General features: G+C 40.7%; 1 protein-coding gene across 1 annotated transcript; it reads left to right on the top strand.

Annotated features, from left to right (window-relative positions):
- Positions 1 to 15105: 15105 nt before the first annotated feature.
- CDA (cytidine deaminase) lies at positions 15106 to 41137 on the top strand. Its single transcript, XM_007491246.3, has 4 exons — positions 15106 to 15414; positions 29172 to 29283; positions 34388 to 34445; positions 40585 to 41137. Exons 1-4 carry the CDS (start codon positions 15237 to 15239, stop codon positions 40699 to 40701), a joined length of 465 nt encoding a protein of 154 aa, XP_007491308.1. The 5' UTR covers positions 15106 to 15236; the 3' UTR covers positions 40702 to 41137.
- The last annotated feature ends 30952 nt before the right edge of the window (positions 41138 to 72089 follow it).

Here is a 72089-nt window from a genome sequence, read left to right as displayed (position 1 = left end):
TTGATTGAACATTTATTTGTATGTATACTTTCATGCCAAAGGGGACTGCCCCCTAACTGGCTTTTTGTCAATGTGTTCAGCAATTATTGGTTTTATTCTTTTTTTTTCTTTCTCTTATCCTCAAATTATTGTAATGTTTAAGTTGATTATGTTCTCATGATCCTTTTTGGGGAAACTTTGCTCCCCAACAACGATCAAACGAAGGAATGTAAAAAATAGACTCGAATACAGGATTACAATCCCCACAATTCCTTGCTCCACTTCCCCAGAATGCTTTGTAATCTCACCTGGGCTGAGATCGAGAAGGTATTTAACCTGGTGGCAAAGGTTTTTCACTCTCTTTTTGGACTTCCGTTTTGGAGCAGACGTGGCTCTTTCCATAATGTAGGTGAGGTCTTGTCTAGGCCTCTGGCCTAGGCATGTTTTCCTTATCCTGTATTTTCTTTAATCCTTAATCCTTAATAAACCTCCAAAAAATATAATACTCCTTGCAGAGAAAAACTAATTTCTACCTGCCTCGGTCTCCCCTAAATTTTAACTGTTACACTAGGATCACACAGCTAGGAAGTGTTTGAGGTCACATTTGAACCTATGACGTCCCATCTCTAGGCCTGGCTCTCAATCCATTGAGCCACCCTGCTGGCCCCTAAAAAGTATGATTCTTGAGGCAACTAAGTAGCACAGTGGATGAAGCTCCAGGCCAAAAGTTGGGAGGACCTAGGTTCAATTCTGGCTAGGTTCAATGTATTGGAAGAGATTGCAATGTTATTTATGACTTGCCCAGGGTCACACAGCTATTAAGTGACTGAGGTCATATTTGAACTCGGGTCTTCCTGATTTCAGTCCAGGATCTCTGACTCCTCCACCACCTATCTGCCCTTGAAAGTGCTATATTGAAGTCAATCCACAGATCTTGGGTGGGCATGGCAAAGATTTGTGAGCTCCTCAAGTATAGGTCCTCCTGGTCAGTCCTAAAGAAATGCCTGGGGCCCAAGGAGGGGTGATATGTACAGGATTGCCCTGCTAAAAGGGTAAGAGGCAGGATTGGAACCCAGGTCTTCCTGGCTCCAAGTCCAACACTCTTTCCACTAAGTAACCTTTTGTACATGTTTACAATCACTTGCCAGTGACCCTGGGCAAGTCACTTAACCCTGATTGCCTAGCCCTTGCCACTCTTCTGTCTTAAAATTAATACTAAGACAGAAAAAAAGATTTTGTTTTGTTTTTATTTTTGTTTTACAGAATAAAAAAATTTGGGATTTTTTATCCTCCCCAACAGGGTGAACATATACTTTAAATAGTAAAATGTAATTATACCAATAACACAAGTTACTATTTGAATTTTGCCAAGCTTCAGATAGCTGTATTTATGACTTGTTGCTTTTACCAAAATATTTTAGTCTCTTGTTTTCAAAAATAATCTCCAGACTTTTATAGCTTATATAAATTGTCATTGAGTTTCGGGTTCACTGCAGGTGAAAATTTCAACAAAACCATTTATTTCTTTAACACAAAAACAAGAAACAGGAAGTAATTTTTTACCCTGGAGGCAACATTGAAAAGAATTATGCTTTGATAATACATGTATGACCTAGACTGAATTGCTCACCATCTGTGAGGGTGGAGAGAGGGCAGAGTGGGAAGGAGACAGTTTGGATCTTAGAATTCTGGAAAACATATGTTGAAAATTAGTATTAGATTTAATTGGGAAAATAAGTATAATGTTTATGCTGATAACTCTAAAAAAAGAAAAGTTTTATGCTTGATATACTTTCAGGTGCTTTATTTTATTTTATTTTTTAAAAGCCTTTACCTTCCATCTTAGAGCCAATACTATGTACTAGTTCCAAGACAGAAGAGAGGTAAGGGCTAGGCAATTGGCATGAAGTGACTTACCCAGGGTCACATAGCTGGGAAGTATCTGAGGCTAGATTTGAACCCAGGAACTCCTGTCTCTGGATCTGACTCTCAATCCACTGAACCACTCAGTTGCCCCCAGGTGCCTTTTTTTTTTATCTCATGAGAGATCATTAGGTTTTTTTTCCCCATTTCCATATCAGAGTCTACATCCTCAATCATATCTCCATCAAACCATGTGATCAAGCAGTTGTTTTTCTTCTGTGTTTCTACTCCCACAGTTCTTTCTCTGGATGTGGATAGCATTCTTTCTCCCAAGTTTGAGGTGCCTTATTTTAAAAAAGAACCCGAAAGGGGGAAGCTAGATTGCTCAGTGCATTGAGAACCAGACCTACCAATGGGAAGTCCTCGGTTCAAATCTGACCTCAGATTCTTCCTGCCTGGGATTCCCTGGACAAGTCACTTAGCCTAATTTGCCTCAGCTTCTTCCACTATAAAATGTGCTGGAGAAGGAAATGGCAAACCACTCTTTGCCAAAAAAAACCTAAATGGGGTCACAAAGAGTCAGACACAACTGAATAATAACAAAGGCAAGATTAGAAGGAAATTGAAGGAAAGTTTTGTAGCCAAATTTGCAGATATAGATCTGAGATCTCAAATACACAGAGAACTGAGTAAAAGGGAGATTTGGCTGAAATGATAAACAACAAAAAGTGCAAATAAGATTTGTATTAAAAAGAGAGAGAGCAGGGGGGGCTGTGAGGGGACTCCTTCCCCCACAAATGACTCTTTGGGCAATAGTTATTAAGGAGATGAAGTATTTCTTCTTCCTTGCTGGGCCCTCCCATGCCTAATGCTCTCTCTTAGGTCTTGATCACGTAAAACCCAGTGGGATTGTGGTTGGCTACAGGAGGGAGTGGGAGGAAGGGAGGGAAAGAACATGAATTATGGAACCATGGACAAATATTCTAAATTAATTTATTTAATAAAATTTTCCAAATGCTCTCTCTCTAGGTGACTCAGAGGGAAATCAGACTGGGTTATTCAAATGGGTTAGCCCAGGGGATTAGACATAGCACTGACTCACAAACAAGAACTGAATCCTAGTCCAGATGGGTGTGTGATCTTTGGTAAGTCACTTCCTCCCTCCTGGAGTAAGTGTCCTTTTCTATAAAATAAAGCAGTTGGACTATAATAGCTAGCATTTGAATAGCACTTTAAGATTTATGAAGCACTTTGTAAATAATTTTCTATTTAATCCTCACTATAACCCTAGGACATATATGTTATTATTATCTTCATATTATATATTTATACATAATATATATTTATTATATAATTATATGTTATATTTATTTTCATTATTTTATTTATTATAATAATATAGTATATATTGTATATAATAATATTTAGTATATAATAAATATATGTTATATATTATCTTCAGCACCATTTTTCAGATGAGAAACTGAAGCTGAGAGCGATCAAGTGACTTTCCCAAAGTCATACAGCTAGTTAATGTGAGGCTGGATTTGAACTGAGATCTTCCTGACTCCAGGACTAGTGCTCTACCCATGACACCACCTAACATGGACCATCCCTTATCCTTTCGAGCTTAAATAAAGTATTGGTTCATTTTGCTGACCTGTTTCTTCCTGCGGGAAGGATATATTTGGAAATGAAAGCAATGTAAAAATAAAAGAGCAATAAAATTTTAAAAAAGAAAATAAGTCAGCAGAATTTTCCAGGTGGGAGTGAGGACAGCATTGAAAGAGTGGAAGAGGAGGAAAGATGAAGAAGAGCTATGTCAATGATTAGCTTAGCCCAGCCTCACTTTATCCGTCTCTAAAATGGGAAGTACTGTCACAGAGTAATGGTCACCTGCTTATATAATCGTCATGGTTATAGGCATACCCATTTGTTAGTACCTGGGGTTGAAGGGCTTTGAAGAGACCAAAGGTGATAATTAGCCTGGCTCAGCCAGAGGGTTCAAAGGCTAGTCAACTGGCCTCAGAAGACTGCCAATGACTGACTGACTCATGGGAGAGGCTGTTCCATCTCCATCTCTGAGGGACAAACAACACTAGACAGTAGCTGTTACGGGGCAGTAAGTCACTTACAGAGAAGGTGTCTTGGTGACATTTTCTACCTTTCTGAGTTCTGGCTTCCTCCTTGTAAAATGGCAATGTCAGGCTAGAACAAAGGTTCTTAGCCTTTTTTACATCACAGACTGCTTGGACAGCTTAATGAAGCCTATGAACATCTTCTTGGAATAATGTTTTTAAATGAATCCAATTAAATACATAGAATTGCAAAGGAAAGCAATTATATTGAAATACAGTTATAAAAATATTTTTTTAAAACAGGGTCACGAGCCTTAGGTTAAGAGATCTTGGAACAGACAGTCTCCAAAGTACCTGCCAGCTTCTTGACATCTTATGTTCTAAAGCCCCTTCCAGTTGGGTCATTCCAAGATCCTCTGGCCCTTTTGGCTCGAATATTCTTGGTTCCAAGTTCATATAACCTATGGTTCTCAGTTTATAGGGATCAGATTCATTCGAGGTTGGATTGCGATGTATCACTCTAAAATTTCTCTTATTGGGTTGTACTTTGTCCCCAGGTCTCCTGGGAAGAGCTAATTCTTCACAGAAAAGGGGAAAAGGTCTTCTGTTATCATGCAAGCATTCAGGCCAGTCAAAGATAAGACAGGTTTTATTTAACCCAAGAAAAGTCACAAAACAGAAAAGACTCCTACCAAGCCCCTGAGAAGGAGCCAAAGGGGTAATCAGAGAGTTGAGTCCTCTCTCTTTCTGGAATGCACGTCCTGCACAATTCACAGAACTAATGAGATCAAGGCTTGGGTTCCTTTCTCCTTATGATGATTCTATACGTTGGTACTAGTCAGTTGGTATTAGTCATTTCCTGCTTAGTTTGTGAACTTCCTTTGCTTGGTCCTTCAACCTGACATTGCTGGAAATTCTTCCTCATCTCTACATTTGCTGGGAATTCTTCCTCATCTCTTCAGGAGACTTGGACTGGAATTTCAGTATGGTTCAGGAAGTCTTCCTCTTCTCTCCAGGTATCTTGGCTCCGGGCTCATTCCAGGTGGTTCTCCTTGGAGTTTGGAGACCTGGGCTTGAAATTTCCCCATTTGTCCATAAGCTAACTAAGGCACCTTCAGGTTTGCCCTTTCTTCGTAGCAACCCTTTCAAATAGGAGATGAGAGTTCAAGTGATTTGCCCACATTCCCACAGCTACTAGGCATCTTCTGCATTTGAATCTTTTCTAAAAACCATTTTATGGATACCATTAATGCAATTCTGGGCCATTGGTCTTCCCTCCTTCCCTCTTTCTACATGAAGGGCCCATATCATTTCATGATCTAGAAACACCTAGAACCTCCTGAGGTGGAAGGGCCCTCTCAACATCATGGAGATCATCAGTTTAAAGCAGGAAGATGCCTTAGGGATCATTTAAACCAAATCTTGCACTTTACAAAAGATGATCCTGAGACCCAGAATTGGGTGACTTGACCCAAGTGACAGGGTGGGAGTGAAAGAGTCAGCATTCAAGCTCAGATCTTCCAATTGCAAATTTAGCACTGGGAAGAGCCTGGAGTTAAGGAGAGGGGTTAGAATTGAATATGTAGATTGGAGTGGGGCAGTTGGATGGTACAGTAGATAGAGCACTGACTCTAGAGTCAGAATATCTGAGTTCAAATGTGGTTTCAAATATTTACTAGTGGGGTGACCATAGGCAAGCCACTTAACCCCTATTTGCCTCAGTTCCTTATATGTAAAATGGGGACACAATGGAGAAGAAAATGGCAAACCAATCCAGCATCTTTGCCAAGAAAACCCCATGGACAGTCCATGAAGCCCTGTAGATTCAGATGCAATTGAATAGCAACAATATAAATTTCCAAAAGAGCTAGTAAGTCAGCCACGGGAGAGAGTGTGGAGAGAAAGAGAAGAGGGCCTGGACAGAATGAGAAGTAGGCTTTCAGACTTTCCATGAGGTCCTCTAGTCATGGGGAACCCAGTGCCTTCAGAGGCAGCCCTCATTTCACTTTTAAATAATTCAAATGCTAGGAAGTCTCTCCTGACATCAAGCCTAGGTTAGCCTCTTGGCTGCTTCTACCCATTGCTTCTACTTCTAATCTCAGGGGTTAGCTAGCACAAGTCTTACTTTTTTACCACATGGCAATATTTGAAGAAAGCTGTCAAGAAGGCATCATGGTATAGATGATGAATGAAGAATGAGCACTGGCTCTAAAGTTCAAGGGCCTGGGTTCTAATCTTGCCATCATCACAGCACAGATAGAAAATAGAGCAATTTGCCAGCATTTCTATGATCCATCATCATCAACTATGCTCAGCTCTGTTTTGCAACTCCCTATTCCCCCAGTATAAAACAAAAACTCTCTAGCTTAGCGTTCCTTTATTCAGAGCTTACCTACCTTTCTAGATATAGAATAATTTCACATCACTCCTCTTCATGCACTTGTCCTTCACTCTCTCTTCCAGAGTCATTGAAGTCCAGTGGCAAGACAAGAGTCTGGACAAACTATCCTTCTAGATGAATTTAATGTGCCTTTCCCATCTTTGTGCCTCTGCATAGTCTATCCCACAGGCCTGCAATGCCTTTCATATCTCTGCCTCTTAGAACACTTCCTTTCTTCAAGGCAATTCAAAATCCACTTCCCATGGGGAGCCTTTCTTGATACTCTCATCTGTTAGTGTACTCCTCTCTTCCCTAGTTATGCCCATTAGAATGTAAGCTCCCTGAAGGAAGGAACCATGTTTCTTTTTGCTTGTATTTATATCTCTAGTGCTTAGCACAGTGCTCTGTCTATCCATCTGTCTCCATCCATCCTCTCATCTGTCTATCTACTCATCCATCATCTATATTTATCCATCTCTCCACATATATATATATATATATCCATCTATCTATCCATCTACCATTTATTTATCCATCTAGCTCTCCTTCTCTCTCTCCCTCTTCCTTTTCCTCTCTCTCTCCCTCCAATCTTTCTCTCTCTTCTCTCCTCTTTCTCTCTCTCTCTCTCTCTCTCTCTCTCTGTCTCTGTCTCTGTCTCTCTCTCTCTCTCTCTCTCTCTCTCTCTCTCTCTCTCTCTCTCTCTCTCTCTCTCTCTGTCTCTCTCTCTCTCCTTAGTCCTGGAGGACTAGCACTTCTGGTGTGAGGACTTGCCCAGCCTATTCCCTATTCAGGACTCCTTATCCACTTTTCATGTCCATCTTTTGTCCAGCTCTCACCTGTGGCTCCAGTGGCCACACCCCAGTAAAACAATCTTAGCAGACAGGCTAAACCAGGTTGATGATATAAAACAGGCCTTAGATCCATCAGTGAAGAAAAGGATGTCTATCCCCAAGCATGCTCAAGTTAAAACATCACAACTCTGATGTCATTGGTCCTCTTTGAAAACAAAGGACAAACAACAATAACAACACTCTATCCATCCATCCATCTCTCTCTGAATGTACAAATATATCTATTTACATGCAGACATATGTCCATCTATCTCTCTATCATCCATCTTTCATTTATCTATCTATCCGTCTAGGGTTCCCTCTCTCTCTATTTTTCTATCATCTATTTCTATCCATCCATCTAGTTCTCCATATATATGTATATATCCATCTCTCACTTATCTATCTAGTTATCATCCATCTCTCCTTATCTTTATATGTCTATCAGTCTATCTATTTATCTTCATAGTCCCTTCACAATCAGCTTAGAGCTTTAAAGAATACATGAGAAGAGGGCAGCTGACTCAGTGGATCTAGAGCCAGGCCCAGAGATGGGAAGTCCTGGGTTCAAATCCAACCTCAGACACTTGTAAGAATTGGAATAATATTTCTACTCAGATATATATATATATATTTTTTTTTTTATAAAGTTTATTGGAAAGGGTAGACAATTATTCCTATAAATAACCTAACCACATGGTCCCTAGCCTGCATGTCTCCTCATTCTCTTCACCTGCCTGCTCTGTTCCTGACTTCTTCCTTCTTCCTTCTCTTCTGTGTTCCCCCTCCACAAGCCCCAAAGCCTTGAATTTTATTGACATACAGAATGTACACGGACACAAACCTGGCACAACTGTGCTATGTCAGGAATGTTTGATGGGCAGTGAAGCTATTCAGGAGGGGGAGGGGATGAACTTCCTTGACACACACTTCCTAGCTGGGTGACCCTGGGCAAGTCACTTCACCCCCATTTCCTACCTCTTACCACTCTTCTGCCTTGGAACCAATTTACAGTATTGATTCTAAGAGGAAGGTGAAGGTTTAAAAAAAAAAAAAGAATACACAAGATCCCATTATGCTTATTGTTTCTGATCACAAAAAGGTAACAGCTCAGAAGCCACATCTTAATAGCAAATGTTCTTAGAACGTTTAATTTTATCCCATCACTTCTGCATTTGTTCCCTCTCCCTGCGTTTGTTTATTCTGTATGCTATGAGCATTAGAAGTGAGAGACTGGAGGAGAGAAAAATCAAGGACAGGAAGAGAGAAAGACTTTTTCTCAAACCTTGAAGACAGCTCCAAGACTGGCAGTTTTGTATAGTGGGGGAAGTGTGGGAGTTGTTGGAATCTCTGAAGCTGAATTAGCTATGTGAGCAATCTCTGTGAGCTTCAGTCTTTTCAAAAATAAATTAAGGATAATAATTGCTGTGCTGCTCAAATCACCAACTCCAGGGGGCAGCTGGGTAGCTCAGTGGATTGAAAGCCAGGTCTAGGGAGGTCCTAGGTTCAAATCTGGCCCCAGACACTTCCCAGCTGTGTGACCCTGGGCAAGTCACTTGACCCCCATTGCCTAGCCCTTACCACTCTTCTGCCTTAGAGCCAATACACAGTATTGACTCCAAGACAGAAGGTAGGGCTTTAAAAAAAAAATAACATTTTTTAAAAATCAAGTCACCAACTCCAATGAGGGGGTGGGGGGGGCTTGAGGTGAACTCCCTGGGTTCGAGAAGGGTACCTTTTTCAAGAATGCAAGTCTTCAAAACTTAGCTTAGAAATAGAAAGAGAAATATATTCATTTGGCTGGAAGGACAGCATAGATGGAAAGCTGTCCCCTGGTCTACACAAGTCTGGGGTCTTTATACTCTTTATAACAGTTGCTATGTGGGCATGCACTCAGACACAGTGTGTTTGTATGTGGGGTTAGTCATCTGGCCAGGGTCTACCTGAAGACATAGGGGGTGACGCTTGTAGTTTAGCAGACAGATGGATGTCCTAGATACAACCCAATGATATAAGGTTAAGCCTGGAGGTGTACCTCTATGTCCATCTCAAAACCTAAAGGATGAATCCTCTCAGGGTCTTAACAGAGGTTTAGGGTTAGTAGTCACAAGGATGTAAGGGAGCAAAAGTTCAGCCTAAAATACTTCTCTAATTTGGGAGTACAATGTCCCATGCCACTGTTCTGTTGTCAGGATTGTACCCGAAACTTCCCCAAATTGTAGCAGATGGTTCTTTGCAAAAGTCTATGGAAATGTTAGATATTGTTTACATTATCTTACATAGTATGCCAGCTACTCCCATAATATGTAGCTGGAACTGGAGAAGGAAAAGATGGAAGAGAGGAGAGGGAGAGGGGAGTCAGGGAGGGAAGAAAGAGAGGGAGAGAGAGAGCAAAAGTGAAAGTAGAGGAGGGGAAAGAAGAAAGGAAGGTGAAAAGTGGGGAGAAAGGGGGAAAGAAAGAAGAGAAGGAAGGGGGAAATTGAGAAGGAAATGAAGAAAGGAGGAGTAGAACAGAGATGGGAAGGGGAGAGAGAAAAAAGAATGAGATGAGAAAAAAGAAGAGGGGAGAGAAGAAAGGAAGGGGAAGGGAGGGTTTGTTCTCCCTTTATGAAAGATATCAACCAGTGAGTCACACAGTGAATCAGCCCCAGTGTTCTTGATACTCACTCTAGGCATCAGTTAACCTGACTTCACCCTGCTAGTGTGATTATCTGATTTGCTTTCTGCTAGGAGTTTGGGGCAGGGATTGAGTAACATAGCAAGGGGCCCTTTGTGAAGTATCTGAAAGACATACTCTACTTGGGAGAAAGCTGCAGAGACAAATTACTGGCTCCATATGGGGTCCTGATGTGAGGAGCTGTCCAGGACTTCATCACTGGAGGTCTTCAGACAGAGACTACAAAGCCACTTTTCAAAGTATCATTGAGGGGAAAGATTCCTAGACAGATTGGACTAGATGAGAGAGGTGGTGTGACATAGGGGGAAAGAATTTCAGATCTGGATTCAAGCTCATAACTTCAAGGGACCATAGAGGTCATTTCATCTAACCCATTTGTTTTAGAAATAGAAAAAAGCAATGACTGGAATATCTTGTCTATAGTTACAAAAGTAGCAAGCAGCAGAGCCTTGAACCTGAGCAGAGGTTCTCAGTCTGAATCAGGTTTTCTTTCCATCTCACCTTGCTAAGTCCCAACAAGAAATTCTGATGTTCTAGTTCATCTCTTCTCAAATCTGGACAGAATTAATTTGAACACAAATGGAATGTGATGAATGATGCTCAATTCAACAATTCAGCAAACATTTTCTAAATACTATATTCCAGTCTCATCTTCTGGAGCTGGGGACACAAAGGCAAAAGTGAGATAGCATCTGCCCTCAGGGAGCTTCTAGTCTACTAGGGTGGAGTTGGAGGACAAGATTTTATAACACGGACACACATGAGAGCAAATACAAGGAAGGAAGGAAGGAAGGAAGGAAGGAAGGAAGGAAGGAAGGAAGGAAGGAAGGAAGGAAGGAAGGAAGGAAGGAAGGAAGGAAGGAAGGAAGGAAGGAAGGAAGGAAGGAAGGATGGAAGGGAAGGAGGAGGGAGGAAGGAAGGAAGGATGGATGAAAGGAGGGGAGGGAGAGAGAGGGAGAGAGAGAGAGAGAGAGAGAGAGAGATCATTGTATACATTGTATAAAGTTTCAACTCTCAAGGAATTTGTCACCCCACTGCTAAATTCCAGGGGCAGTGACATATGGTCTCTGGTAAGAAGCTGACGGGCATCCTAAGTCCAGTTGAACAAATCCCAGACAAGCCTAGACATTCTAAGTGAGGGACTACTGATCTTCTACCATTGAATTGGGACTGGAAATCAGTCAGGTTTCTAAAGTTCCCAGCTGGATTTCTTTGGTTGTTTCCAGACATTATCCCTTTTGAAATATGGCAGCCCGAATACTTGATTTTGATATCAAATGTGCTGATGGATATCCCGGCTTGATTCCTGCCTCAGTGATCATTATAGCTACTAAAAGGGAATGCTTGATTATTTAGATGTAAGCCTTGTTTTCTTTAGCAGAGTCTCACCTGAGGCTTCCCTCCTATCCTGACTGTGCTCCAGCTTTCTTTACTCACACTATGCCCCATCTTTAATAAATGTTCAGAGTTGCTGGGATGTTTTATGTGGAAATTTATGATTTTTCTACCAGAGTATGAATTATTAGTAGTAGATCAACATAATCACTAGCAAAACAACTATTTGGCTTTCTCAGGGGTGGGAAGCCTGGCCTAATAATGGTTTAAATAAGTGCTATGATGAACACTGGTCTTTGTAATTTGATACCTGGATAAACAATGTCAACCTGAAAAAGTGCAGAACTGCCAAAGTAGTTATAATAAGGGTCTTTTAATGGATTTAGGAAGATTGATCCTGGAAGACACACAGAACCTCAGTCCTAGGACTTCCACTGAACTCCAGAATGCAACGTGTTTATATAGGTTTTTGGAGAGAGGGAAAGGAATGCCACTCACTTAGGAAAGAAGCACTAGTCATGTGTAAAGTGGTTGGGAGAGACCCCATGACAGGCATCCTTTCAATTTCCAATTCTTTGCCACCACAAAGAGAGCTGCTATCAATATTTAGAACCTATAGGTTCTTTTCCTTTTCCCCCCTATCTCTTTGGAGTATAGATGAAAGGGTTTTAGAACTCTGGGCATAATTCCATATTACTCTCCAAAAGGGTTATATCAGTTCACAATTCCATCAATAGTGTATTCATATTCCATTTTCCCACATCCACTCCAGCATTTGTTGTTTTCCCATTCTATCATTTTAGGCAATCTGATAAGTAGGAGATAGTAACTCAGTTACTGCATTTCTCTAATCAATAATGGTTTGGTGCATTTTTTCATATGACTATATAGAGCTTTGATTTCTTCCAAAAACTTCATATATATATATGCATATATATATATATATATATATATACACACACACACACACACAATTTAGAGGAGACCATTTTTCATTTGGAGAATGATTCACATTCTTATACATTTTACTTAATTCTCTAATTAGTTGAGATATGAAGCCTTTATTTGAGAAAATGGTTATAAAACTTTTCCCTCTAATTTTCTGCTTTCCTTCTCATCGTGGCTTTGTTGTTATTCAGTCATTTCAGTTGTATTGGACTCTTTGTGACCTCATTTAAGGTTTTCTTGGCAAAGATACCGGAGTGCTTTACCATTTCCTTCTCCAGTTTATTTTACAGTAGAAGAAATCGAGGTAAGCAGGTTTAAGTGACTTGCCCAGGGTCATACATCTAGTAAGTGTCTAAGGCTGGATTTAAACATAAACAAGCCAAATGAACACAAGCCTGATCCTGAAAGATACCTTGGCCCTGACCAAGAGTCCTGTGTGCACAGATATAACCCCCAACCCAGCCCCCAGAGCAACTCAAGTCCCCTCTCCAGATCTCCATGTACTCATTCATAAAAATGAAAATAAGAGATCACCAAGTTGTCTCTCTTCTCTAAATTGTGCCATCTAGGTTTCTAAGGAAGAGTACTCTACACCCAGTGGATGATTTAGAAAGACTTCTAGTGGGGGCAGCTGGGTAGCTCAGTGGATTGAGAGCTAGGCCTAGAGATGGGAGGTCCTGGGTCAAATTTGACCTCAGATACTTCCCAGCTGTGTGACCCTGGGCAAGTCACATGACCACCCTCCCACCCCCACCCCCCATCACCTAGCCCTTGCCACTCTTCTGCCTTGGAGCCAATACACAGTATTGGTTCCAAGATGGAAGGTAAGGGTTTAATGAATAAATAAACAAACAAATAAACAAATAAATAAATAAAGGCTTCTAGAATAGAGGCATACAAAATGACTAACAATCTAAACCAAAGGTACTTCATTTGGGGGGGGGGGAAGTTCTGGGGCCCTTTGGGCAATATCTGGTGGATTGTGAACCATATTTCAAAATGATGTTTTTAAATTAATAAAACAAAATCCATTAAATTACAAAAATAAATCAATTACATATGGAAAGTTAATCTTTTTTTTTTTTAAGTTCTGAGACCCCAGGTTAAGAATTCTTGATGTAAATGTAAAGAACAACAGAAATCTGAAGCCAACCACTATGTGATTATCTTGACTAAGGAACTTTGCCCTAAGATGGAGAAAATGCACTTTTCCTCTGATCTTTGCCGAACAATGGGGATGCAGATTCAGATTTTCTGTTTCTTTTGTTCTATGTCTTTGGTTTTACTGAACTGCATTTTTTCTCCTTTAAAAAAAGATTCTAGGGGGCAGCTGGGTGGTTCAGTGAATGGAGAGCCAAGCCTAAAGAAGGGAGGTCCTAGGTTCAAATTGGACCTCAGACACTTCCTAGTTGTGTGACCCTGGACAAGTCACTTAACCCCCATTGACTGGTCCTTACCACTCTTCTGCCTTAGAACCAGTACACAGTATTGACTTCAAGATGGAAGGTAAGAGTTTAAAAAAAAAAACAATTTAAAAAAATTCTATATTAGAAGAAATTATTTTGGGGAGGAGAGAGATTAAGAAAGAAAGATGCTATTGTGAATATTTATATACATAATAAACATATTATATATAAATATATGAATAGAAATACACATCTATACATACATACACATATATACGTATGCACACACCCACACACCAAATCAGGGTTTTGGATAAGAGAGGATTCTGATAAACAAGAGAAAATACTGATGGAGCCCAGGATCTAACTGCTGGAGAGTTAGATCCTGGGCTCCATCCAGTCTACAGATTTTTACATATCTTTTGTTTGCTGGAACTCCAAAGGAATGTTTTACTAAGATTCTCTCTTAGCCTAAGTGACTCCGTGGTGGGGATGGGCTGAGAGTTTGATGGATCTTCCTAATTAACTATTTACCAACTAGAGAGGTCCTGGGGTATTCCTGGGAGGAAGTGAATTACAAGCTCCCCAAAATATCTATAGGTACCTGGGAAGGGGTCGGGGGAGGGTCTTTTGATTGCGTAGAAAAATCATCTGACCAAATTAAGATGTCTTGATCAGTCAAGTAATAATTTATTTTTAAATTGAGAAGTATTAATCCAGGGGAATTGCTAGTCAACTCCAGGAGGGGGAGGAAAGAAGGGAGGGAGGCTACAAGAATCACGCAACTTGGGGAAACGCGTAAATTTGTTATTGGAATAAAAAAAAAGATAAATAAGATAAAATTGGGAAATAATAAGCCAATGGAATTGCTTGTTATCTCAGGGAGAGGGGAGGAAAGAGGGGAGGGAGGCGACATAAAACACGTAAACGTGTAAATTTATTATAATAAAAAAACATAAAAAATAAGCTAAAATTGAGAAATACTAACCCAGTGCAATTGCTTGTCATCTCAGGGAGGCGACATAAAACACATAAACGTGTAAAATTATTATAATAAATATATATTAAAATAAGTAAAATTGAGAAATACTAACCCAGTGCAATTGCTTGTCATCTCAGGGAGAGGGAGGAAAGAGGGGAGGGAGGCAACATGAATCACGTAAAACGTGTAAATTTGTTATTGAAATTTTTAAAAAGATTTAAAAATAAGATAAAACTGAGAAAGACCGCCTTTTGCGGTTTCAGTAGTAAAACAAAAGTCAATAACTTAACAAAATTGTTTTGTGAATGCAGTTGGCTCCTTCTGGGTTTCAGAGAGGGAAATGTTGACAGTCTCCTTTTCCTCTCCTTTCCCCATCAGCACAAGGAGAAGAGGGGAACCTGGACGCCCTGGGCCTGGACCTCTTTGGGGGCTTTGGAGCCCAGAGTGGGTGCCCCCTTCCCCCAAGCCCGGCCTGCGGTAGGACCGAGGACCGAGGTGGCGGGTCACCCTACCTCTACCCACACCCACATCCCTCAGACACACCTACTAGGCAAAAGACCAGCCGGACAGCGGAGGACACACCCACGAGGGGGAGGGGGAGGGTGGAGTCATGGCCCCAAGCCCGGACTCTTGTTGGTTCCTCTAACCCACACCCTTTTGGTGCCTAGCTCCCATCCCCAGCCCGGCACCCGCAGCTGCCTGCCCGCTCCTTGCTAACTGCTTACCTGAGGGGAGAGGAACTCTTTAGGATCAAGGCGATGGCTCAAATGCCCATTAACCTGGCTCCACGCCCCAGCACCGGGGAGCCTTTAGAGCCAGCTCAGATTGAGAAACTCATCCTCCTGGGCCAAGAAGCCAAGAAGTTTGCCTATTGTCCCTACAGTAACTTTCCAGTGGGGGCTGCTCTCCTGACCCTGGACGGGAAGATCTTCTCGGGTAAGCCCCCAATTCACCCTTTTCCTCCATCTCCCGCCCTCGGGCTCAGAAATTGGCCGATGGAGTGCTAGACTCGGAGGCATGGAGACCTGGATTCAAATCCTGCTTTAAGATACCAGATAGAGCAAATAACCTTTCTGAGTCTCAGTTTCTTCATCTGTAAAATTAGGGCGTTGAGAGGATGGATTCTGAAGTCCCTCCTATCTCTTAAATCTATAATCCTGTGAGTTTTGCCTCCTCTGTGAGATGCTCCTGATAATTTTTTAAAACTTAGATCTTTAAAATCTTTAAAACAATTTGGAAATAAAATTGTATTTGAATAGAACAGCTTTTTGCTGTTAAGGTTTTTTTTTTTGCCTAAAGAAGGTTTTGAAATATTAAATCATATTTTTAAGAGCTGAATTTATTTTTATATACTGTGTTATTTCTATCAGTTAATGTAATATATGCTACATTATTTTTATTGATTTCTGTATATTAGGAAGAATTCCTGAGCTAATTCTTAGCCCTGACTCCATTCAGTCTATATATTTTTGCATTCCCTTTGTCCTTAGGAATGTGGTCCTTTCACCAGTTCTGACTGACCCTAGGGTTTTACAATGATTCTCTTCCTAAGGACTGGACAAACTAATTACCTAGCCCTCTCTTGGTGTGCGGAAGGGTGAGAGGTTAATAGCCACCTCCTAATTAACTGATTACCAACTAGTGATGTCTTGGGATGTTCAAAGGAATTGCTGAATAAAGAGATCCCCAAAGGGCACATAGGTACCTGGGCCAGGAATGGGAGAAGGGGGGGGCCTTTGGAGAATTCAAGAAAGTCATTTGACCTTATTTGAGATATCTTGACTTAACTATAATGAATATATAAGATACTAAATATAATAACAAATTATTTTAAAATTAAGAAATACTGATTCTCAAGAATTTCAGCCCTTACCTTCTTATTATCAATTCTAGAGGTCAGAAGAGCACAAGGGCTAGGCGATCTGAGTTAAGTGACTTACCCAGGGTCACACAACTAGAAAATGTCTGAAGCTAGATTTGATCCAGGCCTGCTGACACTATCCCCTGTGCTACTTGTTTTCTCTAATCATTTTTTTTTAAACCAACATGTTATTCTCTGAGGGAACATCCTCCCAGTCTTGGCATAGAGCATTCATTCCAAAGGGCCTTGATCCATCACCGCCCATAATCACCAGCAAAGTTGTTCCTCTCCCCTGAGTGGGGATGCCCAGTTTCCCCTGGTATCTAGATGGGGAGGAGTGGGCTTCATCTGGGACCCTGGTAGAAAGCAAGAGAAAAGATTTTGCATTCATTTGAAAGATCAAAGATACTGGATATAATGCAAATATTAATAATATGGAAATAGGTCTTGATCAATGGCACATGTATAATCCAGTGGAATTGCTCATTGGTTATGGGATGGGGGAGGGAAAGAACATAAATCATGTAACCATGGAAAAATATTCTAAATTAATTACTTAAATAAAATTTCTCAAAGATATGGAGAGAGAACTGTCCTTGCTGAGGTTGGAAGGGATGATCCCTTGGAGGTGAAGGCTCATAACATTTACAGCTAAAAGGAACTTTAGAGATTCCTTCTATTCCAACCAATTGATTTTACAAATCCCATTTTTTACAATTTTACAAATGAGAAGGCTGAGGCCCTGAGAAAAGGAGTGTCTTGCTTAAGGGTGACCAGGTAGTAAGCAGCAAAGCTAGGAATTGAACCTAAGCCCTCTAACTCAAATCGAGATCCATTAACCTTGTACTAGGAATAAATTGCCCTTCTTTAAAAAAAAAAAACAAAAACAGTTCTTACCTTCCATCTTAAAATCAATATTTTGTACTGATTCCAAGGCAGAAGAGTGGGAAGGGCTGGGCAATGGGGGTTAAGTGACTTGCCCAGAGTCACACAACTAGGAAGTGTCTGAGATCAGATTTGAATCCAGGACCTCCCATCCCTAGTTCTAGCTCTCAACCCATGGAGCCATTTAGCTGCCCCAGGTAAAATGCCTTTTAAGTTAGAGAGGCAAATATAGACGAGGAGAGACAGAGTAGCCCCATAGAACACAAAAACTAGACCTGGGATCCTTTGAGTCATGCTCTTCAATTCTATCTCTGTTACTTCCTAATGTTGTGACCCTGGGCAAGTCACTCCCTCTGTGCCTCAGTTTCCCCAACTGTAAAATAGGGCTTACCATGCCTCTACTTAAAAAAAAAATCCAGAATTTTTGTAAGGATCTAAAGATAGAAAGAACTTGAGAAATCATCTAATTCCACCCCCTCGTTTTACAGAGGGGCAAAACCAAGACCCAGAAATGTGTGAAGTGACTTACTCCAGGTCAATCAGGTCATAAGCATGTAATTAGAATTCTGTACTCTTGAACTACAATTCCCAGCATCCCACTTTCATCCTCACCTTACCTCCTTATGATTTGGAGATTTATTTTCTGTAATCCCTCCCTCTAACACTTCTCTTCTCCCCCCCCCCCCATTTGGTTGGGGGAAAACTGCTCTTTACTCATGTTCTTTCTATTTCCTCTTATAAAATATAATACTTGGTTATTTGGATATTAATTTTAATTTTACATAAACATCAGACACAAGAGTTGAACCCAGGTCCTCTGACTCCAGAGCAGTATTCTTCTCCCTGTACCATACTGAATTCCCAGTCCCCAATATAAATGGCAGTGGTTAATATCCAGGGCTTCCACAATCTCGTGGCCCTAGTGGCACAATTCTGTGACTCCCTCCATGATGACCTGACCGCCATTTTGTTGGATCCTAGAGAGTGGCTTCCTGTCCCCATTAACCTGAGTCTCAGCAGGGATATCACAGCATCTATGGCTGTGACTGGGTAACACCGGTCATTTTCTCCTTAACTCTCTCACTAACCCTCAAACAAATGGGCAACTTACCCAGCTAATTAATCATCCCAATTAAATCCTCATTCTATTCTATCTCATTGTATAGGATCTCCCTCCCCGGATTGTTGTGAAGCTCCAATGAGATATTTGTAAAATGCTTAGCACAGAGCCTGGCACATAGTAGGTACTTAATGATTACCCTTATTACATGGACATTGCTTATCTCTAGCCATGAAAAGATGCTTCCAGGCAGGAGATAGGAGGAGGAGAAACTGAGGTAAATGAGGTAGAGAAAGAGAGACCGAAAGGCAGAGAAGGTAGAAGAAGGACTGACCCCACATGGGGCTGCAGCACTATAACAGCTGCCATTGATAATGCTCTTTAAAGTATATTATCCACTGCAGCTGGATAGCACAGTGGATGGAGAGCCAGGTCTAGAGATGGGAGGTCCTGGGTTCAAATCTGACCCCAGACACTTCCCAGATGTGTGACACTGAGCAAGTCATTTGACCCCCATTGCCTAGCCCTTACCACTCTTCTGCCTTGGAACCCATACTCAGTATTGACTCCAAGATGAAAGGTGAGGGTTTAAAAAAAAACCCAACTGAACAACAACAAACCTACTGCTTCTTAGGGCATTCCTATCCCACTTCTGCACATCACTGATCATCAGGATGTTCTCCTTACATTGAGCCTAAATCTATCACTCACAACTTCTACTGATCACTCCTTGTTCTGCCTTCTTTGGGTAATCGGAATTCCCCTTCCCCTTCCTCTTCCTCCTAACTGTACATCGGATGTTTGAAGATAGGAGCTTCTCTTTTTCCAGCTAACCACATTTAGATAGATCCTTCAGTTCTTAAAGGATGGTTTTGAGCCCTTTTCCCATTCTGCTTGTTCTTTCCTGAATTGATCCAATTTATCCATGCCCTTTCTACAATGGATTGTACCTGGACACAGTCCCCAATTTGGGTTCTGGCCAGGGCAGTGAACAGAAGAACTACCTTATCACTTTTCTTCTTCTGGATATTACTGATAAACACTGCCTGCAATCCTATTAGCTGTTTTGGTTGCCTTGCCTAACTTTTTCTAAAACTCTTACCTTCTGTTTTAGTATCATTTCTAATACAGAAGAACTACAAAGAATAGGCAACATTTGGGGTTAAGTGACTTGCCCAGGATCACACAGCTAGGAAGTGTCTCAGGCAAGATTTGAACCTAAGACCTCCAGACTCCAGGTCTGCTGCTCTATCTGTTGTGCTAGCTCACTGCTGCATGCCTTTTTTTTTTTAACCCTTACCTTCCACCTTAGAATCAATACTTGGTTCTAAGGCAGAAAGTGGTAAGGGCTCAGCAAGGAGAGTCAAATGACTTGCCCAGGGTCACATAGGGAGGAAGTGTCTGAGGCCAAATCTGAATCTAGGACTTCCCATCTCTGGCAACCTAGCCACTCCCTGCATGCCCTTTTTGAAAAAGAAGGAAAATTCTTCTGGTAGCTTTGGCAGAAAAAGAAGGCAGATATTTTTGAACCCCAAGGGGTAAAGATTATAGGACTATTCATTTGAAGCTGGAAAGGAACTTTGAAATCATGTAATCTCAATCAGTGCGATTTTCAAAGGCACAGACATCTTAACTGAATCAATCAACAAACAGAATGAAGTAGACATTGATGGATTTTTCTACAACCTCATCACGTATGGACAAAGCCTTAAGTCACTTGAAAGGATCACAGGACTTTGGATCATTAGATGAAAAGCAGATACCACCACACAGGGAATATCTTGGGATTGGATGAGAAGACCTAGTCATACTTTTAACATTTAATAATTGTGTGATCTGAGCCTTAAGTTTCCTTGTCTGCAAAATGGGAATAACAATACTTATAGAACCTACCTTAAAGGTCTCAGATCTTATTCTCTTAGACAACTATACACAAAGTATTTTGCTAGGTGCTGTGTATACAAAGATACTTTGTCAAGTATAAGGAGCACTAGGAAGTAGGAGCCATTGCTGCCTCTGGAGAATAACAGCATTAGAGGCATAAAACTGGGTGAGAACTAGCATGTTGGGGATCTTTCGGGATTTTTGGCCCCTGCTTCCCCACCTCAAAAAAAAAAACTGAGAAGAAATGTGTAAGAAATAAAAAAATGGTTCTTGCCACGAAGTATCTGAAGTCTAGGTGAAGGCACCAATCACTGGGATCAAAGAATCCCAGGGCTGACTCCAAAGCTGCCCAGATTGTGCCAGCTAGAACTTTGGGACACTGATGCCCAAGAGGTCCGGACTTCCTCAGTCCTATCCTTTGGTCCAGAGTGCTTTTCTTTTGCTTATTCCAGGGGTCACCAGCATCAACATGCTTGGCTGGCCTTGGAAGGTGACGGCATTGGGCTGGGGGAGGAGAGGAGTTGCCGTTAATGGACCATGAGAAAGCAGACTTGTTTCTTCCTCTGTAAGATGGTGCTGAGGAGGAGGTAGGTTGGTGTAGAGAGGATGGCTATAGTCTCTTCAAGCTCCAAATCTTGTGATCTCGTTTCCTCACCTGAAAAAGAGGCGATCAATCGGTCAGTGCAAAGAACTCCAAGGGCTGGGGATCGCAGTAGGAAAATATGCCAGAGCTTCTTGTCAAGAAGCTCATTCGAATGAAGGGAGTCAACTTTTCTAGGTCTTAACTTCAAGTGAGATGGAAAGCTCTCTGGGTCCATCGGGTGCAGCAGCAAAACGGATGGCAATGCGTCTTCTTTAATATCATTTCCATTAATAAAATCATATTGATTTCTGATACTGACCCATTGACGGTGCCAAAAACTTTGGTGAGGAGAATTTTCCTTTCTGCTGCTCCTGTGTAGCAGAGACTGTAGCAGATCAAGGAAATTTGAGTAGATTTAGATTGATGATTACCATCTTGTGGTTCTCAGACCCATGAAGGAGTCATGGACTTATTGCAGGGGGTCTGAGAATCCATTGGTATACCTGCTAATCCCATTAAATATACAAAACATTAGTAAATAACACCTCTTTAGTCTAAATAAATAGTGCAGGTGGCAGTGGATTGAGAGCCAGGCCTAGAGATGGGAGGTCCTGGGCTCAAATCTGGACTTAGATACTTCCTAGCTGTGTGACCCTGGGCAAGTCACCTAACCCCCATGGCCTAGCCCTTACCATTCTTCTGCCTTGGAACCAATACACAGTATTGATTCCAAGATGGAAGGTAAGGGTTTAAAATAAGCAAACAAACAAACAAACAAACAAATAAATAGTGTGTTTTGTGCATTTATGCATTAATCATTTAGGTCCAAGGACCTAAATTCGAATGTTAATTCTGCCACTTACTACCAGTGGGGACTTGGGGAAGTCATTCCTCATTTATTTTTAATTAATTAACATTCATTTAAATAATGCATATATTTATAATATTTATATAATTGTAAATTAATTTTTTAATTCTTACCTTCCTTCTTAAAATCAATACTATGTACTGGTTTCAAAGCAGAAGAGTAGTAAGGGTATTACAATCAAATGTAATGGATTTCTCCATTAGTGGTAATGCAGTGATCCTGAACAACTCTGAGGGATCTACAAGAAAGAAACACTATCCACATTCAGAGGAAGAACTGTGGGAGTAGAAACACAGAAGAAAAACAACTGCTTGATCACATGGGTTGAGGGGATATGGTTGGGGATGTAGACTCTAAATGAACATCCTAATGCAAACAACAACATGGAAATAGATTCTAATCAAGGACACAAGTAATACCCAGTGGAATTGCGCCAGCTACAGGGAGGGAGGGAAATAATATGATTCTTGTAACCAAGAAATAATGTTATAAATTGACTAAAGAAATTAATTTAAATTTAAAAAATTTAAAAAATAAGAAGAGTAGTAAGGACTAGGAAATGGGGGTTAAGTGACTTGCCTAAGGTCACCCAGCTAGGAAGTATCTGAGATCCTATTTGAACCCAAGTCTTCCCTTCTCTAGGCTGAGCTCCCAATACACTGAGCCATCTAGCTAACCCTCTTCTCCTTCATTTATAGGATAGAGGGAGCAGGCTAAGTAGGATTCTGAGTTCTTTTTCAGATATACATTTATTGTTTATGAAATGTAACTGCTGTGATTAATAGAAGTGCTTTATGATTTTACAAGTCTTATTTCATTAATACTAGATTATTGCAACCCTGTATTTTTTTAACTAGTGTACTATAATAGTATGCTACAATTATGGGTGGAGAATGGAGATCCATGAACTATTTTAGGGCGTGAAAAAGCAACCCTCATCCAGGACTAATGTTCCCTTTTGGGGTTCTTAATCCTATGACCTGTGCCCAGGTGAGTCATTTACAGGTGCATAGCTGGACCAACCATCACTCTCTTCAGATTTATCACCCTAGTCAGTACTGAGAAGCCCCAGACATCCTCTATTTCTCAAGGATTTCCCCACCTGGTTTACAGCCTTCCTTTCCACCCTAGTTCCTGCCCTTCTATTGGGGCATTTCAACATGGACTTTGAAGTTCTCTCAAATTTCTCTGCCTCCCAGTCCATCATGATGGGATAGCAGATAAAATCGTGGATCTGGAGTCAGAAGACCTAGGTTCATACCCTCTCTGAGGCATTTACTAGCTGGGTAAATCACAAGCCTTCTGGGTCTCGATTGCCTTATTGTAAAATGAGAAGGTTCAACTTAATGACCTCTAAAGTCCATTCTGGCTCTTTAATCTACAATCTCAGTACTCCTTTTTTGGTGCTTTTTCATTTTTAAAATACATTTTTATTGATGTCCTTTGGTTTTTCACTTCAGTATCTTTGCCAAGAAAACCCCAAATGGAGTCCCAAAGAGTTGGACAAAATGGAAAACAACCAAATAGTTATCCATAAAGAGAGTGGTTAAGTCATTACTGCCCTGAGGGGCAGACATTCAAGTCACAAGGTGAGAAGCTGATGTGAGAATGTGTCCCTTTGGTTCTCTGTTGGGGGTTTTTTTCCGTCTGATATCAATCCCTCATTTTATTTTTTAATTTTTAATTTTTTTGAAAATTTTATTTAATTAATTTAGTATATTTTTCATGGTTACAAGATTCATGTTCTTTCCCTGCCCTCCCCCAACCCCCTCCCACAGTTGACGTGATATTCCTCTGGGTTTTACATGTGTCATTGATCAAGACCCATTTCCATACCATTGATATTTGCACTGGGGTGATCATTTAGAGTCTACATCCCCAGTCATATCTCCATCAACCCTTATGATTGAGCAGTTGTTTTTCTTCTGAGTTTCTATTCCCACAGTTCTTCCTGTGACTGTAGATAGCTAGATTGTGTTGGAGACAAAGGCTTCCATATTGTTTTTTGCAGGGAAGATGGAATGACTCATCTAGCTGGACTTCCATTCTGCAGAAAAACACTCTTCCTTTTCTCTAAAAACTTCACTGTCACTCATTGCATCCCTGCCCAGCTTTCCTGGACACATACACTGAGTTCAGGCAGCATCTAGTCAACCAGGGCTCACAATCAACAGTAGCCTCTGTAATGTCAGCCTTTACCTTTGAGAACTTTTGATGTTCAGAGAATAGGCTTATTCTGGTCCTTGTGTCATCTAGAAAGGAGTGGAAGTCAGAGTGAAAAGAAGACTTGAGCTCTAGCTCCCCTCCCCATCACACCTGCCATTAACTAGCTATGTGACCTTGGGCTGTGCCCTTCTCTCTGAGCCTCAATTTCTTCACCTGTAGAATTAGAGGATTGGTCTTTTCTAGGGTGCCATGTGTGAAATAGGGGATTGAAGTAGGGACTTGAAAGCTTCCTCCCTGTTCTACTATTGTTCTAATATTCCATGTTCTGACATTCTATATCCCAAGATTCCTTGAATTCATGACTAGAACTTGATACTGAGCCAAAGACCCAGGTCTCTGGAGACTCCTAATATTCACAGGTGACAAACTGGTAAGAATAGGTCAGCCTAGGTTAGAAAGTAGGAAAAATAGGAGACAGATAGGATTAAGAGAGTGTGAGAATAGGGTGCAAGGCAGTCATTGGCAATAGCAAAGAATCAAAGGGGCATTCTGTTTAGACTTTAAATGAATAATAATTTATTTTTATATAGTTTATATTTATAACTATACTTCATATTTATATAATATATTTATAAATGTATTTATAAATATTTGAATTTTCATTAATAAAATATTTTAATATAATAATAGAAAATAAATAATAAAACTTTAAAAGTCACTCACTCCTTCCAGGTTTTTCCTCTCTTAAGACAACATATTAATTCCTATAAACAATGATAATACCAGCTCCTATTCTATGGTTCTTTACTGTACCCAAAGCACTTTCCTCATAACATCCTTATGAGATTCATAGTGCAAAAATTAATCTCCCATTTTTCAGGGGGGGGAAACTGAGGCTCCTAGGATCACAAAGCCAATTAAACAGTCATGCTGGAACTGAAACTCAGGGTTTCTGACCAGTCAGCCCAAGGCTTTTTCTACTCTAGATAGGCAGGTTTTAGTAGAAACTTGAGAATGGCATGGAGGATTTGGGGATTAGCTTTTTACAGAATGCTTGAGTCCCAATCCCAGCTGTTTTGGGCTGAGTCATAGCAAGGCTTGGCTTGTGTCTTAAAAAAATATTTTGCATTCACTTCCTTCTCTGTCGGTAACATTTCCCATCAGTAAGGCAAGTATTCTTTCAGTTTTGCAACCCATCTTGTTCCTCGTAAGGTCTTTTGACAGTCCGTAAAAATGATGGTACAATGAGGAAACTATCTAAATATTACACTATGGTTAGGGACTGCCCTTTATTTGTCTTGTTTCTGCTGAATGCAGCAGAGGACTTTACATAGAGTTAGTGAATGCTTAATAAAAGTTTATGGGCACGCTTTAACTGTGTGACCCTGGGCAAGTCACTTCACCCCAGTTGCCAAGCCCTTACTGCTCTTCTGCCTTAGAATCAATACAGTATCAATTCTGAGACAAATAAGAACTTTAAAGAAATAAATAATTTATGGAAAGAAACATGAGCAAGCTAACCCACCAAAAATCTCTTCTTTAAGGAGAAGGGGGAATGATGACAAACAAACCAATAATGGGAGGTTACTATACACTTAACTCACAGCGTTTATTAAATTTCTACTATGTGTCAGGCACTGACTTGAGCACTAGGGATCCAAAGGCAAAAGAGAGACAAATCCTTACCCTCCAGGAGCTTATATTCCACTAAGATCAATTAAATATTATTTTATCAATTATCAATTAAATATGCATTTACAACTATGGAGGGCTTCGTGGAGTAGAGGTTAACTCCTCTAGAATCAGTCCTGCCTCTGAAACCCAAAAACTGTATGACTCTCGGCAAGATACTTAATCTCTCAGGGCTCCCAGGCAACACTCAAAAATTGTAAGGTACGGGTTGATGTAAGGTGTAAATTGTTGACCTGTATCAGGGTCAGAGTTTCTACCCTGGAAGTTTCCAATTTGGGTCAGTTCCTACCTGTACACATTTTGGGTCTATACTTTTTCCTTCACATGTACTTAAGCATCTACTTTGTGAAGAACACTGGGCTAGGTCTTGTGGAAGATACAAAGTATAATTCCACAATTCTTTTTTTATATATTTTATAAAGTATTAATAATCACTAGAAGTAAAGGAATAAAAGGGTAATTAAATAACAAAATAAAACCACTTGACTTAAATTCTGTTGCCTGTTTAAAATGATCACTGATAGCCACCATTACAGGAAGAAGAAAGCACAAAAGATGGAGCTATACCAAACTTATATCCTCCCTACATCAGCACACAATGTGACCAGGAAAGTGGGGAATGTAGTTCAAGGGTACAGAAATTAATTACATAACCCCCCCCCCTGTGATTCCCATGGAAAACAAGCATGTAGAAATCTCTCAGATTTACATGCCTAGTTTCCTCATTAATTCCACAGTTCTTGTCTTGGAGCTCACTGTCTAGTAAAGGTATTACAGGATAATAGATTTAGCACCCCTTAGAGGTCACTTGAGTACAGCATCCTAATTTTTTTTTTTTAGTTGGTAAACAAGCACTTATTCTGTACATTATTATATTCTATACATTTATTCTATACATTAAAATGTGCTGGACAGTATTAATCCTTGCTGATAGAGGCAAGTCTTTGCCTTAAAGGAGCTTTCATTCTAATGGGAGAGGCAGCAAACAACTATGTACATACAAGATATATAAAGTGAAATCATCCTAATTTTATAAAGAAAGGAACAGAGCCTTAGAGAATTGCCCAAGTGAATTGCCCAAGGACAAACAGTAGTAAGTGGCAAGATTCAAACTTAAGTTCTCCTATTCCAAATTCAACACTATTCCTACTGCAACATGCTGCCTTTCCAAGACACTGACCCAGATAAATATAATACAGGATGTTGCAGATGAAGACTTTAGAGATATATGCACACAGTGCTCTGAGATATCTGCCCTGAGAAGCAGGGAAAGCTCTTTGGAAGAGCTGGCATTTGAGCTGGGCTTTAAGAGACAGACAAGAATTCAATCAATGAAGAGAGAAAGGTTAGTCCAAGCACAGGAAATGGTACATCTAAAAGGATACCCTTGAAGCCAATAGTACCCCCCCTCCTAGAAAAAGGATACTCTGACAACCATAGAACAGGGTCTTCCCCTACTACATTATAAACTCCTTAAGGGTCAGGAACTGTCTTGTTTGCTTGTATTTATATTCCCAGTACTTGGCAGTGCTTATCCATCTATTCATTTAACCTCTATCTATTGATCTTTCCATCATTCTCTCTACCCATTCATCCATCCTTCTCTATTGATCTCTCCCTCCTTCTATCTACCTATCCACCCATCCTCTATCCATGAATTAATCTCTATCCTTTTTTCAATCATGCTATCCATCTCTGTCCATCTTTCTCTCTATCCTTTTATCTCTGTCTATCTAGCCATCCTTCTCTTTTTCTATCTTTCTAGCTATTCTCTGTTTCCATTCTTCTCTCTTATCTTCCTATCTATACAATGTCTATCTAGCCAGCCAGCCATCTATCTGTATTATCATTGTTCCCATTTTGCTTGCTTCCTTTTACATTACTGACTCTAAATCCTCCCTTCAAGAGAACACAAGCTCCTTAAAGTCAGGGATTCGTATTTTTCTTTGTTTTATCTATATTCCCACACCAAGCATGGGGGCCTTGTACCCAGTAGATGCTTAATAAATGATGGTTGGATTAGTTCAGAATTTCTTAGTTTTGTTTTAGGTTTTTTGGAGGCAAAAGGGGGTGTCTTGCCAAGGTCACTCATGAAGATGAGTTTTCCTGATTCCAAGCCCAGGGCTTTATACACTCACTACCTAGCTTCCCCTCATGTTTATAATTTTTAAACTAATGTGGCATAATGGAGCAAGTGCTAGACTGGATATCAGCAAGACCTCGGTTCAATTACTGCCTCTTATCAATCACTAGCTTTCTGACTCTGATCAGGTAACATAAGCTCTATGTGCTCCCTAGCCACTTTCAGACATGTTTACTAAGCATAGATAGTGATGATCTGATTTCATGTATACAGTTTCCATAATGGCAGTTCCTTCACATTGGCAGAATCAAAGAATTTCTCCCTAGTTGACTATCATTTTTAGTAGCATGGTAGCATTTTCTTCCAGGCCTCAGAATAGCCAACCATTCACCAGGCTGGTCTCTGCCTCCAGTCCCTCCCTTCTCCAATATATCCTCCATAGAGCTGCCATTTTGGTGTTCCAAAAGGACAGAAATCAGTCTCCTTCTCAAAAATTTTCAGTGACTTTAGGATAAAATATGAACTCTTCTGTTGAGATTTTTTTCTCTCTCTCTCAAAATGAGCCCTTTACTGTCTGGTTCAAACCTATAAATCCAGGCTAATTTCACATTATTCCCCTTCACATATGCTGGCCTCTATGATATCCCCCTATATATGACAATTTTTCTTCTGCTTCCAGACCTTTGTACAGACCTTCTTCCAAAACTGGAATGCCTTTCTTTCTCATCTTGAAACCTATAGAATCCCTAAATCCCTCCAAGTTCCAGTGTGTCACCTCTTCCTGCAAGGGGACTCTCCTAATATATAGTGTTATCACTGCCTTCCTCTATATAACTACATATTTTTGCTTGACTTTCTTGGAGTTGCTATTCTCTCCCTGACAAACGGTGGACCACCCTCTCTGCCTGAATGACTAGAAGAACTCCCTTCCAGTCCAGTCCATCCCATTGCCGGACAGCCCTTAATTGTTGGGAAGCTTTTCTGTCTATCTAACTGAAGTCTGACTCTCTAAAACTTCCCTCTGTTCCTAGTTCTGCCCTGTGGGGCAAAGCAGAACAAGGCTATTCCACAGCCCCATCACAGCTCTTTAGATAACTGGAAAATGTGTTGTTCTCATTGGTCATGTCCAACCCTTCTTGACCCCATTTGGAGTTTTCTTGGCAAAGAGACTGGAATGGTCTGCCATTTTCTTCTCTAGCTCATTTTATACATGAAGAAATCAGAGGTTAAAATGGTAAGTGATTTGCCCAGAGTCATGCAGCTAGGAAATGTCTGATGCCAGATTTAAACACAGGAAGTTGAGTCTTCCTGACTCCAAGTCTAGCACTCTATCCAGCTGCAAATGCCATAATTAAGTCTTCACTTCTCCAAGTTAAATGTTCTTCAATGCCTTTAAGCTTTCTTTTCATGGCATGGTTTCTGTTCTCAATATCCTGGTCCTGCTCAGTTGGTTTAAGTCTGGATTCCCATCACACCAGGGTCTGGACTAGCCCCCCAGCACCATTTTAGAACCTGGATTCTTTATATAGACTCAGAGAATCATCCTTCTGACTTCAGGATTTTTTGAGATCTCCTCCAGTTATTTGGTCAATTGTATGTTTGTGTCCTTAGGGTGCAACATAGAAAATGCTTCCTACCCACTAGGCACCTGTGCAGAGCGAACCGCCATTCAGAAGGCCATCTCAGAAGGGTACAAAGAGTTCCGGGCCATTGCTATTACCAGGTAAGTGTCCAAGGCTAAGTCATGGGATAGACAGCTAAAATGGAACATGGAAAATGCCAGTGCTGGGAAGGAACATTACAACATAGAACGTTATAGACAATAAATACAAGGCTTAATGATAACTTTGGCAGCTAGGTGATGCAGTGGATAGTGTTGGACTTGGAGTTAAGAAGACTCATCTTTCTGGGTTCAAATCTGGCCTCATGTACTTCTTAGCTGTGTGATACTGGGTAAGTCACCCTATTTCCCTTATTTATTCATTGGAGGACACTTGACAAGGCCCCCAGTGATAATATAATTATATATACATATATATAATTATACCATTAATAACAAGGACATAGAGCAAAGAGCAGGAGAAGCAAGAGGCCATTTTGTATAAGGAAACAAAGGAATGAATCTGAAGTAAGAAGACCTTGGTTTGAATTCCATTTCTGATATGTGTTAGCCACTTATTTTGGAAAGATTTTTCTAAAACTTCAGTCTTAAAATCAATACTACATATTGGTTCCAAGGCAGAAGAGTGGAAAGGTCTAGGTAATGGGAGGTCAGTGACTTGCCCAGGGTCATACAGCTGGGAAGTGTCTTTGGGACCTCTTGTCTCCAGGCCTGGTTCTATTATCCACTGAGCCGCCTAACTACCCCCAGCTGCTTAATTTTGGGCAAATAATTGATCTTTGGACTTCATCTGTAGAAACGACAACAATGAAGACTAGATGCTACCCATGGTTCCTTCCAGCTTTAATTCTTATGATGAGAATTGATGGTTTCTAAAATCCCTTTCATCTCTAAGCCCTCTCTTCTTAAAAGGTAGTGTGGGGTAAACAAAGCCCATATCCTTCTTCTTGATAGAGAAATGGGAAACATCATGTTTCATCCAGAGTTGCTCTATTAATATTTCCTTAACATTTTTCTTTCTTATAAGTGAGGATTCAATAAGATGGGGGCAGAATCATCAGGGAATGACTTTCATGTTTAAAAAATACAGTAGGCATCAATTAAAAAAAACAAAGGGAGAGAATAAGGGGGGAGGAAGGAAGGAAAAGAGGAAAAAAGAAAGGGAAGAAGGGAGAGAACAAAAAGGGAGGGAGGGAGGAAAAGAGAAGGGGAAGAGTAGAAAGGAGTCCTTCATTGGGAGTGAAGAGATGGAGACTTTTACTCATCCCACCACTAGGTAATTATGTCACCTGAAAAAAAAAAAGTGACTTCCTCTCTGATCTTCAGTTTTCTTATCTGTAAAATGAGGGAGACGGACTGGATGATCTTTGAGTTCTCTTCCAAGCTCCCCAAAGACCATAAATCTATATGTTTCTGTTTTTTTAAAATAAAGCCCTTACTTTCTGCCTTAGAATCTATATTAAGTACTGATTTCAAGGCAGAAGAATGGTAAGGGCTAGGCACTGAGGGTTAAGTGACTTTCCCAGAGTAGTACAGCTAGGAAATGGCTATGCCAGCTTGGCTCCCAGGACCTCCCGCCTCTAGGCTTGGCTCTATCCACTGATGCACCTAGTTGCCCTGAATATATACATATTTTATTAAAGAATCAAAATTAATATTTCTCAAAAAGTATTCTATAATCCATGCTGGTTTTCTCCTACCCCCACCTTTATTAGCCCCCAACCCCATCAAGTCAAGATCCAGGGAATCTGAGTTTGACTTCCTATAGATTCTGACCATCTGCAGTTACTGCCAAGAGGGATGGGGTTTGTTAGTGGCTGGTAGAGATCTGCATGTCCTGCTACCTCCCTGCCGTGGACACCCCTCCTTTAAGCCACGTTGCAGTGTTTTTCTGCAGGTCTTCTATAACTCTGGCCAGAGCAAATAATGACTTGCCAGGGACATTTTGTCCCAGTGGGCTGGAATCAGGATGGAAATTACAGTTCACAGAAGGTTGGAGAGTAGAGTAAAAAAAATACCATTTCAAACCCCAAACCAAGAAATTAATTATATTTGGGAAAATAGGGCCAAACCATGGGAAGAATAATGGTGTGCCAGGCTGGGTTGTTTACATCCCACTCTCCCCTCTACCCGCCCCTCACCTCCCCATGAATGTTTGCTCAGGGTTATTATTGAGGTTCTAGCGATGATTAGCAAATTGACTTTATTTCAACAAAATCCACACACATCTCCAGGATCCACTCAGGCTGTTTATTATCTGCATTCAGTTAGCACCTGCTTTCCAGAGCCAGAAATTCTGCTCTCATTGGTCTAGTCATTGATTCCATTCTGGCTTGCACATAGAGTGAAGGCAATGCAGAATGCCCTCATCATTAGCTTTTACCTCTTTGGAGCCTTGCAGAGTAGAGGATTGAAATAAGTCTTGGCTTTAGAGTCAGAAAACCTGTGCTCAAGGTCCAGCTCTGCCAATTACTAGCTAGAGGGCTTTGTATTTTCTGTGGTATAGGGACTTCCAGCAGAGAAAGTTCTTTCCCCTTGTAAATCAGTCCCTGCCCTATAATCCTGGGTCCTGAGAGGTTTCATAGGATCATAAATGAAGAGCTCATCCAATCCAGCCCCTTTGCTTTGCAGATAAGGAAACTGAGGCTGAAAGTGGTTAGTTGATTTGGCCAGGGTCATACAACTGCTAAGTATCCAAGTTAGGGTTGGAATTCAGGTCCTCCTGACTTTAAGCCCAACATTCTCTGTCCACTGCCATTTAGTAACTTGTCCAGGGTCACACAGTCAGTTTTTATCAGAGATATCCGGGTCATCCTGACTCTGAGATCTCTGTCTCCTATGCCTTGATGCTTCTCATATTGTCATCATTGTTCAATTGGGTCTGACTCTTCAAGACCCCATTTAGGGTTTTCTTTGCAAATATACTGAAGTGGTTTGCTATTTCTTTCTCAAGCTCATTTGACAGATGAAGAGACTGAGGCAAACAGTTAAATGACTTTCCCAGGGTCACACAGCTTAGAAGTGTTTGAGGCCAGGCTTTAACTAAGATCTTCCTGACAATTTTTTGCCTCTTTGCTTGGCATAGTGCCCAGCACATAGTAGGTGCTTAATAAATGCTTGACTTTACTTGTTGATTATATGTTCTATTGTATTTGTTTAAAGAGAGAAGAGTGTCATCATAATCACTGAACCACCTAGCTACTAGCTAGTGCTTCTCTACACCCAGCAATATAACCTATCAATCAACATGCATTTGTTAAGTGCCTGCTGTGTGGCAGGCACTGAAAAGGAAATATCCCTTGCTCTCAGGAAGCTTACATTCTGTAAAGAGAAATATAATGGATATATAGGTAGATACGTAGATAGATGGATGGATGGAATGGATGGACAGATAGACAGTTGAACAGACAGGTAGATAGATGGATGGATGGATAGATGGATGGATGGATAGATGGATGGATGGATGGATAGATAGATAGACAGATAGATGGATGGACAGATAGATGGATTGACAGATAGATAGATAGATAGATAGATAGATAGATAGATAGATAGATAGATAGATAGATAGATAGATAGAAATAGATGGATAGGTAGGTAGGTGAATGGATAGATAGAGATGATAGATAGACAGACAGACAGGTAGTTAGATCAGTATATGCAACATAAATTGCAAAGTAAATTTTTGGAGAAGTCTAAAGCAAGCCACTTTCTCTCTGACTTTTTCCCATGTGTAAGGTGAGAACTCAAACCCAGGTCTTTTAACTGCAGATCCAGTTTCTTTCCACCATTTATTTAAAAATTGAAAACCATCAAATAAATTTTTGGAAATACCATCCTGTATACAGATAGACAAGTCAGTTCAAGAATCCTATGCCCAGGTACCCCTAGTCCCTGATTTTTGCAAATTCTTATCTTAGTTTCCCATTTCAAGGGGACCTACAGACCTATATGCTCTTAAAATTTTGTAATTGTGAACAATCAATATCAATAAGCTAGCTTATGAAGGATGTTTGTATATCAACCATCATTTGGTAGAAAAATCACTAATGATAACTACATTTATTTTTTTTTGATAACTACATTTATAAAGCACTTTATAATGCTCTAGGCATTATTCTAATCACTTTACAATTATTATTTCTCTTGAACCTCACAAAGAGCCCTGGGAGGCAGGTGCTATTATTACTATTTTACAGATGAAGAAACTGAAGTTAAGTGACTTGCCCAGGGTCACACAGAAAGTACGAGTCTAACTTAACCCTCCTTGCCTAGCCCTTACCACTCTTCTACCCTGAAACTAATACTTAGTATTGATTCTAAGACAGAAGGTTAAGAGTTTTGTTTTTAAGATACCTGACATATTCTTCCAGCTTTTGCCTGCTAATTTCCATTGATGGAGAACCCACTACCTCCCAAGACATCCCATTCAACTTTTGGGCAACTCTGATTATTAGGAAGTTTTTCCTGACATCAAACCTAGATTTGCCTCTTTGTGGGTTTGACCAATATCTATCACTTGTCTACAATTTATGAATCTTCAGAATCTATACTAAAAACTGGTTCTAAGGCAAAAGAGTGTTAAGGGCTAGGCAATGGCGGTTAAGTGACTTGTCTAGGGTCATACAGCTAGTATGAGGTCAGATTTGAACCCAGGACCCCTCCATCTCTAGGCCTGGCTCTATTCACTGAACCACCTACCTGTCCTTTTCCTTATATTCTAATGGAAGAATGGGAGATATGTGTCTGTAAGAAAGGAAATCCAAAATATATAATAACTAACATTGATGTGCCAAGTGCTTTACCATTATTTTTTCATTTAATCCTCACAACCACCATAAGAGATAAGTGCTATCATTCTCATTCTCATTTTATAGATGAGAAACTGAGGTGAAAGATCTGAACTTGGGTCTTCCAGCTGCATTATATACAAAATTATCTGCAGAGGCAGCAAGTGCTAATTACAGGCACAATCAGAAGAAACTTGGTGGAGAAGGGGACCCTTGAGATGTGCTTTAATGGCAGCTAAGAAGTGGCGAGGGGTGGGGAGAATGTCCAAGAAAGGACCCCTTGTTCAAAGAAAGCTAAAAGATAGAATGACCTGGACTGGCAGCCACTGGCCAGTCTGGCTGGTGCAATGAATATGTTAGTGAGTTCCTTGTCACTTAATTAACTAATCGATGGATTCTGTGCTCTGCTTTCCCAGTAACATGAAGAATGACTTTATCGCCCCTTGTGGAGCCTGTCGACAAGTAATGAGAGAGGTGAGTTCCGTCTGTCTCTGAATCTTCCAAATTGTATGAACAGTAGCTCGTCTGTTTCCCAGTTGGACAAATGGAATTCCACTCAACACTTAGAGAAGGTCTACTTTGGGCCAGGGATGGAATACCAACACACAGTGTTCCTGCCCTCAAGAAGCTTCAATTCCCAAAGCATCTCTTCTCTTCTACAGAGCCCTGGCAGCTCGGGGTGACCACTAAGGTGATGCACCTCCTAGCTTCCCTCCTTCAGTAGGGACAGCCTTGGAGCCAGAGCTAACAGAGAATAAGGATGACAACCACTGATCCTTTTTGTCAAAGCCTGGAGCCATCTGGCACCATCCAACCTTTCCAGATGTCTGCCACGCATCCTGCATGTGCTGTTCCCCTAACCTGGCATTTTGTCTCCTGCCTGCATTTCTTCCTTTGCACAGCCCTTCTTCCCTCTTTACTTCCTCTTCTTAGAAGCTTTATCTTCATTCAAGACTTTTTTGGTGCCATCTCCTATGGGAAATTCTTCCTCTTCCTCTTGTTCCTTCTTCCTCCCTCTCCTTTTCTTCTTCTTCCCTCCCTCTGTCTTAGTATCAATTCTAAGACAGAAGAGTGGCAGAGGCTAAGAAATTGGGGTGAAGTGACTTGCCTAATGTCACACAGCTAGGATGTGTCTGAGGCCAGATTTGAACCTAGGACTCCCTGGCACTCTCCACTGTACCACCTAATTGTTCCCTTATGGATATTCTCCATTATTAGTGAAATCTCCCTCTTGAAATTGTCTAGTTTTAATTTTATCTGTTTAAATTTCGTGTCTCAGGGGCAGCTAGATGACTCAATGGATTGAGAGCCAGACCTAGAGACAGGGAGTCCTGGGTTCAAATCATAGCCTCGGACACTTCCTAGTTGTGCGAACCTGGTCAAGTTATTTAACACCCATTGCCTAGCCCTTACCACTTTTCTGCCTTGGAACCATTACATAGCATTGATTCTAAGACAGAAGGTAAGAGTGGTTTGTTTGTTTTTTTAATAAATTTTGTATCCATCCCAATGGAATAGAAGCTCTCTGAGGGCAGGAATTATTTTCCAATTTATCTTTGTATACACAGTACCTAGCATAATATTTTGTGTATAGTTGTCTAAGAGAATAAATCAGCGTATCTGAGGCTCACAATGGCCTTTAAGGTAGGTACTATAAGTATTATTATTCCCATTTTGCAGACAAGGAAACTTAAGGCTCAGATCACACAATTATTAAATGTTAAAAGTATGACTAGGTCTTCTCATCCAATCCCAAGATATTCCCTGTGTGGTGGTATCTGCTTTTCATCTAATGATCCAAAGTCCTGTGATCCTTTCAAGTGACTTAAGGCTTTGTCCATCTGTGATGAGGTTGTAGAAAAATCCATCAATGTCTACTTCATTCTGTTTGTTGATTGATTCAGTTAAGATGTCTGTGCCTTTGAACATTGCACTGATTGAGATTACATGATTTCAAAGTTCCTTTCCAGCTTCAAATGAGTAGTCCTATAATCTTTACCCCTTGGGGCTCAAAAATATCTGCCAAGCATCTTCCTTCTTTTTCAAAAAGGGCATGCAGAGGGTGGCTAAGTTGACAGAGATGGAAAGTCCTAGATTCAGATTTGGCCTCAGACACTTCCTAGCTGTATGATCCTGGGCAAGTCACTTAACCCCAAATGTTGCCTATCCTTTGTAGTTCTTCTGTATTAGAAATGATACTAAAACAGAAGGTAAGAGTTTTAGAAAAAGTTAGGCAAGGCAACCAAAACAGCTAATAGGATTGCAGGCAGGGTTTATCAGTAATATCCAGAAGAAGAAAAGTGATAAGGTAGTTCTTCTGTTCACTGCCCTGGCCAAAACCCAAATTGGGGACTGTGTCCAGGTACAATCCATTGTAGAAAGGGCACGGATAAATTGGATCAAATCCAGGAAAGAACAAGCAGAATGGGAAAAGGGCTCAAAACCATCCTTTAAGAACTGAAGGATCTATCTAAATGTGGTTAGCTGGAAAAAGAGAAGCTCCTATCTTCAAACATCCGATGTACAGTTAGGAGGAAGAGGAAGGGGAAGGGGAATTCCGATTACCCAAAGAAGGCAGAACAAGGAGTGATGAGTAGAAGTTGCGAGTGATAGATTTAGGCTCAATGTGAGGAGAACATCCTGATGATCAATGATGTGCAGAAGTGGGATAGGAATGCCCTAAAAATCAGTAGGTTTGTTGTTGTTCAGTTGGGTGTTTTTTTTTTCAAACTCTTATCTTCCATCTTGGAATCAATTCTGTGTATTGGTTCCAAGGCAGAAGAGTGGTAAAGGCTAGGCAATGAGGGTAAGTGACTTGCCCAGGGTCACACAGCTGGGAAGTGTCTGGGGCCAGATTTGAACCCAGAACCTCCTGTTTCTAGGTCTGGCTCTCAATCCACTAAGCTATCCAGCTACCCTTGTTCAGTAGTTTTTAATGATTCCATTTGGGGCTTTCTTGGCAGAGATACTAGTGTTTTGCCATTTTCTTCTCCAGCTCACTTTGCAGATGAGGAAGCGGAGGCAGATAGGGTCAAGAGCCTTGTCCAGCGTCACACAGCTAATGTCTGAGGCCAGAAAAAACCCAACTCATCTTCCATCTTAGAATCAATACTTTGGGGTGTGCAGCTGGGTGGCTTAGTGGATTGAGAGCCAGGCCTAGAGATGGGAGGTCCTGCCTTCAGATGTGGCCTCAGACACTTCATAAAGTGTGACCCTGGGTGAGTCAGTTGACCCCCATGGCCTAGCCCTTACCACTCTTCTGTCTTGGAACCAATACAGAGTATCGATTCCAAGATGGAAGGTGAGGGTTTAAAAAAATAGAATCAATACTCTGTACTGGTCCCAAGATAGGCAATTGAAGTTAAATGACTTGTGCAGGATCACAGAACTAGGAAGTGTCTGAGGTCATATTTGAACCCAGAACCTCCTGTCTCCAGGCCTGGCTCTCTCCATTGAGCCACCTAGATGCCCCTGAGATTAAATTTGAACTCAGAAAGAGGAGTCTTCCTGACTCCTGGCCCCAGTACTCTATCCAATGTATCAGTCAACCACCTGATAGTAGGTTACCCATCCTTAGGGTACTTCAGACAGAGGTGAGATGCTCACTTGTCAAGAAGGAGGTCTCAGTCTGAGCCATACCTAGGAATTCTTTCACCTTGGACAAAAACAGTTGGAGGAAAGGATGACATCAGCCCAGACCCAAAGGACAAATCTACCAAAGATGCAATCATCCCAAAAGAGGAGTAACCCTCACAGAATCCCTTCCCCCTATCCTACAGTTAAAGGAAAGATGGTCCCAGGAAAGCAGAGACTTTGGTGATGGGACCTTGGGATGGGGTCAGACGAGGGGCCAGCCTGACAGTGGTCTGGAGCCTCACATAGGAGAAGGAATGGACCCCCAAACTGATCTCTCCATGGTAGTCCCCTGGGCCAAACCCTGCTCATGCTCCCTCCCCAGTTTCGGCCCTGTACTCAAATGGAGTTTGGCCTCAATGCCTTCTGAGGTTTCTTCCAGAGCTTAGATTCTTGGATTCTGTGACCTTTAACATCCACAACAAGATCGATTGAACAGAATCCATTCTCCCTCTCTCAGAAGCAAAAGCTTGGCATTTAATATAATTTTTTTCTATTAAAAAAAAAACCCCCTAACAACTGGATTTGTGTCTTGGCTCCATTACCCCCTTGAAAGAGGGAGAAACTGAGGCATCGCAATGCCTTGAGCCTGACAATAAGGAGGCAAGATGAGAACTCCAAGTCTCCAGTGTCCAGCACTGCTTTTTAACCCCATTATTCTCTGTGCCCTCCGAACCCATTAATAGCTGGCATAGGACAAAGGTTCAGATGAATAAGCTTAAGGAAAAAAATGATCATTCGTATACAGAACAGAGAATCCTAAGCCAGGAACTTGACATTTCCATCTTGGCTCTGCCTCTGCTTGGGTTTGGCCCTGGGGCGCGCCTGCAAAATGGAAAAATTTCCTTACTGAAAACAATCTTTAAGAGCCCAGGGGGACGGATTTGGCCGGACAGTAATTCTGTGATTTCAACAACACACAGCATGTAGAAAATGCTTACTGCAGATCAGAATGTATCTGCCCTGCCCCACCTCCTCCTTGGCCACCAGGAGGTACGTGAACACCTGCCTGGAGATGCTCTCAGGCAATTTAGGAAAAGAGAGGTCTAGCAGAAGGGAAAGTTCATGTTTTAATGCCGCCAGCTTAAAGGTTATTTCCAGCTCTAACATATAAGGTTCCTTTTGGCATTAACATTCTGGTGTTTGAATACCTAATGAGAATAATGGCTCGTTAAAGGCTCTTAGCCTTTGAAAATTTGTTCTCTGATTTGTATGAATCTCAGCACTGAGATCTGTTCAGCCGAAACAAAAGGAAGCTGGCATTTCTGGGTGGGGGACAGGGCGTTCCAGGGTCCTGGAAGACCCCTAAGCTCAGTGGCTTTCTAAAGAAGACATCAGTATGGACCACTTCAGCTCCTCTGGCTTCTTCACCTGTAAGGAGGGAGGGCAAGGCATCCTTGGAGACAGAGAGAAATGTGTGTCCATTACTCCTAAAACTAATAATAGTGGCCATTTATCTAGCACACTAAGGTTTGCAAAGCCCTTCACATTCGTTGGGTTTTTTTCCCCCAAGGAATTTCATCTTATTAGATCCAGCTTAGTCTGTCCAGAAATCTGGCAAGATGTTGTCATCCAGTAGTCGTTAACTCTCCTAGCTTTATGTCATCTTACAAATTCGATAAGCTTGTTATTTAAACCTAATCCAGTCGTTATTTTTTAACATGTGTGAATATATATATATATATATTTGCCAATTACAAATTGCCATACAAGTTTCCCTAGGTTATATGATCAAATTTCTCTCTCTCCCTTCCCTTTCTCTTCCCTATGCTGGCAGGCGATTCGATCTGGGTTATACATTCCAATTGTTATTAATAAGGATGTTAGATAGCACAGGACCAATTGGAGTTTCAAGGACTACATTTTGGGGAATGTAGTCAAAAAGAGTTTTGTTCAGGTATAAGTCACCTGTAAAATGAGTAAATGGAAGCCCCTTCCAGCTCTGAGATGATGACCATAGCTGGAAGTACTGTGGGATATTTAAGGGCATTGCTCTGAGGACACCCAGATGAATGCTGGAAATCCTTTATATTTTTGTGTTCTCGATCACTACTGAGACCCTATTAGTATACATTTCCTACTTGTAGCCCGATTCCTCCAGAAATATTATCATGGTTGGTAGGAGACTAATGGAAGCATCATGGTGAGGAAAGAAATCAGAGAATTATGGATTTAGAACCAGAATGGAATTGAAGCCAATGTAGTCCAGCCCCTTCATTTTGCAGCTAAAGAAACCAAGACCCAAAAGATGATGGGACTTATAGAAGGTCACTTAGTAAATAGCAGAATAAGATTTGATCTCAGGTCCTCTGACTCCAAAGCTCAAACCCTTCCCCCTGTACTATTCAAATGAAATGTTCCATAACTGTGCCACCATTCCATCAATCAGAATTGGCATTTAGCTAGCTTATTTAAGGATGAGGGAGAGTGGTTGCCTTTGCCTGTTGCCTATGGACAGAAATAATGTAGTAGAGAAGGGAACTGATCTAAACCAGGCTTTGTCAGAGCAGTTCTGTGGATATCATGGAGTTTTCCCTTGTAGGTGTTCTATGTGTTCCATCAGTGTGCTGACCTGCTAGCAAAGACGAAGGAGGTGGTAGAGGGAGATGGAATGGAGTTGTAATGCATCTCTGTCTGCTGACTCTCTACATCATAGGATCATAGATTTAGAGCTAGAAGGGACTTTACAGATCATTAAGCCTGAATACCTCCTTTTATAGAAGAAGAAGCTGAAGTATATATTGACTAAATATTGTCCAGGATCACACAGCTAGCATCTGAGGCAGGATATATACTATGGCTCTACTTGGTACCCTTCCCCAATGTCGAGTCAGTGAGAGGTTGAGTCTGTATGTGATCCTACACTCTACCCTTCTAAGATTAGGTAAGTCCCCAATATCACCCATCTTTTGGGTGAGGAGGAATCACAAGGGATCAGATGTCATTTGTCTAAATCCATGTGTCCCTTTTTCTTTTCTAGTTTGGAAAACATTGGTATGTCTACATGACAAAAGAAGATGGTACATATGATGTCAGGACAGTCCATGAACTACTTCCTGCATCATTTGGACCCGATGACCTGCACAAGACCAAGTGAACCCTGACTTTGGAGACTGTCCAGTTGAGATTCTTTTCAACCACCTCAGAGAAGATTTCCTCACTAATGTCTAGGAGCATTCCCAGAGCAATATTGATATGAATCAACCCCCAGTGCTGACCAATTGCTGCTTCTGCATTTCCCATTCAGCCAATGAACCACTCCGCCATTTGTATTTGAAGTGACTTGAGCATATTACATTGTATTAATGGAAAGCACACCAGCCTAGGAGTCATGACCTGTATTCTGTTCTTGGTGCTGCCTTTAACTTCCTGGGTGGCCTTCCTTTTCTGTCAAATGAGGATGTTGGCCTAAATCAGGGGTTTTCATCTTGTTTGTCCTGGGCCCAAAGTCTGGAGAAATCTATGGATCCCTTCTCTGAAAAATGTTTTCAAATGCATAAAATAAAATACAGAGAATTACCATTTCTATTAAATTGTATTTCTATTCATTTCTTTTAAAATACTAATATCAAAATATTTTAAACCCTTGCTTTCTGCCTTAGAATCAATACTATGTATTGCTTCCAATATGGTGTATTGATTCCAAGGCAGGAGAATGATAAGGGCTAGGCAATGGCAGCTAGGAAGTGACTGAGGCCAAATTTAAACTCAAGACCTCCTGTTTCCAGGCTTGGCTATCAATCCACTGAACCATATAGCTGTCCCCTATCAAAATATTAAAAAAAGGAAACAAGTTCACAGACCCCAGGTAAAGAACCTTGGGCTTTGGTAGTCTCCAAGCTTCTTTCCAACTCATATTCTATGTGTTAAGGTCCATCCTATGCATTAAGGTCCATCTCAAATATTCTGTGTTCCCAGATCTGTATTGCTCCCAGCCCTTCCCTAGAAACTGTAGCCTTCGTTGAACAAAATCCTGCTGACTGCACATCTTTCTCCCTATCACCATCTTCTATTGTGGCTGGGGCCATAAAGTAACACAAAGAAATTTTCCAATAATTATGTTAATCCTGCATAGCTAGAGCCAAATAATCCGCCTCTGGTGGCTAAATTTCCAATGACTTTAGTTGCAGGTATGAGGGCCAAAGTCACTCTGTTTGCATGGCTTAAGTCCAGCTTCCTCTCTGGGTACTGTGCCCACATCTAATGAGTGCCATCCCACTCCCATCAAAGCCAAGATCAGAAGGGATGGCTCCTCCCCAAAAGTCACTCAAACATCAGTGTCCTTCCTGGATCATTGGTCATTTCCATTTGCATTGTCTGACATTGGTCCTATTCAAGTCCAGGCTTGGGAGGAAGATGGTATTCTATGGTCCTAGTAACGGTGCTACTGTGCTGACAGCAATGCCTCAATTTATCCTCTGGTTATCTTGACCTATTCTTTGCTGATTCTGCATTATGGTTTTCTTGTATCCATCTTCTTTCTATAGCATCTGGCTAATTTCATGTGCCAGTCCCAAGGACCAGATTTGTCATTTCTTTTCCTGAATTCTTGATATAATATACTTGAGTTCTTGCATTCTTAAAGTTAATGAGGTTACTGCAAATATCATAGAAGGGTCACCTACTTCCTCTTCGATAATGACAGCATGCCCAGTCCTGTTAGTCCCATAAGGACCTGGGTTATTTGGTCATTTTCAGTTAAATGGATCTATTTTTTTTAAGTCGCCCAGGGCTTAAGGGGAAGATGGTCATTTTTCCTGAACCAACCTGAAAGACTTGCCACAGCCCATACCCAGCTTAATCACTTGGTCACCATAATACTCTTCCCTCCTTAAACAAACACAATAAAATAAGAGATAAACAAGTGAGTAAAAACAATAAGCATTTATTAAGCCCCTACTGTGTGCTTGCTAAGCACTGAGGATATGATGAAAGGTAAACAACAGTCCCTTCCCTCACTAAGCTCCCAGTCGAGGGAAGACAACACACAAGCTAAAGACAGGATAAACTGGTTATAGTCCCAGAGGGAAGGCACTCATTACAGAGGACTGGGATTGAGACCCGTGATTTCGCTGTGCCAGGGAACACTCAGGTAAGGAAATTCCCTCTACCAAGGCAGGTCAGACCCTTTGCAAATTCATGATCTTAGAGAAGTTTTTGGACATTGAGAAATTAAGTGGTTTGCCCCAGATTGCACAACCAGCACCCTGAAGTCAGGACTTTTAACTTGGATTGTCTTGGTTTCAAGGCTAGATTCCTACCTACTCTGCTGATTTGCCTCAACAAATACAGTAAGATATTAAATGAATATTGTTCATGAGAAACGAGTATATGTCAAATCCTCGAATTGGTCCTTCCTTGGCTTTTGGCTGCTATCATGCCTCCAAATGTGTTATTTCACCTGTTATCTCCTCTCCTGCAGAGGCTATGAGGCCACCTATTATATATATATATGTATGTGTATGTATATATATACACATATATTTTATATGTATTTATATATTTATACATATGTGTATATGTATGTATATACATGTGTGTATGTGTATATATATAGGTATACATGTGTGTGTGTGTATATTTTTTTTAACCCATACCTTCTTGGTATCCTAAAGTGGTAGATGATCAAGGATTAAGTAATTGGGGTTAAGTGATTTGCCCACTAGAGCAAACTAGGAAGTTTCTGAGGTCAAATTTGAACCCAGGTCCTCCTGACTCCAAGCCTGGTGCTCTATTGTGCTACCTAGCTGCCCCATACTTTGGAGGAATCTAGGAAGCACTTAAATGACACCCAACCTGAACACTCCTCACCGATGTCTTGACTCCACCATATTCTCGCTATTGTGACTTTGTTGGTGAAGGGCATTCTGAATGAGGAACCCACTCTGCATCTTTTCATCTTAGAGAGGTGACTGGGATGTTGGGAGATTCAGTAACTTGCCCCAATTCGCAGAGGTGGGATGTGTCAGAAGTGAGATGTGAGTCTTCCTGATTCCTGATTCTAAATCAAGCTCTATTCGCCTGCTCGATAATGACAGCACACCCAGTCCTGTTAGTCCCATAAGGACCCGGGCTATTCAGTCATTTTCAGTGAAATAAATCTGGTTGGGTTTTTTTAAGTCACCCAGGGCTTAAGGGGAAGATGGTCATTTTCCCTTGCCCTCTCCACACAAATATAGTGGTGTTGTGTTCTTGATGCTAAGTAAATACATGTAGATTCTAGTTTCATGGATATGAGGGCATCATTGGCATTCTAGAGGGTACCTCGGCTAGTGTTAGATAATGATATAGTGTGACTTCCCAGGCTTTCCTCCCTTTCTGCCAGGAGCCATTTTTCATTTGTCTTTTGGAGGCAACATTGATCAAGCGTGAGCCCAGTCCCTTCTAGAGATGCTACATCAAGGAGCATCTATCATTCACTTACTGGGGAATTTCATAGTGAACCCAAAGAAGTTGCTCTGGATCCAGCCTTTGAGACCACCTCAGCACCATCCAGGCAAGCTACAGACACTTACACACCCCAGAGGGATCTTTGAATCCTTTCTCCATTTTGTTATCCATTAAGCTGGGGTCTGAGCTTTTTACATGAAGAAAATGGGTCCCTGAAGGTGGGATTGGGGAAAAGGGGTCTCCTCATGTCTGAACAACACAGCACAGCCTGCTTTATAAGAGACAGGATTTCCTTTGGGGTCCCAGACATCAACCAAGCACTAGATCTCAGCAGAAAACCATATGGAAGCTCATGTCCTCCACATTCCTGCCAAACTGTACTTGCAGATCTCTAGATCGGGCATTCCACTCCCCACTTCCAGGCCTTTATAGAGGCTGTCCCTCATACCTGGATTATTCTCCTTTTTCATCTCTACCTCTTAGAATCCTTAGCTTCTCTCTCTCTCTCTCTCTCTCTCTCTCTCTCTCTCTCTCTCTCTCTCTCTCTCTCTCTCTCTCTCTCTCTCTCTCTCTCCCTCTTCCTTTCTCTCCCCTCCTCCTCTTCCTCTCTCTGTGTCTCCTCCCCTCTCTCTCATATTTCTCTTTTTGTTTAGTGCCTCTCTTTTTCTAGGACTTTTCTCTCTAGTACCCTTCTGCCTCCCTTCACCAACTTACCATGTATTGTATGATCTCTTTACATGCTGCATCCCCTCATCCTAGGAATTTTAACCTTGCCAACGTCCTGGACCTCTGCCAGGCTGGCGGAGCCTTTAAAACAAAATACAAAGGATCACAAAGGGAAACAATTACATTGAAATGCAATTGTCAAAAAGTATCCAAAAAAATTAAAAACAAAAACAAGTTTACAGACTCCAGGCTAGGAACTTCTTTAGGTCCCAGGGCAGACACTAGTTTGGTTTTGTACCCCCAGCACTTAGCATGGGACCCTGCATAATGTAAGCACTTAATATATTTGTGTTGGGTTGAATTGAGGCACAGCTTGCCCAAGGTATGCCCAGACAGTAAAGGGCCTAAATTCTACTACAGCCTCCCATACCCGGGAATCATCTAAGAAGCCTTTTACTCTCATGTTCTTCCCCCTACCGCCTCTGCCCCAACAGGATTGACCTGGTTCTGTACCACATACCCAGTTAATATAATGAACTATTGCCAAAGACAATTAGAGGGGGCAGCTGGGTGGCTCAGTGGATTGAGAGCCAGACCCAGAGATGGAAGGTCCTGGGTTCAAATACACACAGATACTTCCCAGCTGTGTGACCCTGGGCAAGTCACTTAACCCCCATTGCCTAGCCCTGACCACTCTTCTGCCTTAGAACCAATACCCAGTATTGATTCTAAGGTGGAAGGTGAGGTTTTTGAAAAATAAACTTAAAAAAATTTTAAAGGCAGCTACATAGCACTTCAGGCCTGGAGTCTGGAGGACCCAGGTTCAAATCTGGTTTCAGATGCTTCCTGGCTCTGAGAGTCTGGGCAAGTCACTTAATCCCCAATTCCCTAGCCTTTGCTGCTCTTTCGTAGAATTGATATCAAAACGAAAGGTAAGAGTTTTTTTTAATTTAATAAACTATGGAAAACATTTTAGTTTAATCCATTAGGCTGCTTGACTGGCATTTTAACAGGGACCTTCTCTAGAGACACAGTGTTTTAGCCCAAAGAAACAACTCCTAGTGTGAAAATTTCTTGAACTTGGGCTTTTGATGAGGGAGACATTTTTGAGGACAAGGAAGGGATGGTGAGAGAGGACCAACCATTCCCCATCAATCACACTTATTAAAACTTGTGTGTCCCCCTTACAAGAAGGCATTCCTGTTCTCCCTACTTGGATGTTCTTACTTGTATCTTCATGTGCTTTGTCTTGCGTCTCATGTCATGATCCACAGTAGAATGTAAACTCTTTGGGGGAAGCCAGGTGGCTCAGTGAATGGAGAGCCTGGCCTAGAGATGCGAGGTCCTAGTCTCAAATCTGGCCTCAGACACTTCCCAGCTGTGTGACCCTGGGCAAGTCACTTAACTCCCATTACCTAGCCCTTATCACTCTTCTGCCTTATTGATTCTAAGATGGAAGGTAAGGGTTTAAAAAAAAAAAAGAATGTAATCTCCTTGAGGGCAGGGCCCAGTTTTTGTTCTATTTGTTTTTAGACTACCTTGCCCAGGAAAGGACTTAATGAATTAAAATTGAGTCTGATCAGAGCAATCATGATTCCGTAGGACCAATGATGAAAAAAATGTTTCCCACCCCCTATTAGAGTTGATGAATTTCAAATGCAGAATGAGACATGCATTTTTGGATACAAATAATTTAAGAATGTGTTTTTCCTGAGTATACCTATTTGTTCAAAGTGTATTGTTTTTCTTTTCCCAGAGGAGAATAAATGCTTGATAACTGAATTTTTTTAATTTAAAAAATAAATGCTTATTGAATGAATTAAATCTAATTCACCTCAATTTAATTCAAATGAAACTGAGCAAGGCTGGGTTCTGGCACTCAAGAGAAAATATACAAACTGACTAGCAATCTCCTTGCCCTATTTCTATAGCTGGGAACTCATAGATGGAGTTCATTGGAGGAAAGTCTCCCTGATGGACATTTGGTAGTCACATCTAATTTGACTGAGTGAAGAGTTAATGGATTCAGATTTCCTATGGGGCAGGCATTATCAGCACCAAGGACAGGTCATCGAAATAATCCATTTCCTTTGTCCCATGAGTTATTAGGTTCAGGAAGTTCCCATTTGAACTTTAGCACTTTTCTGGGCATAATGAGATGGAAAGAAAGCCTTCCAGCTGACTCTACTACTCACAGAATTCCAAGCAATAAAATCTTTTAGTGAAAACTCAAAAAAAGAGTTTCTTCATCTTTGGCTATTAGGATTGCTTCTAACCTTTATAATAGTCCACTGTTATCAGTCTGAATGTTTTGAAGGGGGGGGGCACCAGTCATTTGTATCATTTCCCAAAAGTTCAGTTACATATCTCCAACCCCAACCTCAGCTCCATAGAACATTCAACTATCCAGGAGCAATTGGTCAAGTATGTCCTCTCACAAGAGGCAATGACATATGTCACAGAGCCAAAGCACATATACTCAGCTCCAAGGGAGGTTTCCTAGGCCAAAAGATTAAGCAGTTACACTGATCACCTGGTATAATAAAAATATCAAATAGCCCAGGACCTAAAGGAAACTAAATGGACATGTGTTGACTATTGTTACAGTTAAAAGAGTGTTTGCCTTAAACTGTGACTGAGAAAATATGGTTTCAAGACAGTGTCTTGAGTTAAATAAAAAAGAAAGTGGTTGCCATGGGAAAACTCCCCAATATTAAATATACCCAAGTCAGCTGGGTTTTATAGAGATTTTAATTAATATAAATGAGGAATTAAGGAAAAGGAGAGCGAATAAGAGAAAATAATGAGAAAAGGGCTAGGCCAGTCTAGGCTTAAGCCTTAAGAGAGAGATCAGTCAGTCTTTTATCAACTCACCACAAGATCCTTCCAAGCAAAACTCTAGTGTTCAGAGAGACCCACTAGTTCAGCTCCTCAGCTCAACTAAGTTCAGCCACTGAGCCCTCCAATTCAGCTTTGGCAAGCTGACTGTCTTAGAGGCCTTTCTGACCTCCTTTTAAAGAGAATTTTCTCCTACGTCACCTCCCCTAAGTTCTCACATCTATCAATCACAGTAGACGTTTTCACAGGACTGACCATTCTTAATTCACACCAGAGTAGACTAAACTTTTGAGTAATTCACACCTGAGCAAACTAAAACTTCACACCTCTTTTGTTACCTTTTAGTGATTAATTTGACCTTTATAGGTACTTAGCACCTTTTTGTATTAGATCTAAAAATAGACTTAGCTTAAGGGCTTTTGCCTCACTATAAGTATGAGTTAAGTACTTTTCATTGTTCAGTAAGGAGTTTACAACTTTATCTTCCCCTAAAGTATGCTTAAGTATGAGTGGAGTAATGTTAGAGTTCTCACATTCCTGATCAAGTACCTTCATTGTTTAAAATGGGGAATGGTCTTAACCAAATGTTCTAAGGTAGAGTCTGAGAATTTTTAACATTCACAAGTCTGAGAAATTTTAAGATTCACACTATCTCATAAAGAAGAGAAAGAATTTAGACTATATGAGCTCTGGGATCCCTTCCACATCTGAGATAATGTGACTCTGTGACTGTGACAATATTGAGATATTTCAGATCATTGTTCTATGTGGAGGCACTCAGGCTCAAGCTGGAAGTTCCTCATATATTAATGTTTCCCATAACTACTTTTAGGGCTCTATTAGTCCAAAATTCCCATATGGAGCACAATGGGATCATAAAGTGGTCCTGCCATTCTGGAAAGCAATTTGGAACTATTATACCCTCAAAGTTACCTAACTGTATGTTTTGATCTAAAGTTGTCACGAATAAGTTTATATTCTAAAGAGATCAAAGAAAAAGGAAAAAGACTCAAGTGTACAAAAATAATTTTAACAGTTCTTTTTTTATGGTGGCAGAGGTTTAGAAACTGAAAGAGCGTCCATCAATTGGAAAATGGCTGAACAAATTAATGTGATGAAATACCATCATGCTATACGAATTGATAAAGAGGAAAAATTAAAAAGAAAAAAGAAATTATAAAGAGGATGGTTTCAGAAAAATTTGGGAAGACTGGTAATAACTGAAGCAGAATAAAGTGGGCAGAACCAGGAAAACAAATTATACTGTGATGACCATCTTGGAAAGACATGGAATTTTGAAAAATTTAAGAACTTTGAAAAACATAATGACCAACCATAATTACAGAGAAATTATTATGAAGCCTACAACTCATTTCATAATAGAGGTAATGGACTCAGTGTGCAGATTAAAACAAATATTTTTCTATAAAGGGCCAAAGCTGGACTTTGTTTTGCTTAATCATGAACATTTATTATAAAGAGGTTTTTTCCAGTCAGAGGAGGAGGTGGGTGGGAAAGAGGTAGATTTTCATTCATTGACAAAAATTAAATTAAAAAAAGAAATTAGATGATCAGTAATAGCTACAATAGCAAACCAGCCCCAGCACTGCCATTTTAAAACTATACTATAATATTTCATGCCCAAAATATTTCATGTTCCAGTTCCTCTGATTTTTCATTCATGAAATGTGGATAATTATAGCCATCTTTCTTATTGGAACATAGATGAAAATACCCATTATTAATGGCTACTTGTCTGGAAATAGTATCACATGAAGATTATCTTATAATTTTTTTCAGAGAACCCAGAATTTTTATCATAAGTTGGTAAAAATATTCTAATGCTTTTAGCTATTACTTTTACCTGGGAAAAAAATAAACTTTATATTTATAGAAATGTCTTCAAGGAATGTTATAATGAAGATTCACTATAAATACCATGAATAAGAAACTACTGAAAGGAAAGGAGAAGGTTTTTTTAACTATTTAACAATAAAAATGTCTTAATATACATTTTATGAGTTTTTAAAAATTCAAAACCCAAATCTCTCTTTCCTCTAGAGAAGAGAATTCCTCTCTCCTTTTAGAATGATAAGGGGGGGATATCAAAACTACCAAGACTGGAACCCCTGTTCCAGTTGTTATAGGGTTGGAGGGCCCACAGATTCATTTTTGTTACTAGAAGACCAAATCCTGGTGAATTTCCTACTAGTTCTGCTGACAACAGATGGCTTGTATTGATTATCCCCCTTCCTCTCCACCATGAGTTCATTCAATGCCCTCCTCACCAGCCTAATTTATTCCGCTCTGGGAATAAGGTTGGGGAAGGTCTTGAATCCTAGGTTGAGGACGTTGCATTTTATCCTATAGATATTAGGGAGCCACTGAAGATTCTTGTGTAGTGGAGTAGACTAGTATGTTAGGAGAACCATCTACTAGAGTCTCTACCATGTAGACTGGGCTAGTTTTCCTTAAAATGCAGGGAAACTACGTAAGACTAGGTTAGTTCAGGGGATTAGGGATAGAGCCTCTATGTGTCTTCCTGGCATATGGCATAAAATGCCAATCTATGAGGAGTTAGTGCCCCCTCAGACTTGAGAGAGATCTTACTTCCATGAAGGCACAGGCTTTTGACCAGATAGATTTCTATATGGAGATGGGAGAGAATGGTGCCTTCTATCTCAACCAATGCTATAGCCTTGCTGAAAATTCTTTTTTAAAAAAATCAATTTGAAAGTATAACCAGAGCCCCTAAATCCATTGGTTCCTTCAATCTGTATTGTCCGGCAAATATTTCCATATGTATACGTTCTCTGATTTGTTTTGCTATTGACTTGGATAAATGAATATTTTTGGTATCGGATGTGTATATTCATTGTGGAAATGGTATGGGAAGGAAATCCAGCATTGTATATAAAAAATGGATATAAAAAGCATTGGAGCTCTATTTTTCCATTAAGAAATTTATCAGGTATTTAACTTAAACTTAAAAATTACATCCTCTAGACTAGTAACATTTGAGGGAGAAGATAGATATAATTCTAGTCTGGCATTCCCACTCTCTGAGAAAATAGAGTGACCAGGTTCTGGTCCCAGCCTCTTGCTTCCCCTCCTGGAAGTAATTGAGTCTTGGAGAAGAGGGATGGAGAGATGCTCTAGACATATCTATTCTTGTTTCCCTGCAAGCCAAATATGACACCTTTATACTATGGAGGAAAGAAAAAAGAAAAGGAAGGAAGGAAGGAAGGAAGGAAGGAAGGAAGGAAGGAAGGAAGGAAGGAAGGAAGGAAGGAAGGAAGGAAGGAAGGAAGGAAGGAAGGAAGGAAGGAAAGGAGGGAGGGAGGGAGAAATAGATGTTAGAATATCCTTTCCATTCTATTTTAAAATAAATTTCCTTTTGTAAAATGTTAGATAGCCTAAGAGTCATTTCATTACAATGCTAAGCCTGGGCCACCATTCTTGCCTGAGTCAGACCTGGTTGAAAACATATGATTGCAGTTTATTCTGACAGCTTTGTGGGGGATGGATTTAAAAAGGGAAAGACTGGAAGCTGGGTTTGGGAACAGGAAGAGGGGAAGAAAGGTTGAATAAAGATGAAGGCCATGTAAATGGAAAGAAAGAGATGGGTGTGGGAATGCTGTGGAAGTAGAACCAATGACATTTATCAGAGAGATAAAGAAGGAAGATTTAGTGATGACGTCAATCTGAATAACAAGAAGAATACTGGTGTCCTCAACAAAAAGAGAGGAATTTGAAAGAGGAATCAATTTAAGGGTATGTGTGTGGAGATGATAAATTCCTTTTGCTATGTTGAATTTGAGCTGCTGATTCTAGTAGAGATGTCCAATAGGCAATTAGCAATGGAATATTACTGTTCTGGAGAGAATAAAATTGCATGCAAGTCAGAGTACTCATAAAAGAGGGTGAGCAAGTTTAGTGAAAGGACTGAAAAATGTGTCAGAAGAGGATTGGTTGAAGAAAATGGAGATGCTTAACCTGAAGAAAAGATTTAGAGAGAGCATAATAGCTGTCTCTAAGCATTTGAAGGTCTATACTGAGAAAGAAGTATATAATTGTAATGAGCATTTCTATAATACTTTAAGGCTTGCAAAGGGTTTTATAAATATCTCACTTGATCCTCACAAGGTAGATTCTATTACTATCCCCAATTTACAGTTAAGAAAACTGAGGCAAACAGAGGTTAAGTGCATGCAATGGGTTATACAGCTAGTAAATGCCAATTCCTAATTTGAACTTGGGTATTCTTGACTCCAGATCCAGTGCTTGCCACCATTTTTCCAGACTAGTTTTCAACTCTAGAGGCAGAACTGAAAGTAATGGATAGGAAATATGAAAAGGTAGGTTTTTAAGGATAACAAATTGCCTAATAGTTGGAGTTGTCCCAAGGTGCAATGAACTGCTTCAAGAAGGAATGGGTTCTCCTTCATTTAACAATATCAGGCAGAAGATGGACAATTACTTGGGGATTTTGGAGAATTCTTGGGCACAGGTAGATGAAATGGTCTCTCAGCTCCTATATTTGGAATGGGTAATGAGTAAATGGAGACAGAGGACTGAATCTTAGAATCTTAGAACCATAGCTTTTAGAGCTTAAAGGAAACTTGTAGATCATTTAGTGCCTTCATTTAGCAGTAATAAAACAGAGAGATCCAGAAGGATTAGGTAACTTGCCCAAAGTCACAATAAATGATAGAAATCAATCAGTAAACATGTATTAAGCCTTAATATGTGCCAGACACTATGCTAAGTACCAGAAGATGGGATTTGAACCCACAGCCCCTGATTCCAAACCTACTGCTCTTTCCATTGTGCCATCATTTGTCACTGAAAATGAGGTCAACTACATGGCACACCTCAAAGGAACGGCCAGTCAAGTCGAAAGGAACAATTGAGCAGGAGACAACAGGAAAAGGGCTATCAGAAAGGAAGAGATTAAAGATGACAGAATGGAAATTATAAATGGAGCAAGCTTCAGGAAGAGAAGAAAGGAAATAAGTTCAATATATAGAGAATCATCAGCTCAGTCAGACCATCAATCAACAAGCATAGATCAACACCCCCTATACGTCAGGTACTGTCCAAGGTTCTGGAAACAACCAAGGAAATTGAAAAAATCCCTGTCCTCCAGGAACTTACATTTCATCAAGGGAATCAGCATCAGAGAAATTCAGAGTTTGGGTCACAAATGTCCCCCATCTAATTATTCAATTCCTCTGATGTCTCTCTGGATTTTTTGAAGGGTTTCCAAATAATTAAAATCACTTCTCACCCTGGAACATCCCTCTGCTATGCTAGCCTCTTTCCTCCCTGGGGGAGTTCCTCCTTGGCCTCTGCTTTGGAAAAGGATCCAGGCCAGTTAATAACCATTTCCCTCCTAGTTGTGCTTCTGACTTTTTGGACTTTGACACTAAGGCCCTGTGCAGGGTACCTTCCTCTCCTCCCTTTTCCAGCTCCTTTTTATGTGCTGTCTTCCCCAGTTAGATTACTGTAAGATCCTTAATTGAGGTCAGAAAGACTGATTTTCTTTTTTGTTGTATTTGTTTCTCCAGGGCTTAGCATACTGCCTGGCATGTATTAATAAACACCTCTTGCTTTGCTTTGCTTTGCCTTCTCAGTCTAGGATCATAGTTACTACTTGCTGGCCTCAAATATCTTGTTCAAAGTCTTCCTATGCAATGTGCTTAGATTGGCCCTAGAAAATGTAGCCTTCAATTAGCACAGGTGCCATTGAGGGAGTCTGCTGATTATAGCAAGAGCTTGTGCCCAGACATTCCCTTCCATCACAGTCACTGAAGTCACGAAATGATATTGAGGAAGCCTAGAATTACCCAGGCATCTTAATTAAGACTGCAGAGCTCCAGCTAGAAACCATGGGGAACAAATTTGCTAAACAAACATAGCTTGAATCCAAGTTGCCCTCTGGATACAACAGTTAGAAATTCAACCAATCCCATCTCAGTCCCCTGAAATTGTGCAAACACACCTTCTTCCTGACCCCTTCTCAAATGACATTCAAACATCCGAGCCACACATCCTGCTTTGCTTACTGTGAATTACAGTCTTACATGACTAATCTAAGATCCAGATGGGGTGGCGGAAGGGAGATGGGGAAGAGGGAGGATCCATTATCCTGGCAACAATCCTTTTGAAATTGCCTGCTGCCTCATTCGGTCCTCTTGTTATCTTACCTTCCCAGAATTTATACTGAGTATTGGTTCCAAGGCAAAAGAGCAACAAAGGCTAGATAACTGGGATTAAGTGACTTGCCCAGGATCACACAGGCAGTAAGTGTCTGAGACCAGATCTGAACCCAGGTCCCGCTGGCTCCAAGCTTGGAACTCTATCCTATTGTATTACCTAGCTGCCTCAAGATAAATATTCTTAAAGATAAAGCTAATAAGGTTATGAAGAGATCATGGATGGATCCTCTGTTTTATATTCTGAGACCTAAATCAGTCCCTGCTAAACTCTTATGTACCTCAGTCTCTGGCCTCTTTAACCCTTTGACCACTTTAACAGCGCCTTCCAGATCTCAGAGTCTGATTCAGTTCAAGGCATGTAAGTGACAATATGGAGAGAATGCTGGATTTGGAGTAAGGGAGACCAGAGTTCAAATTCTGCCTCTGATATTTTTTTAATTCACTTTCTTACTTGTTTTTAAACCCTTACCTTCTATCTTAGAATCAATACTGTGTATTGGTTCCCAGGCAGAAGTGCTGTGAAGGCTAGGCAATGGGGGTTGAGTGACTTGCCCAGAGTCACACATCTAGGAAGTAGCTGAAGTCAAATTTGAACCCCAAACCTCTTGCTTCTAAGCTCGGCATTCTATCCACTGAGCCACCTAGCTGCCTTCTGCCTCTTATATTTGTTCTAATTTTTAAAGACTGAATTTATCCCTTGACCTTTTGATCTTCCTTTTCCTTTTGATCTATTCTTCTTTGCAAGTCATACTTTTTATCCTTTAAATTTTTTGCCTGGCTTTCCAGTTGGTCAATTCTGGCTATTAGAGCACTATTTTCTTGTTTTAATTCATGTGCCTCTATTTCCAGGTGACCCATTTTGCTTTTTTAAGCTGTTGTTCTCCTTTTCCCAATTCTCTTCAATCTGTCTTATTTGACTTTTTTATTCTTTTCTGAGCTCTTCCAGAGCCTGAGTCCAATTCCCTGGATTTTTTTGAGATTTTCCTTGATGCTCCTTGGATCCTGTCCTCCTCTATTGGTTCTCTTCATTGAGAGCTGACGTCAGTATAAATATAATGGAGTCACATCACATGCACATTGAACTTATGAGAATCCAATCATGTGCCAGAGTATGGGGGTAGGAATGGGGAGAGGTGGGGGAGGGAGGAGGAAGAAAGGAGGAGGAAGAAGAAGAAGAAGAAGAAGAAGAAGAAGAAGAAGAAGAAGAAGAAGAAGAAGAAGAAGAAGAGAAGAAGAAGAAGAAGAAGAAGAAGAAGAAGAAGAAGAAGAAGAAGAAGAAGAAGAAGAAGAAGAAGAAGAAGAAGAAGAAGAAGAAGAAGAAGAAGAAGAAGAAGAAGAAGAGGAGGAGGAGGAGAGAGGAGGAGGAGGAAGAGGAAGAGGAGGAGGAGGAGGAGGAAGAAGAGAAAGAAAGAAAGAAAGAAAGAAAGAAAGAAAGAAAGAAAGAAAGAAAGAGAGAGAGAGAGAGAGAGAGAGAGAGAGAGAGAGAGAAAGAAAGAAAGAAAGAAAGAAAGAAAGAAAGAAAGAAAGAAAGAAAGAAAGAAAGAAAGAAAGAAAGAAAGAAAGAAAGAAAGAAAGAAAGAAAGAAAGAAAGAAAGAAAGAAAGAAAGAAAGGAAGGAAGGAAGGAAGGAAGGAAGGAAGGAAGGAAGGAAGGAAGGAAGGAAGGAAGGAAGGAAGGAAGAAAGGAAGAAAGGAAGAAAGGAAGAAAGGAAGAAAGGAAGAAAGGAAGAAAGGAAGAAAGGAAGAAAGGAAGAAAGAAAGAAAGAAAGAAAGAAAGAAAGAAAGAAAGAAAGAAAGAAAGAAAGAAAGAAAGAAAGAAAGAAAGAAAGAAAGAAAGAAAGAAAGAAAGAAGGAAGGAAGGAAGGAAGGAAGGAAGGAAGGAAGGAAGGAAGGAAGGAAGGAAGGAAGGAAAGAGAAGAGGAATATGAGGAGGAGGGATATGAGGAGGAGGAGAAAGGGAAAGAAGGAGGAAAGGGGAGGGAGAAGTAGAAGAGGAAGTAGAAAATGGGGAGGAGAGAGATGTTGGAAAGAGAGAAAGGGAGGGAGGGGAAGGGAGAGAGAGAGGGAAAAAGAAAGGGAGAGAGGGAGGGAAGGAAGAAAGAGGAATGGAGGAGAAAAGAGAGAATAAGAAGGAAAGACAGAGAGACAGAAATAGAAAGAGATGGTGGGAAGAGAGAAAGGGAAGGAGAGAGAGAAGAAAAAAGGGAGGAGGAAAGGAGGAAGGGAGAGAGACTATATATACAGGCCCTTTCTCAAACAGATTATTTTCACCTTATCTACAGCTGGCACTCCCAACTCACCCCTACCAGTCCTCTATGACTGCCACCTCTCTTGCTGACCATACTCCATGCTATATTCAAGGTGTCCTAGTGAACAGCCTCTGGTATATTGTAATGATAAAAGTAAAGGAAATTTGCAGCCAGATTTAAATCTTTGGAATGAGGTAGAATTGACTATAAGGACTGAATTAACAGCACTAAGGTGAACAAGATGTCCCTCTGCCCTACGATTATTACACTGAGCTTGCCTCTGTATCTCCTGCCTTCCTCTCCCCTCGAGTCCCTTGAAGAGAGACTGCAAGCTATGTTGGAGTGGAAGGGATTACAACAATGGGGCTAGGGTCTTCCAAGTGTGTGATTTATAAGTTGTTTAAGGGTTTTCTGAGAGAAGGTAGAGCAATACCCAATGTTCCCTTTACACACTGACTTCATAACTTAACATAACTGTAGAATCTCCACTCTACAGGACAATCGCTAAAAGGAGGGCCTAACAACTTGGGAGAACACAGAAAACCACACCTGAGCTGAGCCTTGAAAGGATACTAAGAGCTAGAAGTGAAGAAGGAATGTATCGCAGGGATGGAAGAATGTAGTCAAATTCAGAAGATAGCTGGTTTAGCCGGTATATTGTAATTTTTTTTTTATTTGAACCCCGGACTTCAATCCCCAGAAGTCTTTGCTCTAGTTCCCGAGATGCTTTGTAACCTCACCTAAATTCCCACCTGGGCAGAGAACAAATTACTATTTAAAGGGTCTCCGCCTAAGGCTGGCTCTCTTCCTATTTCCGCTTCCAAGCAGATGCATCTCTCATGATGTAAGTGTAATTGAATGGGCCTTTTGGCCCTCCTAGGCACATGCTTTTTTACTTATATTTTTCTTAAATTCTCAATCTTTAATAAACCTCTAAAAAATATAATACTTCTAGCAGTAAAACTAATTTTTACATGCTACAATATTGAGTACATGAAGGGGAGAGATTTTAAGTTAGGCTGGAAAGGTGGATTACCAAGAGCTTTTCAGTGTCAGATCGATAGGGTCCTTGTAGCATATGCTGATGGGAATAGGGAGTAACTGAAGGTTTCTGAGCAGGAGAGTGACCTGGTCATATCTGGGTCTTAGAAATATCCCTTTGGCAACTATATGGAGTAGGGGTTGGAATGGGGAGAGTTGTGAGGTAGAGAGACCAACTAGGAAGTTAGAGGAATAATCCAGATGAATGATAAAGAGGCCTGAACCAGAGTGATGGCCCTGTTGTGGATTTCTTTCTTTGGGGAGCTGGGAAGGGGGAAGGGGAACAAAGTGGTTTCTGCTTAGCTTAATCAGAATTCCCCCTTAGTTTCCATGCCTAAATTTCCCCATCATTATTCCATATGCCTGGGCCTATTCTGAGTGCCTTTCTAATTATAAAACTCACAGAACATCCTGTCTCGCAGGCACTGGGCTCAGGCACATTTCCTCTGGTTTTGGATTTCCATTTTGAGCTCTCAAGAGAGAGCTGCAGTCATTTGTCTCTGTAGATAGAAGCAGGCACTTCAGCAGGAGCTGTTAACTCATCTTACTTTCCAGACCCATTAGGTGCCTTGCATTCTTGATCCAGATTAAGAGCTGAACGTGAAGGCTTTCTTGCTTGGGCCCTCCCTGTTTCCTATTCTTGACCCAAAGGCTACTGTTGGGTGGTTGGTCACCTTTGACCTAGGAGCAGCCTTACTACTTACAGGTGAGAGAGAATTTCTGGGCCCCACTTCTTCTCCAGTAGTGTGTGATCTCTTCAAAGGCAGAGTCTGTTTAGGCCTCTCTTGTCTTTGCTTCTCCATCCCCAAACACAGTGACTGGTATAGGGCAGGCCCTTAAATGCTTACAGACTGATTTGCCACTGACCATAAAAATTCCCATCAATACAGTCCAGTGAGAAAAAAAAAAGAAAATGAATCAGGATCTAAAAGATGAGTTCTAATACATATTTTTCCATTTACTAGCTCTGTGATCTTGGCTAAGTCAAATTCCCTTTCTAGAACTCAGTTTCCTCACTTGTAAAATAAGGTACACTAGCTGGCACAGTGGATGGAGTGCTGGGGCCTTGGCATTGGATTTGACCTAAGTTCAAATCAAAACCTAAGATACTTGTTAGTTCTATGATCCTGGGCAATTCACTTAATCTCTGTTTGCTTCAGTTTCCTTTGCTGTGAAATAAGGATCATAATAGCCCCTGCTTCTCAAGAATGTTGTAATAATAACCATTGCAAAGAATTCAGCCAAGTCGGTCCTTGATTAAAGCTTATTCCATTATTCCATTTTGTGTCCTCTGAGATCATAGTCTGTAGCATCCTCTGACCAGGGACCTGTAAGGGGGAAATAGGGGTTTTTATAAAAGGGTTGGACTGGATTATTTAAGAATAGGGTCACCAGGAATTTAATTTATTACAGAGATTTATTTACAATTTATTTACAAAATATAGAAAGAGTGAAGTAAGAAAATCAGAGAGAGGATAGGGTAAGATATCTAGCCTAAGCACTAAGTCATTTACTCCCAGCCCCTGGTTCAACCCAGGCAGGGAGAGTTAGTCCTTAGGCCTTGGCAAAGCTGAGGACATGGGGAAGTCTTTCTCAAGAGGTAGGTCTCTCCAGAAGCTAGTCTTCTTCAGAAAATCCAGAAAAGGAGTCAGCTTTTTCACTCACCACATGTCAGTCCAAAAGGAAGAGATTTAAGAATAGCCTCACCAGGAACAGGGTCTCAGGTCCAGTCAGCAGATTCTTCACCAACCTCAACTCCAAAGAATGAAGAACTGTCCCTCACGGGAAGTTGTAATTCCTTTTAAAGACACTTTCTTTTGCATCACTTCCTGTGCCTTCCTCCACTTTTTACATGGACAAATCATAGTCTAAAGCCTTGCTTAGGACTGCCCAGGAGGCAGTCAGTCGATTCTGATTCGTCACCCACTATTGCACATGTGGGTCACAGACCTCTCCCACTCAATAATTAAATGGAATGTTTACACTTTTGGTGATTAAATCTAAAAATTGGCAGGGGTTACAATTTAATCTTCACAATCAGGGGAGAGTTACATTTAATCTTCACAGACCACACAAAGAAGAAATGTTTCTCCCACTCTCCTTGCCTTTTTATTTGTAGCAGTCCAGCCCATAGGTATTATGGAGAGACAAGGATTGTGAGTGAGCACATGGCCATTCTGCGCATGGCAATGAACTCTATTCCCAGTGTGGCTGAAGTTAGGGTGTGAAACCTTGCTTCCCTTTGTCTCACTCACCTAAGGATAATAACCCCACCTTCACCTTGTCATAATTTGCAATTATCTAATGGCAATACACTATGTAACTCATCTATATGTATTGAGGCATCATGTAACTTATCAATATGTATTGAGCTCTTTTGTATATCAAAGAGAATAAAAAGAAAGGGACGCAGCCAGCTCCCCCCACTTCGAGGACGTAGACAGGTTTGCCAAGGAGCAACTTCTCCCCTTTCTCTCTCCTCTCTATCTTTTTCCCTGAGGCCTGGCCCTTCAGTCAGGCCTTCCTGTCTCTCTCTCTTTTCCAATGCTAATACCTAGCATTATCTAACTCCTTTAGTTTCTAATCTCCTTTCCTACTGAGCTAGTATTATCCTCTGACCAGTGCAGTGTTAAATTGGGATCATTGGATGGGAATAGCCTAGATAGTAACGTCCAGTGGTCGGAGCAGGCTGTGGCTCCTGAATATTAATAATTGATTACTGACTCATTTATTCACATCTCTAAGGTTGGCTCTTTCACACCCTTCGCGGGATTCAAAACTTCTATCCTGTTTCTTTTTTCCTACCTTAAAACTTCTCACGGGCCGGGAAGTTTTATTATTTGTTTGTTTGTTTTGCTCTGGACCTGTGATTTCATTAATGTAAAAAAGTCCTAGTATGGAAATTGCCTCCTCCAATGTAGCCCAGTAATTTATCTGTAAATTCAGTTGTTGGAAAGTTGCCTGAAGGAACTGACTTGCCTATGATCACACGAGTAACACAAAGTCAGGATGGTAGGAATTAAACCCAGATCTTCCTGACTCCAAGGTTGTCCCTTCATCTATATGCCACCACTCATTGCCATTTTGGGGATGATGAAACCGAACTTCAGAGAGGAGGAAGCAATTTGGCCACTATCACACAATTAGCAAATGTCAAAGCTGGCATCTGAACCCTAGTCTCACAACAAAGAACCCAACACTCTTTCTGCCATATTGTACTGGCTTTCAGTTGTTGTCCCTGATATTTAAGAAACAGTACTAATGTGTTTTGTTGCTGTTCAGTAATTTTCAGTCATGTCTGACTCTTGGTGACTCCATTTGGAGTTTTCTTTTATCTTTTTATCTTTATTTTATTTTAATAACAAATTTCACATACGTTTTCCAAAGTTGTGTGATTCATGTTGTATCCCCATTTGGAGTTTTCTTAACAAATATACTAGAGTAGTTTCATCACTTCCTTCTCCAGTTCATTTTACAGATGAGGAAACTGAGGCAAACATGGTTAAGTGATTTGCCCAGAGTCACACAGCTAGTAAGTGTCTGAGGCCTGATTTGAACTCAAGAAGAAAAATCTCCTTGACTCCATGTTCAGCACTCTATCTACTATGCCACATAGCTGGAACACTAACATTAAAAAACAAAACAAACAAAAAAAACCTTACTTTCAGCCTTAGACTCAATACTGTTCCTTGGTTCCAAGACAGAAGAATGGTAAGAACTAGGCAATGGGGGTTAAGTGACTTGACCAGGGTCACCCAGCTAGGAAGTATCTGAGGCCAGATTTGAACAAAGGACCTCCCATCTCTAGGCCTAGCTCTCCATCCACTGAGCCACACAGTTGCCCCCTGGAACACTAAAATTTGAGATAGATGTTCAAGATATTAATTATTGCCTCCCAGTGAGCCACACACATTAAGACACCAACATAACATAGTTATAAAGCACTATGTGATTCCAACTTTCCATAATAATAAGAACTGGCATTTTTTGGGTACTTTAACATTTGAAAGTCTTTTCCACACAGTTTCTCCTTTAGACCTCACAATAAACTTATAGGTCAATGGGATACAATTGTGTCCACTTTATAGATAAAGGAACTGAAGACCACAAGAGCTAAATGACCAAATGGATGGAAAAACTAGTTTTGATGTCAAGAAAATTTTCCAGACGATGAAACTGTTGAAAGGTAGAATGGGTTGCCTTAGATGGGTTCCCTTTCACAGGAAATTTTCAACTGGAGGCTAAATGGTCATTATGTAATGTTATGAGGGGTGCCCCTTTCATGTGTGGGTTGGCTTAAATGGCCACTGAGGTTCCTTCCAATTTTAAAATTCAGTGACTTGCCCACCATTAAACAGCTAAACATCAGAAACATTGACATAGATATTGACTTTGGCAAAGACATTAGCACAGATATAGAAGTAGACACAGCTGTAGATACAGACATAGATATAGACACAGACATATAGCTATAGGCATTGACAAAATTATATAGATTGGAATTGGCAAACTAGGGCCCAAGAGTCACTTCTTTTTGTATGGCCTGAGATGTTTTTGCATTTTTAAATAAGATTTTTATTTTCTAATTGGGATAATAATTACATCTTGCTCACAGGATTGTTATGAGCTTCAAATGAGATAATATATGGGAAATGCTTTGCATTTGAACACCTTAAATCACTATATGTGTGCTTTATTATACAAATAACAAATATATTAACATTGTTGTTATCTTCTAAGTTCAGGGGAGAAGTATAGATATAGGGAAATATCCTACATGATATTCATAGTTGAAATGACTGTTTAAATGCCGGGGAGAAAAAATTAATAATATGGAAATAGGTATCAAGTGATAACGTTTGTACAACCCAATGGAATTGTTTGTCAGCTCTGGGAGGGAGGAGGGAAGAGGGGAGGGAAAGAAATGAATTATGTAAACATGGAAAAATAGTTTTAAAATAAATAAAAAAATTTTTAATAAATGCTGGGGAGAAGTAAGGCTTAGAGGGGAAATTTTCCATGTGTGTATGTGTGTATATATACATATATATATATATATATTTTTTTTTTTTAAATAAAAACCCTTACATTCCATCTTGGAATCAATACTGTGTATTGGTTCCAAAGCAGAAGAGTGGTAAGGGCTAGGCCAGGGGTCCCAAAACTTTTTACACAGGGGGACAGTTCACTGTCCTTCAGACTGTTGGAGGGTCAGACTATTAAAAAAAAAAACTATAAACAAATCCCTATGCACACTGCACATCATCACTGCCACCACTATACTGGGCAGCAGTATACACAGTGCGGAATCCCCTCCCCCAAATCGCCGCTCACCATGCTGATGTCTTCCATTGTGCAGCCATATAATCCTTTGTACGATGCCTCGTTCTCGGAACAAGGCACCATGCAAAGGATTATGTCACTGGAAGTAGTACTATACATGAGCAACACCATGCTTTGAGGCGCCACAACATACAGTACTCCAGAAGTATCCTGTGCTCCTCTCACTGACCACAATGAAAGAGGTACCCCTTCCAGAAGGTGGAAGCCAGATAAATGGCCTTAAGAGGCTAAATGCAACCCTCAGGCCCTAGTTTGGGGACCTCTGGGCTAGGCAATGGGGGTCAAGTGACTTGCCCAGGGTCACACAGCTGGAAAGTGTCTGAGGTCAGATTTGAACCTAGGACTTCCTGTCTCTAGGCCTGGCTCTCAATCCACTCCTTGTATATATATATAATCTATGTCTTATGAATGTCTTTTCTGCTGTAATCATGAAAGTAAAATATTAAATGAAATATTAATTTTTAAAAATTGTGGTCGCCATTTATAAAATTAACTCTTAAGTCATGAGTCTGTAAGTAGCTCTTAATAATTGTTTTGATCAAAATGGAAATAAAGTAAAAGAGGGAAATGTAGGAAAAAGACAGAAAATATCACCTAACTAAAATACCTTAAGCTGAATCAGGAAGCCAAAATCTGAAGCCTGCCAAGCCACCAAAGCCCACCAAAGTCTGCCAAAGTTCTCTCACGCACAGAAGGCACCAGAGCTCCCACTCCTGACTGTGTTCCACCAAAATGCAACCCAGAGAGAGCTCTCTAAGACCCCCACTAACCTTTTTTCTTTCTGTCTTCCTCCATCACACAATGTATTCATGCAAAATGGAATTCAGGGTAGGATGAGCATGAGAAGGATGAGCCTAGGAAGTGGCTTCTATCTACACACTGTATTCTTTGTTTTCTGTAATAAACTTGTCATTAGCTCCAGGTCTTGTTACCTTAGTGCTTGCAAAGAATTGAAGATACCTAGTTGATAGCTAGAAATGAACCAGATTTAGTTGTTCCCAAGGCCTGAGCTCCAAGTTGCAGCAGGATAGATTATTCCTGGGCAACCTTCAGAAGGCATTTAGAATTTAAAATCCTTACTACCTGGAGCCCACCTACATTTCCATTCTTCTTATACTTTTTAGTCTAAATAGATTCCCCTTCTTGTTGTTCTTTACACATGCTATCCGATCTCCCCAAGGCTATCTCCTGTGTCTGGAATGTGCTCTCTGATCCTCCTCACCTCTTAGAATTCTTAGATTCCTTCAAGATCCAGTTCACATCTCCTACATATGGCCTTTCCTGATGCCACCAGCTGCTGATAAGCCACAAACCCATTGATGAATTAGGGCAGTGTCTCCCCAAGCATGGGAAGACTTCTCCCCACAGAATGGAAAGATGAGAACAATTTGCTCCAACCCAGAAGGAGGCTAAAGTATTGTGGAGCGTTTAGAGTTTGGTCAGTCATGGAAGAAGCTAAGATACTGAGCCCTGAGACATAGCCAGTTGTCTTGCCTCTGGTCTTGAAAGACTCTGGAAGATGGAATGAGGCCAATGACTTTGGGCGACTCTTCATTATTTAAATGCAATTCATGCACAAATCAAGGCATCACCGTGTGATGTCATTTTTTGAGAAAAAAGCAGGGGACAAATAATAGCTGCCTATACCTCCATCCCAAAATTGCCTTGCATTTATTTTGCATGTATTCTGAATATCCCCTTTAGAACATAAGCTCCTGGTTGGATGGATGAGGATCAAAGCAGACTATCTTTCACATCATAGTATTATTTATGGTTTTATTTGGGTGTTTTGGCTTTGTATGAGGGTGCTCTTATAACAATGACCAAAATGACCAAAATTTTACATAATGAGATGTGTATGGCCCAAACCAAATTGCTTCCCATCTCCAAGTGTGAGGAGGGAAGGAAGAGAAGAGAGTTTGGATCTTATAATTTGGGAAAACGTATGTTGAAAATGATGGTTACATGTAATTGGGAAAATAAAATATCTTTAAATTTAAAAAAGAACACAAGCTCCTTGAGGATGTAAACTGTGTTATTTTTGTCTTTTTACCCCTACAGCTTAGCCCAGTGCCTGGTATACAACAGGTACTTAATACATGTATGCTGATGAATTCAAAGTTGATCCACCAGGGACAGCTGAGAGGCTCAGTGGATTGAGAGCCAGGCCCAGAGATGGGAGATCCTGGGTTCAAATTTGGCCTCAGACACTTCCTTGCTGTGACCCTGGGCAAGTCACTTAACCCCCATAGCCTAGCCCTTACCACTTTTCTACCTTAGAATCAATACCCATTGGTTCTAATACCCAATTGATTCTAAGAAAGAAGGTAAGGTTGTTGGGGGTTTTTTTAAGTTGATACACTACATGTGCCCCAGAGTTATCCATTCTAACCTCCTCTGGAATCCAGATCTCTAGACTCCTTCCTATATTGGGCTGCCTCTGATGTCTAAGCCCATTCACAAGCTGTGTGACCTTGGGCAGGCTGCCTCCCCTCTCTGGATCTCTATAAAGAAGGGGGTTGGACTAGCTGGCATTCAGCCCCGACTGCTCTCCTGTCCTTGGATATCTGTCCATCTGCTCAAGGCAATCAGAAATTGCTCATACTAATGAAGCCAGGTTCTTTGCCTCACACTGCAAGAAAGAGAATGCTTACAGCCCAGGGACAGAGCTGGGTATTGGAAGGAGTGTTTAAGGGAGATACGGCTCAGTGGTTTGGCAGATAGGAGAAGAGTCCTTTGTGCATCTCCAAAGCCACACTCATTTCAAGGAGAAAAAGTAAATGAATCTGCAGGTAATAATATGTAAATCATGGGTCTCAAAGGTATTTCTGGAGTCTGCTGCATAATGATGATTTTTTTAAAATAACAAGCATGCCAAAAGTTTTACATCCCATTGAGCACTGTTCCCTTCCAAGAAGTCACCTTGGGAGGCTCCAAACTTATCCCAAGGCCACGATCACTGCTCAGAATGCTAAAAGAGCCCCCTTTTAGGTAGGGACTTCAGAGATTGCATCCACCTAATAATCTCTAATCCAGGAGGCAGCTCAGTGGATGGAGAACCAGGCTTAGAGATGAGAGGTCCCTAGCTTCAAATATGACCTTAGATACATCCTAGCTGGATGACCCTGGGCAAGTCACTTAACCACCATTACCTAGCCCTGACCACTCTTTTGCCTTGGAACCAATACTTAATTTTGATTCTAGACAGAAGGTAAAAGTTAAAAAAATAATACTAATCTAAAATCCATGGACCAGCACTCCACACTCTGGGTTCAATCTTGAGGGCTCCCCACAAAGCACTCTTTGGCTAAGGTTCCCATCCATCTCTTCCCTGGGAGCCTTAGAATTTAGCTCATTTTGTCCCCACTCAGGATCTCCCTAGGAATAGTTCAATAGAACTGGTATGTTGTAAGAATAATTTTAGTGTTTCGACTTAACATCTAAATTAATTTGTTCTCCAGGGAAAATCCCAAATAATAAAATACCCAAGTCAGCTGGAAATTATGGTGATTTTAATTAATATAGAGAGAAGGAATTAAGGAGAAGAGAGAGGGAGAGGAAAAAGTTAATTTAAACTGCTCTGGCTCAGGCTGAGCCAGGCAGGAGTTAAAGGCTTTGGCCAAAGTGGCCTCCCTGAGCCCAAGGGAAAGGAAGTCAGTCTTACCCAAGTCACCACAAGACTGTCTCAAGGAAGCTGTCTGAGGGAGCTCCTCCAGCCTGAGTTCCACCCCTGAACTGAACTTTTCATTCTCTTTTATAGACTTTTCACTCTTGTGTCTCCTCCTCTAATTTTTCACATCTACCAATCACAGCAGACGCTTTTCTCCAGGACTGTTCACTCTTTAGTCCTCACCTTCTCTGGTTAGATTATATCTTTTGAGCTACTTCATACTTCTTTGTTAAGTTCACCTTTTGTTAGTTACTTGACCTTTTTGTGATTAATTTAACCTTATAGTTACTTAACACCTTTTTGTATTAAGATCTAAAAATAGACTTAACAGTTCTAGCTTTACTATAAGGTAAGAACTAAGTACCTTCATTGTTCAATCAGGAGATTACAACTGTATCTTCCCCTAAAGTAAGATCTGAGTAGGGTGGAATAATTTGTGAAGTTCACAATGTAGGTCTCTAGAGACACATCTCATTCTCCATTCCCATGTAAGCATTGATGCTAACAATATACTTTGGTCAAAGATAGGCTTGATTTCATTCACCCCATGAGAATTCAAAAAGACCAAGGACTCAAAAGATGCCCATTCTACTGTTTTACTCTTGCCCCTGATGACTAATGACCATCTCTGAGGCCATCTTTTCCCAGGCTCTGGTGGGGTTTTTTACCACTAGAAATTCCTTGGCTACTCTGCCACTGCCTCTCCACAACTGTTATTTTTGGGGCTTGGGAGTTCTCTGAAGGACAGCTTTTAGGCAAAGACTTCATCCCCATCTGCACACCTGCCCCAAGGACCAGAACGCAATTGAGATATGGGCCCAAACCAGTTAGGCTCAGCCTAAATCTTTGTATCTTTGTAAAAAAAAATGTATACATAGCCTTAAAGATATACTATACTATATAGGGGACTCTCCCAGGGTAGAGTTCAGAACTCCTATAGCTCTGGTCTAATCATATTTCCAAATACCTATAACTCAATCATCTCTATACATTAATGGGGACATCCACACCTTTCAAAGGCAGAATAAAGGCCTTTCCCTTTCCTCTCAATAAGGAGGACTGTGTATATTTTTAAACCCTTTTCTTCTATCTTAGAATCAATATCAGCATCATTTCTTTTTTTTTTCCAGTATCATTTCTAAGGCAGAAGAGCGGTAAGAGCTGGGCAGGTAGGATTAAATGACTTGACCATGGTCACACAGCTAGGAAGTGACTGAGTCTGGATTTGAACTCAGGTCTTCCTGACTCCAAGCCCAGCATTCTATCCATTGAACCATCTAGTTGTCCCTAGGACAACATCTTCTAAATTGGATTTCTTAGGATTTAAAGCTCAAAAAGACCTTAAGTATCTAGTCCAATCTCATTAAAAATTATTTTACAATAACTTCACATTTCCATAGCAAGAAGAGGATTAAAAATCACTTATATCATAATGATACTGAGAAACAGTGTGGGCATATTATAACCATTTTATTTAATTTTTTAATTTTTTTAAGTTTTGAAAATTTTATTTATTTAATTTAGAATATTTTTCCATGGTTACAAGATTCATGTTCTTTCCCTTCCCTCCTCTAACCCCCTCCTGTAGCCAATGTGCAATTCCTCTAGGTTTTATATGTCATTATACCCATTTTATAGAAGAGACACTGAGACTTAGAAAGGGGGAATCCCAATAGTATGAAATTTGTGTATCTTCATGATTTCATGTAGATTTTGGACTGGATGGCCTCTGAGCTTCCTTCTATGTTAGAGATTCAGTGATTCTAAGAAGTAATTGCAGGGTGACTCTTTGCACTAACCTGTACCACATTCTTTGGGATAGTCTCAAATATTTATTCTCAAATCTTTACCCTGTGAAGTCAGAATGATGTTTGGAAATAGCAGCAGCCCTTCAGAACCCAGCCTGAGAGCAAATAAGGTGGGGAGGCAAGCTAACAGATCTCTTTGGGGGTCCCAAACAAGGTTCATCCCTAGGGAAATGAGATTAAAAAAAATAACCCTCACCTTCCATCTTAGAATCAGTACTATGCATTGGTTTCAAGACAGAAGAGTGGTAAGGGCTAGGCAATGGGGGTGAAGTGACTTGTCCAGGGTCACATAGCTGGGAAGTATCTGAGGTCAGATTTGAACCCAGGACCTCCCGTCTCTAGGCCTGGCTCTCAACCCACCCAGCTTCCCCAGAGATTAATTTTCTTGAGTGGCTGATAAGTCAATTCTAACTCCCAGTGTTTGAAAACATAGGGAAGCCCTTCTGAGAGAAGAGTCTTTGACTTCTTGGAGAAGAACACTCCAAGCCAATCCAGGTCAATCCAACAGTTATATGTAGACATTTTAGCCTATCAGTTAAAATAAGATTTTCACTTCATAGTTGCACTGCCTAGGTATCTAAGCTGCAAGTTGTTTTCAGAGTAGCACATGCTGTGTAAAACAACAACAACAAATTCAGCATCCCAGATTCCATAGAAATAAATAGAATTGTGCATATTTCTGGAGTTTTAGCAATTCCTCCCCCACCTCTACCCCAAGTGTCACCATTTTTTCCCCTCTGGGATTACATTCTTAGACAATGTTTTTAGAGATATATCTAGGGCAGGACAACAGGGCCTTTTCTCGGGCACCAAAAGTTAGGGAAAGCTGAGAGCGCACCTTCATTGACAAAAATAGTTCAGGTTAGTATTAAGTTGGGGAAAATAATGAGTTCCCAGCTTCACTCTGCTCCCTCCCTGGTAAAGGCCTCCCAGGTATCTCTTTCTAAGGATTCCCCATTCCTAAGATAATTTGAAAAGGTTTGAAAAAGTTTCTTTCCTGCTGCTTTTCCAGGATGGCCATTGGAGATGCTTGTCTTAGGAACGAAAATTGCCACAATTCTGCTGGTCCTCCAATGGATAATACAGACAACTTGTGTGCTTGAGTCATAGGTTGTAGGTCACAGGACTAGTAGGAACCTTTGGAGATCATCTATTCCAGCATACTAATTTTATAAAGGACAATGAAAACTTAGATATGTAAAATTGAGATTTGAACTCTTGGACTATAATCCCCACAATTCCTTGCTCCACTTCCCCAAAATGCTTTGTAATCTCACGGAAATTCTCAGGTGGGCCGAGATTGAAAAGGGATTTAACCTGATTTGCAAGGGCTTTTGCACTCTTTTGGACTTCTTTTTGGAGCAGAGGCATCTCTTCCATGATGTGAGGTTATCTTGTCTAGGCCTCTGGCCTAGGCACGTGTTTTTTCTTATTCTGTATTTTCTTTTAATCCTTAACTTTTAATAAACCTCATAAAATATAATACTCCTTGCAGAGAGAAACTAATTTCTACCTGCCTCAGTCTCCCCATAGTCTCCCCTAAATTTTCATCTTTACAGATAGAAGAAATGACCAACCTAATATCACATGCCTTCCAGTGATGTAGTCCCAAGTAAATCCTGATTACTGGCCCAATAAACTATACTGCTTTTCATAAGTTAGAAAGGAAACAAAGAAACAAAAGCATGCTTCTCACCTGAATGGAGACAAAAATTTAGCCAAGATCCAATCAATGGCCCTGGGGCTTACATCCCACCTGCTCATCTACCTTTGGTGACCAGTTCAGGGAACTGAAGATGTTTATCTGAGACAAGAAAAGCCTCAGGAGGGGAGGCATGTTCAAATATGCTGTGGAAGAGGGATTGGATTTATTCAATTTGTTCTTATTGTTCTTCCTTCCCAAGAAGACCAGTGACGTCATGGAATGATGTCTTGACTCAAGTGTGAATTGGATTGAAGGGGGGAAGAGTTGCACAAAGTGATCAGCTCCCTCTCTCTCTCTCTTCCAGTGTCACTGAAGTCCAGGGGAAAGACAAAAGTCAGGACGGCTGACAGATGGCCTGGGATGCGATGGATGACTTTGGTGTCTTCAATGGCTGACCCAGTTCCAAAGTGCCTGCATCAGCTGCCTTCATGATTGTTGGAACAAATTGTTCTCATTTTCCCATTCTGCCAAGGGAATTCTTCATGAGTTTGAGATAGACATCCTCTTTACTCACCAATAGGCTGGAGGCTTGTTGGTTACCTCAACCAGGTTTAGACAGATGGTGTTACCAGAGGGTGGCTGCTTGGAGTCAGAGGTGAGAGTTGGTGAAAGGTGGATGAACAACCTGGAAAAAAAAGCTCAGCAAGCCATCACACTAGAGGCACTAATCCTCCCTGAATATTCATACATTCCTATTTGATCAAGAGGCCTGTGAAGATGGGATTAACTCTCCGCTACCCATTTTTAGATTTAATCACAGATTGCATGTACACCCCACTTATCCTTAAGTATGGAGAGATCTGTGACCCATGTGTGCTCTAGTGAGTGACGAATCAAGCACAGCTATAGTTACAATTGGTCCACACAAAGTGGAAGGAAAGCACAGGAAGTGACAAAAGGAAGGGTCTTTAAAAGTGACAAGAACTTCCTGTGACCAGCTCTTTCGCCTTCAAACTTGGCCCTGGAGGAGCTTGGGCTGGGGACCTCAGACTGTTCTTTCATTTTCCCTTAGAACTACCACATGGGTAAGTGAAAAGGGCTGACTCCTTTTCCTGCCTTTTCTGGAGGTATTAACGTCTGGAGAGGCCCTTCATCTTGGAGGAGGTCTTGTGGTTAGAATTCTTGTTTAATTTACCTCTGGGCCCCTTTGCTGGGGCCTCTGAAGCCCTTCCTGGTTTGGACCCGGCCAGAGTAATTATCTACTCTCTCTCATTTCCTTACTTTCACTCTTTCCTTCTATTTTACAAATGAATTGCTATAAAGTCATTTTGACTTGAGTGGTAATTTCTGATGACCACATTTTTATATATTTAGTCTAACCCTTTTTATTTTAACCCTCATAGGCCAGAACATGTGTGCAAATTATAAAGAAACAGCTTCAGCCTTGAAATAAAGAAAAATTCTCCCCCTTCCCCCAGAGTATAAGCTCCAGGGCCACTGATCATATCTTGGCTATATTTTTTAATGCATTTAGCTGATAAGACTATGTATGGCATGACCTTCATACCCCCCAGCATCCAGGTTGTCCTCTAGACAACTTCCACTTTATCAATATCCTGAAATATAACTGCCAGAATCAAACTGGCCCCTGAGGACTCTTCTAGGTTTAGATCTCTAGTCCTCTGACCCTTTGTAGTCTAACCAGGAAAGAGTATGGAATACAGGTAATCACACAGATGTCTTAGATCCTATGCCACTCTTAATGTAACCCAAGATTCCATTAACTGTTTTGTTTGTCATATTTTTCAGTCTCTTCAATAATTCCTACTCCTAGGATCAGGAATCAAAGCATCATAAATATAGAACTGGAAGGAATTTTAATCTAACTTTCTCTCTTTTTGTTTTTTTTTTACAAACGAAGAAACTGAGGCAAAGAGATAATTTTTCCCTCGGTCTTTTTCTTTCCTTCCATAACTGTTTGTTAATTGATAACAATAAGTAATATGAGAAATACAAAGCAATCTATAATCTCAGACTTCTTATAGAATGTAAGAACTGGAAGGGACCTCTGGTGGTCATTCAGTTGTAGGAAATATAAACTTTAGAGGTCCTTATCCTAATTCACATTCACTCTGTCTAGCAAAACGGATCCTCAGAGCTAGGCTGCTAGAGTTCTGTAGCAGTTAAAATTAGTTTCTCTGCTAAAGTATTATATTTTATGAGGTTTATTAAAGCTTAAAAAATGACGAAAATACAAAATATGAAAGCACGTGCCTAGGAGGGCTGAATGGCCCATTCACTTACACTACATCATGAGAGGCAAGTCTTCTTGGAAGAGGAAGTAGGAAGAGAGAGCCAGTAGGCTTTATAGCCAGTTTAAATAGAAATTTTGATCTCATCCAGGTGGTAATCTCAGTGAGATTAGAGGGCATCTTGGGGATTGAAGTCCGGGGTTCAAATCTCCATTTTTACATTTCCCCATCTGACATTTCTCCGTATGGTCCTTTGAGAAAAAGATTTTCCCCAAAGGATCATGAAAACATAATCAATTTAAAGATTACAATAATTTGAGGATAAAAAGAAAAAAAGAACAAAGCCAATAATTGCTAGACGCAT

This window comes from Monodelphis domestica, chromosome 4 (genome assembly GCF_027887165.1).
Source record: "Monodelphis domestica isolate mMonDom1 chromosome 4, mMonDom1.pri, whole genome shotgun sequence".
In the NCBI taxonomy this organism is placed as follows: Eukaryota; Metazoa; Chordata; class Mammalia; order Didelphimorphia; family Didelphidae; genus Monodelphis; species Monodelphis domestica.
This window is presented reverse-complemented; position numbering and strand designations above follow the sequence as displayed.

Excerpts from the sequence above, each read along its gene's own strand:
- CDA (XM_007491246.3), top strand. The coding sequence starts at position 15,237 with ATGGCTCAAATGCCCATTAACCTGGCTCCACGCCCCAGCACCGGGGAG. Across the intron at positions 29,284-34,387 it reads CGGGCCATTGCTATTACCAG|TAACATGAAGAATGACTTTA; the intron begins GTAAGTGTCCAA and ends CTGCTTTCCCAG. Across the intron at positions 34,446-40,584 it reads GTCGACAAGTAATGAGAGAG|TTTGGAAAACATTGGTATGT; the intron begins GTGAGTTCCGTC and ends TTTCTTTTCTAG.